The 72089-nt window shown below is 36.3% G+C and overlaps 1 protein-coding gene across 13 annotated transcripts; it reads right to left on the bottom strand.

Annotated features, from left to right (window-relative positions):
* Positions 1–31155: 31155 nt before the first annotated feature.
* Positions 31156–55962, bottom strand: LOC131051665 (uncharacterized). Of its 13 annotated transcripts, XR_009359066.1 has the most exons (9): positions 55773–55960; positions 55558–55656; positions 55256–55410; positions 54977–55104; positions 42706–42792; positions 42495–42545; positions 39810–39846; positions 39652–39697; positions 39385–39491 (listed from the first exon to the last, which is right to left on the bottom strand). XR_009359066.1 is itself a non-coding variant. In XM_059212130.1 (8 exons), the coding sequence occupies exons 3-8, from the start codon at positions 55266–55268 to the stop codon at positions 39365–39367; spliced, it is 384 nt and encodes a 127-aa protein (XP_059068113.1). In that variant the 5' UTR covers positions 55269–55410; positions 55558–55656; positions 55773–55961; the 3' UTR covers positions 38888–39364. The 13 variants fall into 13 exon arrangements, 5 of the variants coding, with proteins under 5 accessions (XP_059068113.1, XP_059068114.1, XP_057842225.1 ...); XR_009359063.1 differs by lacking the exons at positions 42706–42792; positions 54977–55104 and adding an exon at positions 31165–31263 and having other exon boundaries at positions 39194–39491; positions 39652–39733; positions 55773–55961; XM_059212130.1 differs by lacking the exon at positions 42706–42792 and having other exon boundaries at positions 38888–39491; positions 39652–39733; positions 55031–55104; positions 55773–55961.
* Positions 55963–72089: the final 16127 nt, after the last annotated feature.

The raw sequence follows: 72089 nt of genomic DNA, 5'->3' as shown, positions 1-72089 counted from the left end.
TAGTAATCTTAGGCACCGGGGTGTACCCCAAGCCTCTGTTGTACTTGTAGGAGATAGGATTTATGGGTTCTTTTCTTCCTTTCTCCTCTTGTCCCAAGCCGTGTCCTTTGTAACCATTTTTCTTGATTATAGCTGATGCCTTTGGGTACATATTTTTGGATATTTTTCCTAGATCTTCATCTTCTTCCCGGTACAACCATGAAGAGACATTTACATCGAGGCTCTCCTCATCAAGTGGCCCCCATTCCTAGAAGGTGGTATTTTGGCATTGCATGACAGGTTTCAGGTCTTTTTTGAGCTCTTTTGGTTTGCCAAATGACTTAGGAGATAGGGGAGGTTGCCTATTAATAAGACATCTTCCAATTTGTATTCTCCACAACCATTGTCCAAGATCTTGATTTGTGTGTCTGGTTGGAATGAGGTGGAGGCAACATTTGATGTGTCAGATGGAGGCGTTGGCGAGGGTCTATTTAGTGGGCAATGATATAGATGTTTCCCTTCTAAGAGTTTGCAATATTGGAAAGGTTGTGGATCACCTTTAATAGTGATGTCTCTTCCATTGAAGGGGAATTTGATGCATTGGTGATAAGTGGAGGGTACAGCCTGCAAGGAGTGAATCCATGGCCGACCGAGGAGAATGTTGTAGGGGAGATCAATATCTAGTACTTGGCAAGGGGTTTCAATTGTAGTAGGGCCCACTTGAAGAGGTAAGGTGATCATTCCCTTTGAAACTCTTTCCGCATCATCATATGCTTTTATGGTGATCCTTCCTGATGTGTCTACCAGGTCCTCAAAAAGTCCCAATTGTTTTATTAACTTGTATGTACACAGATTAAGTCCGGATCCACCGTCTATCAAAATACATTTGACCTTGTGCTTTTGGATAAGGGATTCAATGTGCAAAGGCTTGTTGTGGTCTCCATCTATAGGAGCATCTTTGGAGGTGAACACAAGGTGCTGTTGGGAAGCAAGGTTTCCAATGAGAGCTTGGAATTGGGTAGCATTGATGTTATCAGGAACACGAGACTCAAGGAGGGCTTGTTCCAAAATTTCCTTATGGACGAGGGAAGTCCTGAGAAGTTCTAGAATGGAGATTTGTGCGGGGGTCTTCCCAAGTTGGTCAAGGAGGTCATATCAGAGGGTGGAAGACAAGGGTGGGGGGTTTGGTGGGGGAGGAACTCCTTGGACGGTGACTTTACCTTGGCATGTGGTTACATTGCAGTCATTTTGGGAACGGGAAGTGGAAGGGATGGCGTCTTGAATGACTATCCTCGTAGGATTTGGTCTGCATTGGAAGAGGGAGGATTAACTCCTTGGATAGTTATGACATTAACATGGTTGTCTGCGAGCTCAATGCGACCTACTAAAGAGTCAAAGTCGGTTATGTGATTAGTGTAGTCGTAACTCGCTGCGTTAGATGATGAGCCTTTTCCTTTTTCATGCTTCGAGAAGGGTTCCTGGTACATTTTAAGTTTGTCATTTTTATTACGAGGTTTTGCATTTGCTACTTCAATATCACCCCTATCAATGAGACCTTGTATGTAGATTTTAAGCTTCATGCATTTTTTGTGTATCATGTCCCTTGATACGATGATACTCACAATATTCATTCTCATTATACCACCTAGGTTTGGGTTGATTGGGGTTAAATGGGCGAGTGATCGGAAAAACCACTGCACCTGCTTGGACAAGCTTTTGAAACACTATTTCAATAGGCTCAGCAGGAGGAGTGAAGTCTCTTGGAGTCTTGTTATTTGATCAAGGTGGTCATCCCTTGACTGAGACATTGTTGTGAGGCTTTTGGGATTATTTTGATTGTTTTAATTGTTGAATTGATGATTATTGGTGGTGGGTTTTGGGGGAGGAACCACGGTCTGAACCCGCTTTGCATCAGTTACACCGTCGTTGACTACGTTTTTTTATTTTTAGACTAGAAATTTGGTTTGTCATTATGATAAGAGGAAGAAATTTGATTCAATTTTTGGTAATGTTTCAAGGTTCCTTCCTCCAGCAAGACACGTTCGAGGGCGAGGCCCTTATCGGTCAACTTTTGGAAGGATTTGATACATTGAGATGTCAGAGGTCTTGAAAGTTTGAGCACCAAGTTCTTTTGAAATAATTCAATTTGATGTTGTTCTGGCATGTCCTACTGGAATTTCTTGATAAGATGTCACCATATTTGTAAGAAGTTGGTGAAAGTGTCTCCGGGCCTTTTCTTTGTGTTGCACAAGTCCATCATAGAAACGTCATTAGCCATATTGTAGGCATAGTGAGCTACGAATTTCTCTGCCAAGTCTAGAAAGGAGACAATGGAACCTCATCGTAGAGATGAGAACCATGCCAAGGCGTCTCTTGTGAGACTCTTGGGAAAGAGTCTAAGGATATATAGGTCACTATAGGAGACTTCTTGACATAAGATGTGAAATTCTCAGACATGGTTGTGGGGTCTGCTTTACCTTCATACTTGGTGAATTTAGGGATCTCAAATCCTGGGGGATAGGGTGCAACTGGTATAGACGGGTCATAAGGACAAGGACAAAATTCCTCAAATGAGTAAGGTTTCCTCTTATTAGTCCCTTTTTTCATGTCCTTGATGATATTCTTCATGTCTTGAATTTCCTTAATGAGGTCTTGTTGTGGATTTTGATAATGATGAATTGTATTTGCCCCAAGAATTGGATGAGTCAAGGAAGATGTACCACCACAAATGTATTTATATGATGAGGAGGCGGGAATGTGAGATGTGATGACCGATATCATAGGGATTTGAGTGATAGTTGGTTGCGGTCCAAAAACTGTTGTGATAGAATTGAGTGCGGCTCAGATAAAATTTGCGACATTGTTGATAGGAAGAAAAGTTTGTGGAATAGAAATGTGTGTTTGAATGGAAGAAGATGGTATAGAAGCGTGTTGGAGAATAGATGAGATCGGATTTGATAATGGTATAGATGGTAAGGAGGAAGGAGGTGGGATGGAGACTACGAGGGGAGGTGCCGCAAGTGGCATTGATTGCGTTTGGATGATTGGTGGGGTTGCAATTGATTGAGTTTGAATAACAGGTGCAACATTTTGTGTGGGAGCGGGGTCTCCTTGTGATTGTTGGTCGAGAGTGGATTTATCAAATTCAGGTGGAAGTTGAGCTCCATTTTCAAGGAGGGTCTTTAGAAGTGCAGTAGGATTGTGTTGGATAAATTTTCAATCATCTCTTGGTTATATGAATATGGTAGGAAAGTTTGCACTTCCGGAGAGAGTTCGTCTTGGCTAACCATATTAGGATTTTGGATTTGATCTTGATTGCTAGGTTGCCCACTTTGTGTAGGATCTTGTGTAGGATCTTCATATAGGACACTAATGTCTGGCATGCCATATTATTGTTCAACCATCTTTTTCTTTTGAGATTGAGTTGTGACCATACACAAATAACCTTAGAAAAATTTGGAGGAAGAAATTTTTGATGAGAGGACTTAGCAAGATTTGTGGGATCTTTGGATTTTGTCTTTGATGACAAGGGATTTTGCTGATTGGTGGGGTTCTTGGATTAGAACCCGATTTTGATTAGGATTTGACACCTTAGTCCTTGGATGAGGATTTTAGGTGCTAGATGAAACCACAAGCAATGTAATGACAAAGTTGGGTAGGATTTAGACCTTGGAATGATTAAAAATCATCTTTTCCACCAAGGGTTGACTAATGACCCTAAGCAAAGAAAAGGCACAAGTTAAGAGTCTTGATCGACTCTAAAGGATGAGGAAAAAGATACTTGGAGAGGATTTTTCTTCAAGCACAAAATCCAATTGATTAATGATGAGGTCTAAATGGAACTTCACAAGGCATGCAACCTTAATGTGAGGTTAAATCAGATTAAAGGATGATTGGATTTCAATTTTGAGAATTGATTTGATAATGGAGGGATATTGATTTGATGTGCTAAGTCCTTAGGAAATTGAGGATGATTGATTGAGGAAGTATGATAGTGATGCTTAGAAGAAACTTGTTGACTAGGTTATTATTGGCATGAACAATGATCAAATGAATTTTAACTCAAGTATGTATCAAGCAAAGCAAACACAATGATCAAATGAATTTTAACTCAAAGACACTCATGCTCATATACAACACTCTTAAGTCTGGCAAGGACAATAGTCATTGGATCCCAATTGGTTTCCTAGCTACGCTTACCCAGAGTGGACACTTAGATGCTTGACCCCATTGGCTCCCCTCCATTACACTCACATGTTTGGGGCATCCAAGCATCAATTCCCATGAAAAATCCTCATGACAAACTTTGTGTCTCTACTAAGGGCCGTAAAAATATGGGCGGCTTCGGAGGTCCGAACTCCTGCACCAATGACTAGAAGATTTTTGGCCACTATGCACAAGGTGTTTAGTATGGCTTCCCGTTAGGAGCTACCCTTCGCAGTTGCACAAGCACAATTGAAGCCTATAGCCCAATGAAGCACCAAGAACTTAGTACTCATGCAAGCGTGATTGAGATCTCTAGGATCCTACTAAGCACCCAATGTGAGAGTGAACTCTCATATAGCCCCAACCATTGACCCTTTCGTAGTCAATGGCCTATTTATTATTGACGAATAATGATGAACAGTAACTATCCAATAGGTACTGAGAGGGGGGGGTGAATTAGTACAGAAAAAAACTTTCTCCACAACTCAAACAGCAGAGACTGCACTAACCGGTAAACAACATTACCGATTTAAGTCAGGGCACTATCGGTAAAACATACTGAGACTGTGAAAAACACAAACCGGTAACACCTAGATCAATTCAAGACCTAATACCTTCTTACAACTTCACCCAAAAGCTTAAGCAAGTAATACATCATAAATACTTATGATCATTGAATCAACTTGCATTACCACTTAACATAAAACACTAAACCATCACATGAAAAGCATCACACATGACACACTGATTTTTCACGTGGAAACCCAACTGGGAAAAACCACGGTGGGGATGAATACCTACAAGTTGTTCTTTGAACTCTTCTAAAGTCTGCTCTGTTAGGAGCCTAGTATGGTTAAAGACTTTTACAATAGGTTCTGCTAGGAACCGATCCTGCTAGGGATCACCCGGTTAAGGAATGGCTAAATACCTGGCTAAAGGTTAGAACCCTGTTAAAGGTTACATCGCAAGAGGATTGGAAAAACTCATTGAATTGAGTCACCTTGTTAAAGAATTTACACAAAAGCCTATTAAAGCTACTTGGTTAAGGGATTTTCGAACTGCTGAAATGGTTAGAAGTCAACATGTAATACACTGATTTGATAACAACACACAATGCCAAGGAAGATCCTCTTTAGCTCCTTTGCTTCTACAATCACACTCTACAGGTATCAACACACTTCTCTGGTCTGGCAAGAATCAAGTATCTCTTTACTTGGATACACACATAACATTTGCCAACAACTTCACAATACGAATAATCATCAACCTTATAGGAAATAGATAGGTCGGTAGCATAAACCCTAAACCCTAAACATTTAGGTTATCAATATAGTCGGTCCAATCCTGACCGTTCAATCACATTGCATTGAATAAAATAGTCTTGAACAGATCTCAAGACGTTCTCCATCATTCATTCTTTTCCACTTCTGGAAGCTAATAACCCATCACGCGTTCTCCACCGTTTACTGAGACTTCACACATTCCCGAGGTAGATAGGGTCAATCATCTTCATGCAAGATCCTCAAGGAAATCCTTCACGCACACAAGGATGATGTGACAAAAGGATCTGATCTCCATTTCAATGCTAACCCATCACAGGATGTCGTCGGTCGAATCATATAGACTTGAAATGCATCAACCGGAAACTCTGAAGCTAAGACTACCAACTGGTAGTCATACCAAATGAAACCCCGATACCAAAATTCCCATATACTGGTTCTCATTCCAACATACCGCTTCACTTGAACCAACATACTGCTTCACTTTTTCACATATACCGGTTCACAACATCATACCGGTTCTCTTGTCAATTTTCTTACTTCAATATACCGGTTCATACTTCAACATATTGATGTCAATGACAACATACAATATCATCATGTGATCAAGCTCTACACACATGCCAACAATTATAGTGAGTTGGGAACCCCAGGTCCAGGTGTATTCACTTGAGTCGTTCCCCTCTTACCTTCTTAAAGAGCAGGTTGGGAGGGTAGGCCCGCTAAGGGTAAGCATGCAACAAAGGTGAAAAAATTGGAGGGTCTAGATTTTTGATCGTCTAGCTAGATGAGAGCATACTCTCCTACCTTTACGCTTTCACCAAACACATAAGACAATAATTCATTCACCCTTTAATTAAAATCTAGGTGCCTAGTTTAAAAAAGAAAGCACAATGTTTGGTTGGAATTTCTAGGCAACCTGCAAGAAATTTAGATTAGTAGTTTTTATGTTTTTCAAGGTCTTGGACGGTCGATTAAAACTGCAAAACTAAAAAAAGGAAAATTAGTACTCACTGCACTGCACATATAGCGCACGCGCTGACGTGCAATCAGTTGCGCTGAAGCATCTGCGTAGGCGCCAAAACGCCTACGTATGCGCTGCAGTAAATAAAAATAACAAAAAAAGAGATAAGTCAACACAAAGAAAACGAGAATTTTATACCTGTCCGTCGCACTAAAATGCCTGCGCCCATGCTGATGCGCTTGCACTCACGCTGAAACGCATCTGCTTGCGTTGATGCGCCTGTGCATGCGTTAAACAGACAAATGGAGAGTAAAATTTTTAAAATTTAAAATAGAGCGGGAAAAATTGTAAATGTCATATACCAGTCACGTTGATGTGTTTGTACTCGTGCTGATGCGCTTGCGTACCTGCCAAAATGGTTTTTCTCTCGCGCTTAACCCGAGTCGCTCACACTGATTTGTAGTCTCTCGCACTGTTCCGGAACCTACATCTCACAACTCACAAAAACTCAAGAAAATATTAGTTTTTAGGGACGTGTGCCAAAATGAAGATGGTGAAAAGGAGTGTGAGGTGGATTAGATTATAAACATGTAAATCAAACATGAAAACACATCAAACCAAAAGACATAATTCAAATCACATGAAAAATATGAATAAGATGCATATACCTCACAACCTTTTTACCTTCTCCTTCGAATGGAGCTTAGATGGAGTTGAAGTGCACCCATGTGCCTCCAACTTGATGTCGATTTGCTCCTAGATTGCTTGATGTGGATGGCTCTCCAATATTGTGCACAAATGGATAAAAATGGATTTTGAGGAATGATATGGATGATATGACTAAGTATGGATGAGGGATGATTTTGGCATGGTAAAGATGTAATGGTGATTTTCTAGGTTCAAACTAACAACATAAAATTACTAAACTCATAGATGATGAGTGAAGGGATGGAGTCCTCAATTTATAGGAAGAGGAGAGGAAAAATGGATGGCTAGGATGGACCCAAGATGGAGGGCCAGGATTTCTTGTGAGCTCACACAAGACTTAAGAGGAGGTGTGGAGACCAGGAGATATGCCTTAAAGGCATTTCTTGTCTCCACACCCCTCAAAGTACATTGGGAAGACTTCCCAATGTGCATTGAGAAGAGAAAGGGATGGGACATTCCTTGAGGAATAGGGAGGAAGAATTTAAAATTCTTCAAAAAGGGATGATCATGGGGATTGGAGGAAAAAGAAGGAATTAAAAATTCCCTGAGACATGAGATGCCTAGGTGAATGTGATATTTTGAGGTGGATTAGATTATAAACATGCAAATCAAACATGAAAACACATGAAACCAAAAGACATAATTCAAGTGACATGAAAAACATGAATAAGGTGCATATACCTCACAACCTTTTTACCTTCTCCTTCAGATGGAGCTTACATGGAGTTGAAGCGCACCCATGTGCCTCCAAATTGATGTCGATTTTCTCCTAGATTGCTTGATGTGAATGGCTCTCCAATATTGTGCATAAATGGATAAAAATGGATTTTGAGGAATGATATGGATGATATAACTAAGCATGGATGAGGGATGATTTTGACATGGTAAGGATGCAATGGTGATTTCTAGGCTCAAACTAACAGCATAAACTTATTAAACTTGGAGATGATGAGTGAAGGGATGGAGTCCTCAATTTATAAGAAGAGGAGAGGAAAAATGGATGGCTAGGATGGACCCAAGATGGAGGGCCAGGATTTCTTGTGATCTCACACAAGACCCAAGAGGAGGTGTGGAGACCAAGAGATATGCCTTAAAGGCATTTCTTTTCTCCACACCCCTCAAGGTACATTGGGAAGACTTCCCAATGTGCCTTGAGAAGAGCAAGGGATGAGACATTCCTTGAAGAATGGGGAGGAAGAATTTAAAATTCTTCAAAAAGGGATGATCATGGGGATTGGAGGAATAAGAAGGAATTAAAAATTCCCTGAGAGATGAGATGCCTAGGTGAATGTGAGATTTTGAGGTGGATTAAATTATAAACATGCAAATCAAACATGAAAACACATGAAACCAAAAGACATAATTCAAATCACATGAAAAACATGAATAAGATGCATATACCTCCCAACCTTTTTACCTTCTCCTTCAGATGGAGCTTAGATGGAGTTGAAGTACACCCATGTGCCTCCAACTTGATGTTGATTTACTCCTAGATTGCTTGATGTAGATGGCTCTCCAATATTGTGTAAAAATGGATAAAAATTGATTTTGAGGAATGATATGGATGATATGACTAAGTATGGATGAGGGATGATTTGGCATGGTAAGGATGCAATGGTGATTTTCTAGGCTCAAACTAATAGCATAAACTTACTAAACTTGGAGATGATGAGTGAAGGGATGGAGTCCTCAATTTATAGGAATAGGAGAGGAAAAATGGATGGCTAGGATGGACCCAAGATGGAGGGCCGAGATTTCTTGTGAGCTCACACAAGACCCAAGAGGAGGTGTGGATACCAAGAGATATGTCTTAAAGGCATTTATTGTCTCCACACACCTCAAGATACATTGGGAATACTTCCCAATGTGCCTTGAGAAGAGCAAAGGATGGGACATTCCTTGAGGAATGGGGAGAAATAATTTAAAATTATTCAAAAAGGGATGATCATGGGGATTGGAGGAATAAGAAGGAATTAAAAATTCCTTAAGAGATGAGATGCCTAGGTGAATGTGAGATTTTGAGGTGGATTAGATTATAAACATGCAAATCAAACATGAAAACACATGAAACCAAAAGACATAATTCAAATCACATAAAAAACATGAATACGATGCATATACCTCACAACCTTTTTACCTTCTCCTTCGGATGGAGCTTAGATGGAGTTGAAGTGCGCCCATGTGCCTCCAACTTGATGTCGATTTTCTCCTAGATTGCTTGATGTGGATGGCTCTCCAATATTGTGCACAAATGGATAAAAATGGATTTTGAGGAATGATATGGATGATATGACTAAGTATGGATGAGGGATGATTTTGGCATGGTAAGGATGCAATGGTGATTTTCTAGGCTCAAACTAACAACATAAACTTACAAAACTTGGAGATGATGAGTGAAGGGATGGAGTCCTTAATTTATATGAAGAGGGGAGGAAAAATGGATGGCTAGGATTGACCCAAGATGGAGGGCCAAGATTTCTTGTGAGCTCACACAATACCCAAGAGGAGGTGTGGAGACCAAGAGATATGCCTTAAAAGGCATTTCTTTTCTCCACACCCCTCAAGGTACATTGGGAAGACTTCCCAATGTGCCTTGAGAAGAGAAAGGGATGGGACATTCCTTGAGGAATGGGGAGAAAGAATTTAAAATTCTTCAAAAAGGGATGATCATGGGGATTGGAGGAATAAGAAGGAATTAAAAATTGCTTGAGAGATGAGATGCCTAGAGGAATGTGAGATTTTGAAAATCTCACATTCACCTAGGAAAAGAGCATTTAAGGATAGTGGTTGGATGGAAGGGACACAGATTTGACTTTGTGGCTTATCATGATTAGCCAATAGAAACTCATTAAGAGGGGGATTAGAGGAAATGTTAGGTGGGATAAGATTTGTAGGAGGATTTGACTAGGAGAGAGAATGAGTGGAGGGAATTAAAAATTAGAAGAATAAGGCTAAGTGAGTTTAGGGAGTTTCTAGAAGAATTTATTAGGTTGATGATTGATTAGGAAGATGATTTGTATGAATCATGTAGGTTAACCAATTAATTGAAATTAATTAGTTAAAAGGAGGATTTGAGAAGATTTATTTTAAGAAGAATAAAAAAAGGGGTTGATTTATTAAATAAATCAATCACAGACTATAGTAACAATATTAATTGTAATTAATTAATATTGAGGAGAATTTAGAATTTGAATAATTAATAAATTAATTATGTGAGGTATTAAAAATAATTAAAATAATTTTTTTAAGTGTCTACAGTGTCAATTGCGAAAACCTTTACCGGGGAATCAGTTTTACCTGCCGGTATGGACTCAGTTTCTTTTACCTTGTCCATCTCAACCTCTTTTGCACCAGTGGCTTCTCCACTTGGTGCAGTGTCGATTACTGCCAGTGGAGTATTATCCACAATATTTCCACTATCATATACATTGCCTTGCTAAAAAATGGTCTGTGCTGGTACAAACTATACACTCTCCTTAGCTATCGGTTGTGTTTGAGTATCTATAGTTACTGCCGGTTGTGTCAAAATTGGAGTTGAACTGCCCAAAATACCTTTCATTTTTTATTTGTTAGGAATGGTGGAAGATGTTTCCCTTGCAAATTCTTCTTGAGATGTGAGAAAGTTTGGGTTTTTCTGAAAGAATTTGATCCATCCCTTACTTGTCTCACTTACCACCTCATTTACTCTCCCCATCATAAGGCTTATCTGTCGGGATTTACTACTGAAAACTGTCCTATTTGCAGTGTCTATACATCTTTTCATTTCTTCATTATTTACAGCACCACACAATTTCAAAAGTGCAACTTCCTTAATCTCCCTATCCCTCTTAACAACATCAAGTCTTCTAGCCTCAAGTTTATTATACAAGGATAAAGGTATCTCCTTCAAAAAAAATTCAATTAAGGCTTTCTTATAAATGTCTATATACAACAAAATAGCCTCTCCTAATTCATTTTGCTCATTCTCTTCTAAATCTTCATAATATTTTGATATATTTTTTAATATTCCATCTTTTGTAATTTCATCAATAAGCTCAGTATAGGTCATTGTGGTCTTACCAGTTCTAGTATCATCACCCTTCTTCTTTTTGCTTGTGGATGTCAGTGTGACTGGTTTCCTCTTCTGCATACACTTCCTTACTGGTGGTGGAGGTGCAGTAGGCTTAGTTGCCTTTCTAACAAGTCTCCTCCTAGGCTATGCCTTCTTCTTCTCTACTGGTGGTTTTACCACATTCTTCCTTTGTACCCTTCTGAAAGCTAGAGGTTCATTATCCTTAGAATTAGAGTCAGAAGTGACAGGGGAAATGTGAACTTGTGGCTTCTTCACTTTTGCAGTACCAACGTCTATCAATTTAGCTACCTATTTGGATTTAGAGCCCAACTGAGTGTCTATCTTATAGATCACATCTTGTACATATGCAAACATCTTTTCTATTTTCTTCTCTCTTCTTTTCCCGTTAAAACTAGTTTTCACTTCAAGAGCCTTCTCTCCTGTTGTACCAAAATGCTCTGTCTTATCATCTAATGGGGCATCTAGTAACATATTTGCATAGAGTTCAAAAATGCTATCATTCACCTCATATCCAAGCCTAGTAATCTAAATTTGCGTAGGTTCAACTACTTCCATAAGAGTTTCATCATTTTTTACCATGAAACAAATATTAGTGGAATACTTCTCCACAATGTTCTTTGAAATTCTCTCCCTTTCCCTCATGTTTGCTTGAAATATCTTATAATCTCCAACATTTCTAATCTCTGCTGGTACCAAGACCGGTGATAGCTTCCTTGATCTGCATACCTACCGATATGTCATGAGCCCAATGCTTCTTCCCTAGACCAGGTAGCTCATTCAAGAAGCAAAGCATTAAACAAACAATCAAGTTTCCATATGTAAAAGTTCCTTTCTTGATTCCTTTGATCTTACCAATGGTTAACATCAACTCACTCCTCATCCACTCACATAAATCATACTTCACATTATTCCTCAACATCTGATATGCAACATGAATGCATGAACTAGCAATAGAATTCAATCAGTTGGATTGAGTTACCTTGTAACCTATGATTATGCTTGTAAACTTTATATCTATGTCGGTGATTGTGCTTATCCTCATCGATCTATTATCAGGTGTAGCACCAATGAGTTTCTCGACCTCTATGTTGGAAATTTTCTTGTTAGGTTCTTGTTTGACCCTGGCTAAGTTGGTGACAACTTGAATAGCCTCCTTCGTGATCATGTAAGGCCTATCCAGCCAAATAAATTCGTTGTGAACCCTACTCAGAACGCATCTCATAACTTCATCTTTGAATTCTGGTATGTACAGAATACCGGTTAACCCTAGATCCTCAATTTCTTTGTATTCCAGTTTGATGGTTCCAGAGTCTCCTAGTATCACAGATTGATACATGCTTTTGTTGTCCTTTGTAATCCTCAATGGTGCAGTGAATGTATTCCCTCACATCTTCAACATACATTACACCGTCAGGAACCCTAGAAAATGCTCCTGTAGAGTCTTCCTTTTTAGCAATTTCGGGAACCTCCTTAAATACTGGCCTTAACCTATCCTTGACTTCAACAATGGTGGGATTTGCAATAAAAGTAGGAGCTGAAGATCCAGATGCCATTTTGAAAAATACATAAAGGTGAATGCTGGTGGAAGATTGATAACTGCTCGAAATCTTTTCACAATGCTTCTGCTCACTCTTAACTCGCCTTTACTTTGCTTTGAATGCTTGAATGCTTGGTGAGTGAAAATGAGTTCACTTACCCTCTTTTATCAGTGAATAAAACCCTAATTTTATGTAATAAATGCTACACCAACAACCCTACAGATGCCAGTTTCACAGTTGTGTGTTGGGTGAACCTTCATCGATGATGAGCACAATTCTCTAGATCTCTTTCCAGATCTCCTTATATCTCTTCCGAGGTAATATGCAAAATTTAGCAATGACTTTTCCAACCCCTAAGGCTTATGCCTCAGTTACCGGTGGAATTTCCTACCGGTGGAGTTGCCGGTATAGATCCATCTCCACTTCGGTCTTTAGATTTTCTAACCCATCTCTTGGTGTGATCTTGTTGTATTTCATCTACCTTCTGATTTCCTTTCTCATTATCTTTATCATCATTAACCAGTTGAGTCTTGATTTTGCAATACTTAGCAATATGACCTATTTTGTTGCATGCATAACATGTAACATTGTTCTTTTGAATTTCTTTGACATATCCAATATTATTTCTTGACCTACAATGATTAGTAAAATATCCAAACTTTCCACATGCATGACATTTAACATTCATTCTGCAATCTTATGGTCTATGACCACATTTCTTGTAGTTTGTGCATTGACCGGGAACAGAATTGTAGTTTTGATTTGCCTTATTTCTACATTGTTTAGCCATATGCCCAAATTTATTGCAAACAAAACATTTACCATTGAATTTATAAGCATTAGATTGCCTTACCAGTTTCCTCTGTTATGATGAGTTCTGCATACCAGTTGTCTGGTCTTCATTTGCGGTACAAGAGTTTTCACATTGTAAAAATCCAAGTCCTCTAGAATCATCAATCTGCCTGTCTTTTCAATAATTCATCCAACTGTACAACACTGATCCTAAACTTTTCTTTATACTCACTTGCAGTAGTTAAATCATCTCTCAGAGTAGTTATTTGTCTTTCAAGTTCTTGTTCATTGTTCTGGGATGTACCAAATTAGTTCTCAACAGATTATTCTCATGAGTCAATCTGCAACATTCATCAAATTTATTCTTTAGAGATATAACAAGATTATCTTCCTTCTTTTTTCTATCTTCAATATCTTTTGATAACCTAATAGTCAGATCTTGCATTTCATTCTTCATGAGCATGTTTGCTTAACTTAGTTTTTGACATTGTTCTTTAAGAGCATTCTTCTCCTCATCATCCGGTTGTTGCAAAAGTTCTTTTCTCTTGGCTTGAGTAGATGACAACCTTTCTTGCAGGATACGAATGGATTCATTTGCAGAATTCAATTCTTCTTGCAATTTCAAGTTCTTCATTCTTTCAGCATCCTAATCCTCAAGAGCCATCTCAAGTTGCTTCTCCATAGCCATGTTCAAAGATTTCGGCTTTAGGATCTTCCTCAAATTGTTAAACTTCTTTCGAGGTACCAGGCTCTGATACCAATTTTTGGGATCCAAGAACACTGAAAGGGGGCGGTGAATCAGTGTTCTGCTATTATGAACAGTTTAATTTTCTAAACCATGCATATATAAACCGGTAAACAAATAATTCACATACAAAATGATCTCCATACATATATTTCACATCATACAGTTCTTCTATCTTCTCCTATATCCACACATATCATCTATCACATATATCTCATCAAAATAACCTAGTAGACTGACCTATATACCTATTACAAATAATATGTCTTATATCGGCTTACAATACATTTACAAAAGATATTCAATGTCAGCCTTGACAATATTTACAAAAAGATTTATTAAGTAAATCCTCCTAGATGTCGACTTCCAATGAAGTATTGATGTCGGTGTTGGTGTAGCTCTGAATGCTCCAAAGCTAGTATCTGTCGATATATGCTTCCTAGTGCCAGTTTATGACTTCCATCAGATCTTGTTGCCATCAATGACAACAAAATGAATCCAATGAGTGTCAATTGCCAACATGTTCTGTATTTTATTTTATGGATATGTGTTTTTCCTTCCTTGTGGTATTTTTGGTATTTTAAATGCTTTTTCATTGATGGGTTATACCTCATTGTGCTTTATTGCGTCTCCATATATTACTGTGTGAGTTTGGTGTATTTTTGTGCATGATTGTGTAAAGAAGGTGCATGGATTTGAAGTTAGATTTCATTTTTTATGATTGGGTGATTCCAATTTTATGTTTTCATAGCCTTGTTTTGTCATCCTGCACCTTCTGGGAGTGATATTGGTCCATTTTGCGAGCCTATGTGCGGAATCGAGGAGTTTGGTCACATGGTTTATCCGTTTTCTTGCATTTTAGCTTTCTACCTCCAATGTGCTAATCTGCAATGTAGATGCACTACAAAAACATGTGGATGCACTAATATGAACCTTATATGTGCTAATTTGTCTTATGGATGTGCCAGAATGGTCCTTGTATGCACTGAACTACCTAGGTTTGTTGGTTTTGCTAGTTTTGTCCAATTTGGTCACTTTTTCGGATATGGGGCTTGTGCCAGAGGCTTTTTATGATTGCGTTGATTTTTCTTAGAGATGTTTATGATATTATCTTTATCATTTCATTTTTTATTTGAGCTCCAATAATATGGTTTGTTCCTTACCATTGAGGGTTATGCATATGTGTTTGATTAGCTCTGTCAAGAGGGAGAATTCCTTGTCATTGAGGGATGATTTATGCTAGCTCTAGTGAGAGGAATATGCCTCACTAATGAGGATGCATTTGGTTATGTTTGATTAAGAAGAATGCATACCTTACTCTTGTTTATTGTTATTCTTTAATTGGTGAAGGCTCTTGCTTTATATGTTGGCCTTATTGTTCAAATTGTGTTTCGGTTGTGTCAAAGATGTTATGAGTATGGATTATTTTCATGTGGATCCTTCATGATTTTATTGTGATACCATTGTGTTTATGTTTCACCATTATTTATTGGTCCATGGTTAGGGGGAGTGGGATGTTGCATGTGTGGACTAGGGTCATGAGCAATAGACTACAAAGAGGTTCCTTGTAAGGATGCTTAGAGTTTAGACTAGCCTAGGGACCACATGAAGAGTTTTTATTTGTAATTGCAAGTGAGTGGGTTTGGGTAGTTATAAATTCACTTAATCAAGATAAGAAATTGGTTTTTTGGTGCCCCACCTCATATCCCTTTAGTGTTGACTTAGGATGAGTTTGGGAAGATCGTTGGAGCGGTAAACTGAATTCCCTTGATTGGCTCCAAGGTTGAGACTGTTCCAAATGTTTATCAAGGTGTGGCTTGGACCCTTCTATGTTGAGGATAGCATGGGATGAAACTTTCCCTACATGTGTCCATTTTCTTTTATGTCTTTATTGTTGATTATGCCTTTGGGAGTTTATCGCTTTCGAATTAGCCTCGTTATGTGGTTGAGTATTGATCTTGGATGTTATCATTGTGGATGCCATGTTGAGTCCCTTGGTTGTTAGGTGTCAACCTAGGTCTTGAGTGCGAGTTGGAATTTCTTAGGGTTTCAAGCAGATCCGAAGCAAATATGAACTAACAATTATATGTAGATTTAATTACAAAAGATAAAGAAATAAAATAGGACACAGATAAGGCAGAGATTTAATGTGGTTCACCCAGAATGGGTTACGTCAACCATACACAGCTGTCCAATCTTTTTTATTATCTAGCAAAAACAGTACATCAACCTTACAATGCCTTAAGCATCCCAACCACTTATAACATGTGTTTTTAGGGCAAAAACAAAGTCGACCTTTTTAGGGTTTTATTACAATGTCGGTTTTCATCAACAAAAAAAGTACCCAAAAAAAAAAATTTCTCGGGGGCTCTCGCCCCCGAACCCCCACTTTTCTCAGGCGCTGCCACCCCCCAAACCCCTGCTCAGGGCCCGGGGCCAGTCCTGGACCCCGGAAAGGATACATGCTGAGTGTATAGTACTTTGTTGATCAGTTGCCACATTTCAACAATCTCCCACTTGGAGACTGATACTAGACGACACCACTGTAAATGCAACATCCGCTAGATAAAACACTAGGACTCGACTGGTATAAATTTCACAATTATCAATCAAGAAGACCAACAGAAACTGATGAAGAAATCAGCTTCTCCTGTGGAACTGCCTTCGTGAACATATCGGCAGGATTCACACTTGTGTGAATCTTCTCAAACCGTAACAGATCCTCCTCCAAAATAGTCTAGATGAAGTGGTACCTGAGCTGAATGTGCTTTGTCCCTGAATGAAAAGCAAAGTTCTTTGCAAGATGAATGGCACTCTAGCTATCAGTATACAATGGGCGATCCTCCTGTGTCTGACCCAATTCCTCCAGAAAACATTGTAACCAAATCATCTCCTTGCTGGCTTCTATAGCAGCAACATACTCAACTTCAGTGGTTGAAAGTGCAACAACCTTTTGCAGCCTAGAAATCCAACTGACTGCAGTTCCCCCTATAGTAAAAACATACCTGTAGTACTCCTCCGTGAATCAATATCACCTGCCAGATCAGAGTCAACAAATCCACTCAGAGCAGCATTAGATCCTTTGAAACATAATGCCTTCGTAGTGGTTCCTTTCAAATACCAAAGGATCCATTTCACAGCATTCCAATGTTCCATACCTGGATTACTCATAAACTTGCTCACAACTCTCACTGCATTTGCAATATCTGGCCTTGTGCATACCATTGCATACATCAGACTGCCAACAGCTGATGAATATGGGATGTTAGACATTTTATTAACCTCTTCTTGTGCCTTTGGGCACATCTCCTTAGTCAATTTGAAATGACTAGCCAAAGATGTACTAACTGCTTTTGCATCCTGCATTTTAAATATTTTCAACACCTTCTTTATATACTCACTTTGAGACAAATTCAAGGTTCTATTTTTCCTGTCGCGTGTAATCCTCATACCGAGAATTTGCTTAGCTGCACCCAAATCCTTCATAGCAAATAACCTGGCTAATTTATGTTTAAGATCATTTATATGTTGCATGTTAGACCCAGCAACAAGCATGTCATCAACATAAAGCAACAGGATAATATAACTGCCATTATCCAATCTCTTAAAATATACACAACGATTAGAATGACATCTATGATAACCGTGTTCAGCCATGAAACTATCAAATTTTAAATACCATTATCGGGGTGCTTGCTTTAGGCCATACAAACTTTTCTTCAACCTGCACACCAAGTTCTCCTTACCTTTGACCTCATATCCCTGTGGTTGCAACATGTAAATTTCCTCCTCCAAATATCCATGGAGAAAAGTTGTTTTGACATCTAATTGTTCAAGATGTAAATCATCTGCAGCCACAAGACTAAGTACAGTTCTAATTGAAGTCATTTTTACCTTTTTCTGTGCAAAACCTTTTACCACAAGTCTGGTCTTATATCTTTTCTGACCTCCTTCCTCCTCCTTCAGCCTATAAACCCATTTGTTAGGCAAAGCTCTTTTTTCTACAGGTAAAGGGACTAAGTCCCAAGTCTTATTTTTCATCAAGGAGTCCATCTCCTCTTTCATGCCTAGCTCCCACTGTTGTTTGGCATCCACCTGCATTGCTTCTTCATATTCTTCGGGTTCACCAGAATCAGTTAATAAAATAGAATACAAAGAAGGAGAAAATCTTCTAGGGGGTCTACTTGACCTCGTAGAACGTCTAAAACTTGCAGGAGTTTGTGGGACAATCTGTTGTTGCTGAGCATTAGGTACCTGTGGCATTTCATTTTTAGGAATCTCATCCAACACCACATATTCTTGTTTGTCTTGTTCATACTTCTTTTCCTGCATCTGTTCTTTATACATAACCTTCTCATTGAATATAACATCTCTACTTCTAATTATTTTCTTATTTTCAAAATCCCATAACCGATAGCCATATTCATCTATCCCATATCCAATGAAGGTACATTTCTGAAATTTAGCATCAAGCTTGTTTCTGTTTTCTTTATCAATATGGACAAAAGCTTCACAACCAAAGGTTTTCAGAAAAGAATAATTGACCTTTTTACCAGTCCATGGCTACTCTGGAATACCACCATCCAAAGGGGTTGAAGGTCCTCTATTTATCAAATAGACAGCAGTATGTACAACATATGACCAAAAATGTAAGGGCAATCCAGCATGCAATCTCATGCTCCTTGTGCGTTCCATGATAGTCTTATTCATTCTCTCTGACACACCATTTTCCTGTGGAGTTCCTGGAACTGTCTTCTGCTTTCGAATCCCATTTAAGGAGCAATAATCTTCAAATTATTTGCTTCAATACTCACCTCCATTATCCAATCTGAGACACTTCAACTTTTTTCCTGTCTCATTCTCAACTAAAGCTTTCCATTTCTTAAAAGTTTCAAAAACATCTGATTTTTGTTTTAGGAAATATACCCATGCTTTTCTGGTTGAGTCATCAATAAAAATAACATAATAACAAGAGCCACCAAGAGATGATACCTGAGTCGGTCCCCATACATCTGAATGCATAAGCTCTAACTTCTCACTCTTCTTCTCTTTCCCAACCTTGAGAAATCTGACTCTTTTCTGTTTACCATAAACACAGTTTTCACAGAACTCTAAATCAATCTTCTTTAGTCATGGCGATAGATTTTTGGAGTGAAGGATTTTCATCCCTTTCTCACTCATTTTCCCAAGCCTATGGTGCCGCATTATCGAATCTGTTCTTGCAACATCTATTGTTGTTGTCCCTGTAGTAACTTTATCTGTAGCAGCTAGGGTAGAGTAAGCTTTACCAGTACATAGATATAATGTGCCTACCTTTGCACCTTTAGCTACTACTAATGATCCTTTAGTGACCTTCCACATACTGTCTGAGAAGGTAACTATGCAACCTTCACTACCTAGTTGCCTTGCAAAAATTAAATTTCTTCTTAAACATGTCTTAACTCCTGCAGAAATGAGTCATTTCCATTCTACAACTTGATCTTTATCTTTCCTTTTCCAACAATTTGACAGGGCTCATCATCACCCAAATATACCTGTCTAAACTCACCTTGAACATAATCTAGAAAATATTTTCTATGGGGTGTAGCATGAAATGAAGCCCCAAAATCTATTACCCAAGAATCATTAACATTATCCAAACATAAGATTAAAGCATCTTGTAAAGTATTACTTGCAATATTAGCTTCCTTACTGTCATTTTCATTTTTGTCTCCTTCTTTGTTTTTCCGAGATCAACAGTCTTTCTTTAGATGACCAGGCTTTCCGCAGTACCAGCAATCTTTCTTTCTTCTAGATTGAGAGCATCATTTATTTGACTTCCCTCGTGACTTCTCATTCCCAGGGCCTTTTCCTCTTTCCTTTGATCTTCCTCTATTCTCCACATTCAAAACACTACCCGATGATGTTGGAGTCTCACCTGTGCTTTTCCTTCACATTTCCTCGCTTAGGATAACACCAACAATATCATCAAATACCAAAGTATTTTTACCAGAGACAGAGTTACTTACAACCATAACCAAGCTATTCCAGCTTTCTGGCAAAGAACATAAAATCAAAAGAGCCCTTACCTCTTCTGCAAAGGTAATTTTTACCGAAGACAGTTGACTGGTAATTGTATTAAATTCATTTAAGTGCTCTGCTACAGATCCTCCCTCACTCATTTTCAAATTAAACAAACACTTCATAAGAAATACCTTATTCGGAGCCGAGGGTTTCTCATACAACTTTTCCAATGTCGCCATCAAATCTACAGTCGTTTTTGCTTCTGTTATATTGAATGCTACAAATGGTGCAAGACACAATCGAATGGATCCCAGTGTCTTTCTATCTAAAATGTCCCACTCTTCATCTGACATTGTGGTCGCTTTCTTTACCTTTCCTTCCAATGACCGCCACAAATATTTTTGATACAGGTAATCCTCCATTTGCATTTTCCATAATTGATAGTTCTGGCCGTTAAACTTTTCGACCTTGAATTTGGAATCCTCCATTGCTCCCACTCAAATATGAGAGTCCTGCCAATTTACAGAAAACCTCGCTCTGATACAAATTGTTAGGGTTTCAAGCAGATCCGAAGCAAATACGAACTAACAATTATATGCAGATTTAATTACAAAAGATAAAGAAATAAAACAGGACACAGATAACACAAAGATTTAACGTGGTTCACCCAGAATGAGTTACGTCCACCATACACAGCCGTCCAATCTTTCTTATTATCCAGCAAAAACAGTACATCAACCTTACAATGCCTGAAGCATCCCAACCGCTTATAACATGCATTTTTAGGGCAAAAACAAAGTCGTCCTTTTTAGGGTTTTATTACAATGTCGGTTTTCATCAACAAAAAAATACCCAAAAAAAAAAATTTCTTAAGCCCGGGGCCCAGGCTGGCCTTGGACCTCGGCAAGGATACATGCTAAGTGTACAGTACTTTGTTGATCAGTCGCCACATTTCAACAGGAATCCCATGTCATCTCCTAGCACGAGGGGTGGTTCCTTTTTGGTTCCACATGGTCGGGTGGTTTGATGCCTTCTTCCATTGAGATGTTCTTTATTGAAAGCTAGTATGCATGGATGTGGATTCTTATATTCTCTTCATGTGGATGGATTCTTGGAGCTTATTCTATGTAATTGAGATTGTGATTTTGTATATTTTATTATGAGGAAAGATTTAATTATAAAGAGACTATGCATCATGTTTATGTATCTTGTAATCATATGTGATAGGACGTGTACTAAGCCATGACCATGATGGAAAGTAGTAGGTTATGATTGTTGTAATTATTGTAACACTTATGTTGTAATTGAATATTCTTTATGTATGTAATTTGGGATTGGATGGAAACAATTGGATGGATTAGTAACGCTATTAGATCATCTTATGTGTATCTATGGATGTAAAGAGAATGTTAAATGAACATATTAGCATTGTGGTAGATGTTCTTAATGGAAATGATGTTAATCCCTGTTATTGGTTTCCTCTTGAGTATGAATATGTGTGAGTGGTTTGTAGGCACGTATGGTTAACTTAAAGGAAAATAATTAGGTTAAATTTATATGATGTTTGCTTGGACAAGGTGACATCATGTTAGATGGTTTTGAAAAGGAAAATAGGAACATTTTTTTTGGTGCTTTAAAATAAATTCAAGAGTTAATGGGAATATGTAGGATTTGCATTGATAGTTCATAGTACTCATGTTAGGAAGAAAGTAGTTGATTAGGAAATAAATGTAATGGATGATAATGGTATCATGATTATGGATGTGCTTATGTGTTATTGTTAGTTAAGTAATGACTTTGAGGTGCCCCAGGGGTGGATAGTTGTTGTATTGTTATTTCGGCTTGTGTATTATGTTGTTAAGAATGTGATTATGTTTAAGGTGTTTATGCATTCATGTAATGTTATGACTAATGCATATGAGTACTTTAAGTATTATGCATGACATTAATGAATGTTTTAAAAAAAAATCTCTCTTTCTGTTAGTTAGAGTAGTTATTTTCTCTAGGGTATTTTGGCAGACATTATATCTGGTATTAGAGCTCGTGTTGCAAACATTGGGATCTTTGGTTAAGGTTGTTTCTCTTACTTTTGTGTGGTGTTCTATGATGTTCTTTGTAACCTGAGTTGTTCTTTGATTTTGGTGTTTGAAAAGGACATTGAAATCTTGGAGATTATAGATGTTTATGCATTGTGTTCTCTCTCTAACCTTCTGTAGAAACCATAATTGTGCATATCCTCTTAACTAATGCTATGCTTATAGGAATAATTTGTTATGTTAGAAAAATACAACAATTTATTTATGAAAAGAAGCTAAAGTGTTTGTAATATGTGTAAATGAAGAACTTTTATAAGACACTATCTTTTCCTATTATATATCCTCTTTCATTAAGAATAATTACTTAGACTTTTATAAGAGATTGCATTGCATTAAAGATAATAAAGAAATATGGATATATAAACAAATATATGATCTTAAATATCTGATGTGCACTCTACACATCTAGGGCATTGTACCCTTGGAGGTTGTGTAGTGGTTATTCGCTTTGGTGCGACTGATAATGGTCACCTCGTGATGTGGATTTGGATGAGATGACTATATTGCCTTGATTTATTTGGTGATTCAATGAAGTATCATTGGAGTTAATTTGATTTTTGGATTTTTGTAATTATTCTTTCATTTATTTTTGGTCTATGTGGTGGCACTTGTCACGCTTTATTCCTTGTTGATTTCGTCGATAATTTTTTCATGATTTAATGTTGGATTTGAGAATCTTTTCTTTTTGGAGTTTCTCTTTTTTTGTTGTCCCTTGTGGTGATTCTAAATGATGAGTGTTGTGGGCCCTTGTTTTTTGTTAAGTGTAGTCTTTATTATGTTCACCTCGAACCTCTAATAGTGTGTGCAAGGGAGGACATCGCAGAGAAGTGCACTAGACCTAGAAAACAATTAGATAATGACAATATTAGTTGAGTTAATGAAATGTGATAATAGGATGAAATGCATTAGTAACTATCTAGATTTTATCAAATGCTAGATAGAAGTGCTTTTGGATTTGAGAAAATTATGATATATGAAATAGTTAAAAGAAAATGAACCGCTTATTCTCTGCCTTCAATGAGTGATTATGTAAATACCATGTGAAATTAATGGATCTTAGTTTAAGTTGGTGTTGTGCTTCATGTTAGGTACTTTGATGTGGAGATTGGTATGTTCGAAAGCTATAAATCTTGTTTTCCCCTAAGTTTGTAGGGTATAGATTTATGAAATCGTGGGTTGTTTTGATTTTATTTGGACTTGAAGGGAGCTCATTCAAGAATTTTTTCCTCATATAGGTGTATGATATGGCTTCTTTGATAAAATAAGGATGTACCTATGTGTAAATTATTGTGAAAAATGTATATCTATCTTCTTAATTGCGTGTAACTAGATGTTAAAGGAGTGTTTCTTGTTGCAAGGTGTGTGCCCTTGGTCTCTTTGTGTTGTGTAGTGCAACACTCGAGTTTGTGACATGGCTTAACCGGCTCCTGTGGATTCTATAAGTCTAGTGGTTGTATCGGGCATTAACAGGTCGATCTTTTGTTGCAACGACAACAACACTTGTAAAGAGTGGTATCAGAGTTTGGTCACAGGTTCAAACGCCTCGCTTGCACTGGGGGGGATTATTGCAAGGTGTGTGCCCTTGGTCTCCTTGTGTTGTGCAGTGCAACACTCAGGTTTGTGACATGGCTTAACTACCTCCTATGGATTCTATAAGTCTAGTGGTTGTATTGGGCATTAATAGGTCGATCTTAAGGTGCAACGACAACTACACTTGTAACATTGCCATGTTTGAATAATGTGAATTATTGTGATTTTTTCTTATAGATGCTAACTCGGAGATAGGAATTATTGTTTTAGTCTTGAAAAATGTGGTTAAATAAAGTTCTCTTGAAGATATCTTAAGGATTTAGCATGCTTATTATAACTAGTAAGAGTTTTGTGACTTGTTTTTATCTCTTGTGTAATGCATTCATCTTGAATAATTGAAGTATACAAAGGAAACTTTTGTTGTCATTATCTTACTTTGAGCTAGGAAATGTTTAAACTGAAATGTTTTAATGATTGATAAATCCTTTAGTGAGGAGATTATGTATATTGTTTGTAAATGTTCTATAGGAAAGATATAATGTGGTTGTGTTCAAAAGAAGTTTTAGATTAATGTGTGGGTACATCTTCACCTTAAGCTTGTGACTTCCAGGAGTAAGTCAAGTTTTAGGGGGGGGGATGTAGTGCCCCTCCCCGACTCATCCTTTTGAGAATGAGTGATAAACACTTTTAGGTTTGTGCGTGTTCTGATATCTCTGTCTCATTCTTATACTGATAGTCTCTTTGACATTAATGGATTCATTATGATTTATGTGGATGAAACCATGTCCTTGAATAATATGATGATTAGACTTATGTGTAGTGATCTAGATGCACTCATTATTCATGTATCGATTATATTACTTATAAGGATATGATGACATCTTATTATTGCTAACCCCACTTTATGATTGTAATGGACAAGATGATGCTTTTTTTATTGCAATTGTCTTACTACTGTATGCATGATAGAGATGATGTCATACCACTCATTATGAGCTCGATATGACGTCGTGTTCCTCTCTCACTTGCTTGATATATATATTATGGTATATGTCGCCTCATGGTTATTGGTGGTTATAGGATTTATAGGTACTAGACATCGACTGCACCTACCCTCACAGATCTGAGCGTGCCTTAATCCCAATGGCAAGTTGATTCAAGATGGCATGAGTTCCCTCTACACACTCTAGGCTAAAGTTGATACCCTTGTCAGTTAGTGTCTTAACTTGAGTCATTGGTCTACGTCATGTGATATGTTGTTCAATCCTATGTCGGGTTGCCTTATGAGTTTGTAATTATATATTAATTAATAATTAATATATAATTTATTTAGTATTAAATTAAATTAGTGGATGACATTAATATTTGATATTAATGTGTGAATTATTATTATTGGAGATTTATTATTTATTGATGTTTATTTCATGAATTTTTATTTAATTCATGATTTTATATTTTATTATTTTATGGTCTAATGTTTAATTGAATATTTAGTATTTGAGCTTTTGATTTATTGGATTATTATTTATTTATTTATCTTCTTTATTGTTTATTTATTTATTGTTCGGTTATTTATTGTTTTCATTATTTATTTATTTATTTGCCTTGTTTTATTCTATACCTAAGTACCCCTTGTTATGATTGGGCCTCTTGAGAGTTATGATTGTGAGGATATTATTATTTAATTATTTGTTTATTTATTCATATAAATTGTGGTTTTATATTTAATTGGAGCATTTATTTATATTGCCTTTGATTTCTTTTATTGGACTTTGATTTATTATTGGTTATTATATTATTGCATTATCTTGTTAGTAATTGAGTAATTAAATATTATGTTTATACCTACCTTATTATTTTATTGGTTGAGATTTGGTAATATTATTTTATATTATTAACTCAATTTTTGGGAGGGGTTGGTATGTAGTATAGTTTATAAGAATATTTTGATTGGCCAGAATTCTTCTATAGTCTTGATTTCAAATTTATTTATAGAGTTTTCTTAGAATGTTGTCGGGCTTACCTCCTGGGAGAATTTTTCTTGCATTTGGAGTTTTAAATTGGTTTGAAGCTTGGATTTTGGAATATTTCATGATTGGATTTGGAGTTTTATTGGTTGGATCTGTCAGTTTGGACTTGCTCTACTTCAAAATTCCTTGCCTTTACTTCAGTTTTTCTAGGTTGGAGCTTCAACTCTACTTCTACATTTTAATTTTAAAAGGTTGTCTTCATTGTGTTTGTTGAAAGATTGATTTTAAGGGAGATTTTAATGTTTGAATATTGAAATTCTAGTTTGGGAATTGATTTATGTATATATGTGTGTGATATTGGCAAATTGAGAATAGGGGTGTTGTCAAGAATGTATGTTTTGTATTTTCCTTTATGGATATGTGTTTTTCCTTCCTTGCACTCTTGTTGGGATTTTAAATTCCTTTACATTTATGGTTTATATATCATTGTTCCTTACTACATCTCAGTATGTTACTATGTGAGTTTGGTGTATTTCTGTGCATGATTATGTGAAGTAGGTGCATGTATTTGAAGTTGGATTTCATTTGTATGACTTGGTGATTCTAATTTTATGTTGTAATAGCCTTATTTTGTCCAATTGCACCTTCTGGGAGTGATATTGGTCCGTTTTATTAGCCTATGTGCGAAACTGGATAGTTTCGTCCCTTGCTTTGTCTGTTTTCTTGTGTTTTAGTTTTTTGCATCTAATGCGTTAATCTGCACTATAGATGCACTACAAAACATGTGGATACACCAATCTGAACCTCAAATGTGCTAATCTATCTTGTGGATGCACCAAAATGGTACTTGTATTTGCTGAACTGCCTGGGGTTGTTGGTTTTGCCAGTTGTCCAATTTGGTCACTTTTCTGAATATGGGGCTTGTACTAGATGCTTTTTATGATTTTTTTGAGTTTTCATAGATGATTTTTTTGAGTTTTCAAGGTGTCTCCTGATATTGACATGGAGATCATCCACACTTCCTCTGTGTTTGAAGCTCGTGGTCTGATCTGCAAGTTTCGGGGTTTTTGGCCAAGCCTTTCTCAGCTACACACTTGGATTTCCCAAAGCTGGGAACAAATCATAAAAGGTTCAGTTAACATTTTTCCCTCAGCCAAGGGTTTTTTAATCCTTTCAACTGGGAGGACAAATATGTTTTGATGGTTAAACCCCGGTTCTCAAGCTTTAATCCATCTACTAATTCATTTAATGAGATTCCTATTTGGGTTAGGCTCCCCAACCTTCCCCTTCATCTTTGGACGGATTCTCTGCTAGAGGAAGTGGGGGAGGCTTTAGGCGAATTCCTAATGATTGATAAGGAATCTTACCAAATTTATCATTCTACTTGTGCTCGTATTTTGGTTAACATTGATGTCTCTAAAGAGCTTCCAGCAGAGTTAGAGATTGAATCTTCCTTGGGATCTTGGGTCCAACCACTCGACTTTGAAGGTATCCCCTTTAGATGTTGAAACTGCTTCCAGACTGGACATGTTGCTGCAGGATGTGAAACAGATAAAAAGAAAAAAAGATCTACTTCTTGGTGGAAAGGTGCATCCTCTAAACACTATTCTGTTAAAAAGAAAAGCTTCTCCCAGGTGGTGGCACAGGTTCCTCAGACTGAGGGTACGCCTCTTGTTTCTGGTGTTGCCTTGCCTCAGGAATGTGTGGATGCCTGCGATGGCATCCCGAGTGATCGTTTGAAAAATGATGGATCTTCTTCTTCGATGGATGACCCTCTCGCATCTCAAATTGCTGTTGAATCTTTTGTTGTCTCTGCCTCTCTAGATGTTGGCTTTGTTCCTCCTGATGATGGGAGGTCCTCTATTCTGGACCCATCCTCTTGGCAAAAGGCTGCTGCTAGGGTTGAGGAGGGATGGATTACTATTAAAAGTAAAAAATCTAAATTGTCCTAGTCCTCTTTTGATATGACCCTTCGATCCCATAAGGGTAGGTCAAATTCTTGATCCTTTCTGGTTGGGGTAGGGCTGTTGGTTTTTTGCAGCATGTTGGTTTTTGGTGGGGGTTAATGTTGTTCCCCTTCTTTTGATTGGCTGGGCCAAATCTCTTTTGTTTTCTGTTTCTTTGAGTGGTCTTTCAAGTTTATATTTCGGTTCAGGTTGCAGGTCCTTCTAAAACCTGTCTTGTATAGAGTTTCTGGTCCCTTTAAAACTTGTTTTTACTTAATCAAAAACATCAAGACGTTAAGAGGCCTGGAGGTCCAATATGAGAAGATCTAGTTTATGACATCTGAATTTAAAAAGAAATCCAATCTCAAGAAGTTCATGGAGGAGGAATTCCAGTTCCAGAGAATGGCAATTGAAAGACATCAAGATTCAAACAAGTATAAATAAGAAGAATTTACAACTATCTTGAATTTCCTTTGGAAGTCAAAGATCCCAATCGGGAAAGAACGAGGAGGAAGAATTCCAATTCCAAACGTTCGAGGAAGGCATTCAACTTGAGATCTAGTTAAGTGTGAAAGACTTCAAGAATGATAGCATTGACAAGGAAAGATATTCCAAGAAGGTGAATTCCCAAGCAAGTACATGGAAGGAAGAAAATGATCAAGGAAAGATAATTTCAGAAAAGTTAATCAAAGTTAGAACCTTGATCACAAAATGATGCAAAATGGAATATTCCTCGTGATGAGTCACCAGGTCCACATGGCATCCAAAATACTAAGGTAGTGCCCCGTCATCTTCTTCGACCAATCGAGTGTTTCTAAACCATCATGACCAAATTCAATACATTTTTTGCCAAGGAGAGGGATAGTGGGTGTGCTATTTTGGGCGAGAATCTATTAAATGCTTGATGGAGTGGTAGTTCATTTAATGCATAGTGGTTGTCTTACTTGGAATCATGGGTCATTTAAGGCAAAGTGGGGATGATGCCTTATTTATTACTAGACCCACTACTTGGCGCGTTCATTTTTTGTCAAACCCTAATTAGAGTTTTGCATCTTGTAATCTCGACATTTGATTTCAAATCAATATTGGTCATTCATTTGTGGAGAGATCTCTATAAAAGGCCCTGCCTTCTCAATTGTAGTTCATTAGATAGATAGCTCATTAGTTCAAGTAGAGAGCTCTTGCTCCTTAGAATAGAAGTAGAGTAGGAGAAGGAGAATACATTGTTGTAAGACTTGGAGAAATAAAATTTGATTTCATTGAAGATATGGTGGATTCATGTTTATTTCAACTTGTTGCATGGTGTTCTTCCAATGTCTCAATTGTTAGATAAAGTGCTTTGATTTCAATGGAGAATGTAATGGTGTTTGATGAATTTCCATGGCTCATACTTTTTTGCATCTTATTGATTATAAGTTGCGATGTAAAGTAAGTTTGATCCTTTTATATGGATGCTTAACTTCAATCATTGAATGTACATTGTTCATTATGATGGTGTTCATTATGATATGAAAATTCTTTGCATAATCCTTGGAAGATTGCACCAGTTCTTGTGGAGTTTTAGTTGATCTTGGCAAAGCAAAACTTGGTTTATTTGGAATTTGTTCACTAGAGCACTATCCATTGATATCATTGTCCTTAGGAGTAGATTTAGATCCTTCTAACCCTTTCCCCTTTTAATTTTAGTTAATTCCAATTTAGTTCATTCAAAGCAGAAGCATCACATAATTGCTATATCTGATGATCAAGTTCCAACCATAGCATTGAGAAGTGAAAGAACAATCCAAACATAAGTTCCTTTGTGTTGTTAGTATATTGCATCAATCCAAATGAGCTCATATCCAAAATAAAGTCGCAAGTTCCCAGTAGGAACCTTGGAGTCGCCTCTATGATATTCGTGATCTTAGCATAGGAGGAGGTCTTTGCTCAAGAGAGGATAGAGTGGCCGTTGGAAACTTTATTTTGTGTTGGTGTGGTCATAAAACACCCATCAGTAGGTATCAAACAAGATGATTGAGAGTGGAATTATGCAAGCAGTTGGCTTTGCATTAGCCATCCAATGCAACAAGCTAATAGTTGAATGTGCCAAGCACTAAGTTCCCAACAAAAGACAAATAGTGGCACTTGATGGCAAAGTCCTAGCATTCCTATTAGAAGCTACCATCAACAAAGCATTCAACATACCTGATCACAAGGACATGATTTAAAATAATGAGGGAGCATAGGAAATCTTTTATGATGACCCTAACAAATGCTTGAGCATCATCAATAAATGATTGTATTTTTTTAGGTTTTTTCAATACAACTCTATGTTTAAATAAATATGGGCTACGGGATCTTGAGTTTGGTTGGGGCACAAGGTGCCTCAATTAGGTTTGTCCTAAGCTTGTCTATGTTCATGAACTAACTTAGGGTCGCGGCCCAATCTAGATATGAGACCCTGGATAGAAGTTGGATTGAAATATGAAGCTTTTAAATATCTTATAGATGAAAATCTTTTATTAAGGCACATATGTCAAGATATGTAAATAAATAAAAAAGAATTTCTCCAAGCTAAGGATGACTTTGAGATTAGAAGATTACTCATGCTCCAAATTAGCCCAGGATTTGACAGATACAATATAGCCTTTGTCCAAAACTCTATGGCCTTTTTAACTTATTTCTTATTGCCCTTTTTCTTACTGTTGCTCTTCTTTTTTCAACTTTCTAGTGCAGCAAATATGTTGTCAATTCAAAGTAAAAAAAAAAATGGACTAATTAATAATCTAAACAAGATATAGTATGTACTTGACATTTTCCAAGATTGGAAATGGCCCAATTTTTACAACAAAAGCTCAATTATATGCAAGAAATTACAAAAAAGTAAAGTGTCATCAGATCAGATTCAAAAAAATCTATGAAACTTGCATAATTAGAAATATTATGTCTATGAAACCTACATAATTAGAAAGATTGATGTCATGGACAAAAGAAAAAAGAATTATGATCATCACCATTCAAAAGTACATCTTCATTAGACAACAACAACAACAACAGTATTTGCTATTGAAAAACAACAAATAAAGACAATCATAATTATTTAAATTTTTGTTCCATTGTTAACTCTTTATTGTTGCATATATTTATAGGGTAAAAAGTACAATATGTGCTGAGTTAGACAAGCAAATTGCAGTCCTCCTGCTTCTTGCAACCTTCTTCGATCTTCCTAAAAGAAATTAAGCAAAGAGTATCAGTTGTATAATCTAATACTCCTTTGGTCAAATAAGGCTCACTAATGCACTGGTTGCTTTGATGAACGTGCATAACAACAAAAGGATAAAACCAAACCTCAGATATGCGAAGCAGATATCCACGCTACGAAACAACATCCATTTGTGTAAAACCCTCAAGCATCACTTGCTACTGATAATATTCAGCCTGTCCATCACCAACACCTGCCAAGGAACATGAAGAAACAACTAAAAAACTAGTATATATGTGCATCATATATACTAGAAAAAAGCTCATTTGGATAGAATGATCTTTTTGAGTTGAAGTGAGTCCAATGAGTAGCAGGTGAATTTGGATTTCTTTTTTGAAAGCCTCCGCTTGGTTAGGCCTGAGACTTGTTTCTAGGGTTGAGTCCTGATTGAGTTTGAGGAAGTCATCGTATCACAATAGGAGTCTAGCCTTGCCTTTTGAGACCTGTGTCATTGAGTCAAGTCAAGGATGTGAATGAAGGTGTGAGTCATTTGAATCAGTGTTGTCAGGACTTCCCTCTTGCCTTTCAATCAAGCTAAACTCCTGCTTCAAAACATCAACTAAGGAGAAATGAACTTAGATCTGCCCTTGGACATTAATTTGAGCAAATTTTGATCATGACATGAGGAATTTGGGTAAAATTGCCAAATTCGCTCCTAACCCTTCCAGGGGTACAGGAGCGAATTCTTCAAATGAGAGCTTCTTCCCTAAATTTGGATAGAATACTTCATTGCGAGGCCTTGTTTGATACAAAATTCACTCATTCCCACTATGGAGGAGCAAGACCATGAGAATTAGACTTGAAAACTTGAGGGACATTGGAGAATTTGAGCTAGAGCACCAAATTCACTCCTGACCCTTCCAAGGGTACAGGAGCGAATTCCTCCTAAACTCTCTTTGCCCTCCTAATTTGGATGAAATCTCACTCTAGAATGATTGATTGAGAGAGATTACCCTGAACTTGCCCGTGGAGATACCTTTGAACAAGCTTGGACTTAGAAAGTTGGAGGAAAAGGTAAGAATTTGAGCTCAAGAGCTAAATTCGCTCCTGACCCTTCCAAGGGTACGAGAACAATTTTCCCTAAAACCCTCTCTTGCTTCTAACATGGGTTAAAATCCTTGATTCAATGCCTTGAGTGAATGAAAAATGATCTATCCATGCCTTTGGAAGTGAGTTGAAATAAAGTTGAATGAAAAAATGTGAGGAATTTGAGCTCTAAAGCTAAATTCTCTCCTAACCCTTCCAAAGGTACAGGAGCGAATTCTCTTGAAGCCTCCTTTTTTCCTAATTTGCATCAAATCTAGGCTCCAAAGGCATTGATTAAGGTTGATTGAACTTAGAGACACCCTTAGACAAGCATTTGAATGAATTGTGGTAGCAACATGTTAGGAATTTGAGCAATAAAGCCAAATTCGCTCCTGAACCTTCCAAAGGTACATGAGCAAATTTACTGAGGGGCTCATGTACCTTCCAAGGGTACACAAGCGAACTTGACAATAGTTGCTCTTTAACCCTAGATTTTGAGCAAGGAAACCTTTAGGAGGCCTTCTAAACATGGTTCAAGGTGATAACAAGGAGAAAAGTGAGTGTTTTGATCAATGTCTAAGCTTCATACCTCAAGTTTGCTCCTGACCCTTCCAAAGGTACAGGAGCGAAATCCTTCAAAGGACCTAATTCCTCACCAAAGACATTTAATGGTTGTCATTTTGAGCAATAGAGAGAGCAAATTGACTTGAGCATGGCAAGAAAAGGATTCAAAGGTCAAGTCTAGGACAAAGTTAAGTGAAAAGAAGTATGAATTGGGCCTAAAGGAAGAAATTCCCTCCTAACCCTTCCAAAGGTACAGAAGCAAACTTCTTCAAGGAACCTTGTATCTTGCTTAAACCCTTGAACGAACCCACTCCTAAGCAATTTTGGAGGCAAATGACTTGTTTATGCTTTGAGGAAGAACAATTATGAAGTTTAAAGCCATGAAAAATGAATGATTATGAGAAATTGAGTGGAATTTGAGCAAAAATGCTAAATTTGCTCCTAACCCTTCCAAAGGTACAAGAGCGAAATTTCTTGAGGAGAGTGTCTTGCTAAAGGAGGAATGTTGAGAGTCTCTCTGAAGGTCATTTTAACGTTCAACGTATCCTAAGCCCCCATAGGATCCTGGGTTTTGAGTTAGATTTCATCAAAGGAGTGAAAAAACCAAAGACATCACCTAATTCGCCCCTGACCCTTCCAAAGGTACAGGAGCGGATTCTCCTTAAGGCCCCTATACCTTGCTATGAATTTAAGCGAAAACCTTTTAGAGGTCAATTTGGTTAGGAGAGGGGTTGAAAATCAAAGAGAAGCAATGAGGATCATGTTCAAGCATGAATTGAGTTGAGAAGGTCAATTCGCACATGTACCTTCCAAAGGTACCAAGACGAATTTCTTGGAGGACATGTACCCTACAAAGGTACCAAATCAAAATTGCCTCAAGAACCTTCCAAGTGAGGTAAAATGATGTGAACATCCAACGAATGAGTGAGTTGAGTAAGTTTTGTGCTAAAGCTAAGCCTATCTTCCAAATTTGCCCATGTACTTCACTAGAGGACCCAAGCGAATTTTAATAATGGTGTGTACTTTGCTACACCTCTGGAGAAAATTTCCTTAAAGTCTTGTCCCATGTTCTCACAAGGGGTTCTTTTATGTTAATTCAATTATCCAAAGATGCAAACTTTGTTTATACTTAATATTGTCTTTTGTTTGTTTTGCAGAAAGCAAGGACGATGGAGGATCGACCAAGGTCATCACAGAGCAAATACCAGACAAGGTGGCATCCCAATCACTATTCGTCCAATCAGAAGTCTCCACATCAAAATGTCCAGATTCAGTGAATCATGCTTATGCGTGGAGGCACAAAGTCTGATGTACCTACCCTTGTTTCCTACTAGTTCTCATGCATTGAATGTAATTTTCTCATTGGCTAAAGAGAGTTTGTTGTAACAAACCCTAATTAGGGTTTTGTTGTGATGTATTCACACATCGCCCCATTGCAAATGGGGACCCCTGCATTTTGTTTTCTTGGTCTTTTAGGTTCTTGTCTATTAGCCTTTGCATTTGGAGAGTTGTCAATGGGATCATTTAGATAACATGCTCTACTTGAGTTTAGGTGGGGCATTGGGTGGTCCAGGTCAAGGTCCCTTTGAAAGCCTCCCCTAGGTCAAGGTCCCTTTGAAAGCCTCCCCTAGGTCAAGTTTTGCTCTTGTTGCTAGGTGGGGTCTTGTTTGAGTTTGAGGAAGACAATGAAGCTTTGTGAGTGAATATCATCTTTGAGGGTTTGAGATTGGTCCAGTTGTTGAGTGATGAAGTTCTAGGCATCAATTGATATCCTTTGGAAACGCCTTGGACAAATCTAGACTTGGAAATTTGATGAAAAGGTCAAGATTTGAGCCTAATTCAGCAATTTCGCTCCTGACCCTTCCAAAGGGTCCAAAGCGAAATCCTTGGAAAAGACTTAATTTGTCATCAAAAGCATGGAATTGATATCACCTTGAAGGTGGACCTGATTAAGATAAAGGAACAATCTAACGACCAAGTCAAAGGGCAAAGTTGAGGGGAAAATGAGAAAATTTAGCCCAATTCACCAATTTCGCTCTTGACCCTTCCAAAGGGTCCAGAGCAAAATTCTAGGGTAGAACCTGTCCATCCAAGGGTAATTGGGCGAAGTGGTTAAAATATCCTTGTAATCCAATTTTTTGAGCCAGGAACTCCTCAAGGTAGAAGCTTGGATGTTTCAGTGGTTGTCTAAGGCAAATTCACAAATTTCACTCCTGACCCTTCCAAAGCGTCCAGAGCAAAATTTCCCAAAGGACCTAAGATTTCACCTAAGTCATTGGATGGTTGGGTAAATTTGCATGACTATGGAAGGAAATGCGTCAAGGGTTGAGTCTAAGGCGAAGCCAAGTGGAAAAGAAGGTGAATTGAGCCCAGAAGAGAAATTTAACTCCTGACCCTTCCAAAGGGTCCAAAGCGAATTTCTCCACAAGGCATTCTACCTTGCCCAAAACTATGAACCAATCCTTGTCCCAGGCATTATTGAAGGCAAAGCACTTGTTTGGATAAGGAAATGTTGGAGATGAAGTCAAGATTTGAGCGTAAGCTTGAATTTTGCTCCTGACCCTTCCAAAGGGTCTAGAGCGAAATTCTTGGGAGACCTTATTTCCTCACTAAAACCTTGAAGTAAGCACCTCTTTGAGAGCAAGTTGACTTGATAATGATAGAAGAAGGTTTGAGAAGTTAGATCCAAGGCAAAGAAGTAAGCACCCCTATTTGCTCCTTGTTATGACCAAGACCTTGACTTCTAAGGCATGGTTGGGAAGGCTTTGATGCGTACTTGCCTTTGAAAGGTAGTTTAAGGCAATGAAGTGGTGAAAATCAACCTAAAGGAAGAATTTCGCTCCTGACCCTTCTAGAGGGTCCAGAGCGAAATTTCCCATAAACACCATTTTCTTCCTTGATTACACCAAAATATTTGTTCCTTGAGCATAGTTGGGAGTGGAGCAATATGTTCTTGAACTAAGAAGTGATTAAAAGAGAAGAAAATGAACGATTTTGTCCAAAAATGTGAATTTGCTCCTAACCCTTCCAAAGGGTCTAGAGTGAAATTCTCAAAACCTCCTTTTTCTCCCATTTTTGTGTCAAGCCTAACATTGATCAGGGTTGATTGAGCTTAAAGGTACCCCTAGGCATCCATTTGACAAAGTTGTGATCTCAAAATGTGAAGAGCTTGTCCAAAAATGTGAATTTCGCTCCTGACCCTTCCAAAGGGTCCAGAGCGAAATTCTTTATAGGTCCTGTCCTTGGCCAAGATCTTGAGCGAAATCCTCCTTTTAGGCCTTCTTGAGGGTCAAATAAGTGTTGTCTTCATGAGAAGGAGATCCAAAGGTGAGAATCAAGGTAAAACGAAGTAAGAAGAAGGAGGAATTCAACCTAAAAGAAGAAAATCGCTCCTGACCCTTCCAAAGGGTCCAGAGCGAATTTCTTCATGAGGCACTATACCTTGTTCCAACCTACAAGCTAGCTCATTCACAAGCAATTTTGTTTTTAATGATTAAAGGAGGAAGAATGGAACTTAGTGAGAGAAAGAAAAGCAAAGCATGAAAATCGCTCCTGACCCTTCCAAAGGGTCCAAAGCGAAATTCTTTAAAACATCTAATTTGCTCATATTTGAGATCTAGATTTGGTTTCCTAAGGCATTGGTGGAGAGAAGATTAGTATATACTTGCCTTGAGAAACAATTTGGAGCAAGGGATGAAATTGAGTCTTAATCATGAATTTTGCTCCTGACCCTTCCAAAGGGTCTAGAGCAAAATCCTTTGAAATCCTTATTTTCACCTTGTTTGAGTTGGGCAAAAGGCTAGTTGTGAGATTATGATGGCAATAGGATTGAAATGTTAAGTTCAAGATGATGAAAATGTTGGGTAAATTGAGCAAAATGACAAAAATCGCTCCTGAACCTTCTAAAGGGTTCAGAGCGAAATTCCTATAGGACCTGTCCCTAGAGAGGATCCTAAGCAAATTTCATTTTAATGCCTTCTTGTTGATGATTTAAGGTCGAGAATATCATGTTAGGATAAATATATCATGTATACTTAATCATCTTTTGGTTTGTTTTGCAAATGGAGGACTTCAAGTGTTCGAGAAAAGCATTGGGAGATTTCAAGTGTTCAAAGAGTTGCATGTAATAGACCAAGCTATCCTCAAGGACTTCATTCTACCATATGGAGAAACCACAAGATATCAAAAGAAAGATCTTATAAAACTTCAAAGCGATATGAGCTACCAAATGAGGAGTGACTTGACTAGGAAGGAGGCTTCATCAAACACATGGGAGTCACGGAGATATATCATTCATCACATCAAGGACAGAAGAAGATCAACCAAGCATAAACGCAAGCAAGGTGGCATCCCAATCATTGTTCCTCCAATCAGATAGCTCCACCTCAACATGTCCAAATTCAATGTACCTGACTCGTTAGTGATGGCACAGACTTCGATGTACCTACCCCTACTTCCTATTGGTCCACACATTGAATGTAATTTTCTCATTGGCTAAAGGAGTTTGTTGTAACAAACCCTAATTAGGGTTTCCATCTTGTAATCCTAATCATTGATTGTAAATTAATCAGAGCCATCAAATTGTAAAGAACTCCCTATATAAAGTTTTGGCTCTTCATTGTGTAAAAGTTAATAGTTAGAGAATAGTCAATAGTGAATAGTCAGCAGATAGAATAGCAAATAGCATAGCAATTAGAGTAGATTAGGAAGAGAAGGCAAGAAATTGTTGCCTTAATTGTAAATAAACTCCATTTTCATTGAAGTTATATAGTGAAATGTGTCGTTTCTTTGCAATATGCATGGTCTCTTGTTGAATCTTCATTTTAGATGATGGATAATTAGATTGAATGAAGGAAGTTAATGAATGCACTCACGTGGAATCCGCCTAGTCCAAACCACTAGCCTCTTGTTGATTGTAAGTGCGCCCTGTGTGGTCAACTGACATAGAATGAGCTTAATCTCGAGTCATTGAGCTGGTGTCGAATTGTTCAGCTTGATGGTAAGACCCAACCCAGTAGGACTCCACCTAGTCGTTCATTCATCTTCTTGCATTCTAGGTCTTAGATTAGACTCTCTAAACCCTACACTTTTTGGTATTTTTTCATTCTCATGATGGGTAGATAAGACTTGAGTTCCAGCAAATCAGATGCTCGGGCAATCGAATGTAAATCCCCTTGTGATTCCAACAAAATCACATCATACCACAAAGGCTTAGCCACACGTAGAGAACCTGCATATTAGAACCTTGAAGTTGCTCTGATTGATCTTTAGGCGAAATCTTTAGCATTCGAGGAAACTTTGTTCAAGAGAGGATAAGATACTTCGGTATTTTATTCTATGTTCCCATGTGCATGAAAAACACATCAACAAGTTTCCATCTTGTAATCCTAGCCATTGATTGTAAATCAATCTGAACCATTGAAATGTAAATAGCTCTTTATATAAAGTTTTAGCTCTTCATTTGTAAAGGTTAATAGTTAGTTAATAGTCGATAGGAGAATAATCAGTTGATAGGAATAGAATATTGAATAAGTAGATAATAACTAGAGTAAAGTAGGAGGAGAAGGCAAGAGATTGTTGCCCAAATTGTAAATAAACTTCATTTTCATTGAAGTTATGGTGAAATGTGTTGTTCCTTGCAATATGCATGGTTTCTTGTTGGATCTTCAAGTTACATGGTAGATGATTATATTGAATGGAAGAAATTGTGGAATGCACTCGTGTGGAATCCGTCTAGTCCATACCACTAGCCTCTTACTGATTGTAAGTGCGCCCTATTTGGTCAACTAGCATTGAATGAGCTTAATTTCAAATTGTTATACATCCACTGTTCATGCATTAACTTGGATGGTGATCAGTATTTGATGGAAATGATTTGAACATATTTAAAAACATCCCTTAGAAGATTGCACTGAGTTGGTGTCGAATTGTTTAGTCTGATGATGAGATCTGGCCAAGTAGGACTCCACCTAGTCATTCATCTATATATTCTTACATTCTACATCTTAGAATAGATTCTCTAAACCTTATGCTTTTGATATTTCTTTATCCCCCATTGAGTAGTTAGAACTCAAGTTCCAGCTAATCAAGCATTCAGACAATTGAATGTAAGTTCCCCTTGTGAATCCAACAAAATCACATCACACCAACAGAGATTATCCACACATAGAGACCCTACATACCGGAACCTTGGAGTTATTTCAATTGATACTTAGGTAAATCTTCAGCATTCGAATAACTTTGTTCAAGAGAGGATAAGATACCTTGATATTTTATTCTATGTTCGCATGTGCATAAAAAACACATCAACACTATCTAACTCAATATAGTTAATCAAAGACAACAAAAAAGAAGTATTCTTGAGCATAGAGTTTGAATCTTGATAGATCACTAAGAAGAATTATATACTATTGCTTCATATATACAAAGTCAAAATGCCACTGGAACCTGTAATATAATAAGTTTAGTCTCCTAAAATTCTCTAACACAAATTTAATGAGAGATAAGCTGTTTAGTTCTTGACAAACACTAACCTGCAAAACACTTAATCCCCACAACTCCAAGCCACAAACAGCAGTATTGTTATGCAACAAGAATAGGAATAATTAAATTAAAATATGGATGAATGAATCATGAATTCAGAATAATTACAGTTTATGGGTGTGCTCCAATGGATGGCATTTTGCACATTTTGAAAAATCAGTCTAGCTTGTAACGCTAAACAAAATTAAAAAGTTTTCCAACCTTGATAATTTGTAGAGCAGTAAATAAAATCCATACAAGCATAAGCATTGAATATCCAGCCTATCTAATGTTGAAACGGATTGTTGCCTGGATACAGTCAGTAGTTGATCATCTATTAGTATTTCTTGCTTGTACAAGTTCAGGTTGTATATCAGGAAAACTTATATCTAAATGAACTACTAACAGCCATAAGATGTCACCAATATCTCAGGAATTGAAAAGAAAATTCGCACTTTATGGAACTTACAAGTGTGTCACACTTTGTTCTTGGCCAGATACATGACTTTCATCACCTGCACTTAAAGGAACTGAGATAAAAGACAGTTTTCCTGTAATCATCTAATATCATTAAAAATTGAGCTAAACATATAAAAATTCAAATGTTTATAGTATTGTATGTATCACCAGCTGCTTCTGCAGTCAACATGGATGAATCCTCCTCCTGCGCGTAAAAACATGAGACAGAATTAACAAAAGGTTGTGGCAGTGGGCAAACAATGATGATATGGTAATCATAAGAACCAATCAAAGGGTATGTAATGTCCCCACTCTGGAATAGAATTAAAAATTAAAATTAAATTAAAATTAAAATATATAAGAATATAACTAAATATAATTAAAATTTAATTAAGTTAATGAAAGGTCAAACGACATGGAAGGAAAAGTTGTGACTCCCTCAAACATGAGATATAAAAGGGAGAAGAGAACCTCATTTGAGGGGTGATAATTTGGAAATCATAAGTGCAGATCTGATTTAAATAGGAGGGGCAGACCCAATTGTGAAAGGTTGTGTTCCTTTCAAAGGGCAGGAATAATGAAGGACTGCACTCTTTTAAAGGGTGCGTCTCTTGCTAAAGGGCATACATGATGAAGAAATGTGACCCCTCTCTCACATTGAGAGATATAAAGGAAAGGCATGAATACGATTCCTATCCCTTAGCAGATCAAACAGCAGCAAAACTTCTCATATTCACAGCAGTTAGTGATTACCATAAGCAGATTGCAAGATCTCAAAAAGGAGAAATATCTGAGAAGAAGATCAGACGGAATAAAGAAAGAAAAAAGGAAAGACTTCAGGCAGTAAACTGGTCACACAAACTCAGTACGAATTTCCTATGCTGCAATCATTTCTATAATAAGCTTATGCACATTGGCAAATGCAATATATCACAGCTTTTATAAGTATTTCTGTGCATGATGAATATTAGCAAATTCTGAAGAATCCTTGTTGATAATATATTGAATTCATATATTTGTTATAGTATTGTGAATATGTTCTAAAAAGTTTCTGAGTATGATCAAAGGATAGAAGATAGAACAATCTTGGAAGGAGAGAACAAAATAAAGAGATCAAATCTGCAGCTACTGTTAAGTTAGGACGATATTCTGGTATGAGTTCCTGTGCACATACGTTTAGACTCTACAACAATGTTATAACTATTTTTTCATATCCATTATACCTCTGTTCTGCATATCTATACTGTATAAGTTGTTGAGATTCTGAGATCCATGATATATTTCTGAGGGTTTATTCTAAGTATTACTGAACATGATAAAAGGAGAGAAGTTACAGTTAGGAAACGGTGTTGGGGTTATCTTGTAGGCACGCCACCTCATGGTTTAAGACCGGGGAGTCCCATGAGGCCAAGGGGGTACAAAGATGCTGCCCTTGGGCCTATGAAGAATAGACTTCCTCGGCACCTTACTGTAACAGCCCTCATACCTTCTATCATGCTGAATGAATATGTAAACCATGGGTTATAGGACAGGTATGACAAGTGGAGGACAATGGTGATAGGATGCCTCACTAGGTAGGCCACCTCATTGATGGCATGAGCCACATGAGGTCAAGGGGTTAAGCCACCCTTGAGCCTAGGATAGAGGGTTTCTTGGGCACCACACTTGGTGATCCTATCCTATTCCTATTCTATGACTAAGTTCTTTTAAAATGAATTCATGCTTTACTCAAATAAGTTCTTAAGATCTGTTATAATCATGCATTTTATAATTTTATATTTTCTAATTTGCCTACAGGGCTTCATTCAGAATACCAAGTTGTTGGCAGTGGGTCAACGTCCCTCGTGGAGATTCGCAACATGGTTTAACAGCCTCCTGTGGATTCTATAAGTCTAGTGGTTGTATCCGGCATTGACAGATTGATCTTTTGCTGCAACAGCACCCATAACATGTAACAAGTGGTATCAGAGCTTGGTCACAAGTTTGAATCACACAAGCCACGACGAGTGATGCCGGGAGGGGGATTGTTGGCAATGGACCAGCATCCCTCGCGGGGATTTACAACATGGTTTAACAGCCTCCTGTGGATTCTATAAGTCTAGTGGTTGTATTGAGCATTGACAAGGTGATCTTTTGGTGCAACGGCAACCCTAGCATGTAACATAGGTGTCCTTAATCTCATTCTACTCTATCTAGGGCATTATATTGTTATATAGAATCAAGGAAATTGGGATTTAATATTAATATTTATGAGTTCAATGATTATTAATATTATTAGGACCTAAACCAGGATTGCTGTGAAACATGTATTATATTTGATAATTTAAGTTAAAAATAAATTACCCCCTTAAGAATTAAGCTGAAATTGTTATCCTAGGGCTTGAATAAGGGAGATTCCAAAAGGGGACATTACAGGGTATGATGAAACAGCTAAGAACTGGTACGTATGTATGTACATCTTAACCATAAAACTCAATAATTTTTCTCTATATCAGTCTAAAAAAATGTAAAATTGCTATCTATCTCAATATAGTTAGCCAAAGATAACGAAAAAGAATGAAGTCATATAAGATGACAAGAATCATAAACTCTTGGATGGCTACATAAGTCCATTCGCATCTTCTATTGCAAGTCAAAATGTGAGCTTCGCAGCTTCGCTATTTGCAGCCAGAATTAATCTTGAGCATTGGGTTTGAATCTTGATAGATCATTAAACAGAATAACATACCATTGCTTCATTAATACAAAGTCCAAATACCACTAGAACCTGTAATATAATTAGTTTAGTCTCCTAAAATTCTCTACCAGAAATTTAATAAAAAATAAGTTGTTTAGTTCTTGACAAATACTAACCTGCAAAACACTTAATATCCAGTACTCCAAACCACAAACAACAGTATTGTTCTGCAACGAGAATAGGAGTAATTAGAATAAAATATAAATGAATGAATCATTGAATTCAGAATAATTACAGTGTATGGGTTTGCTCCAATGGATGGCATTTTGCACATTTTGAAAATCGGTCTACTTTGTAAAGCTAAACAAAATTAAAAAGATTTCCAACCTTGATAATTTGTAGAGCTGTAAATAAAATCTATATAAGCATAAGCATTGAAAATCCAGTCCACCTAATGTTGAAACAGATTATTGCCTGGATACAGTAAGTAGTTGATCACGGATTGGTATTTCTTGCTTGTGCATCTTTAGGCTGTATATCAGGAAAACTTATATCTAAATGAACTACTAACAGCTATAATATGTCAGCTATATCTCAGGCATTGAAAAAAAAATTGGAATTTTGTGGAACTGAGATAATAAACAGTTTCAGTATGTAATCATCTAATATCATTGAAAACTGGGCTTAACATATAAAAACTCAAATTTTTATAGCATTGCAGCATTAATTTTTTGGGGAATTCATCAGCAAAACAAAAGTATAAGATTTTTTGAAAAAATCAAATTTACAAAAAAACGTAAAAAATTGCAGAAAAACAATAAAAAACTACTTTTAGTTTAATATTTAAGGGCATTTCCATAGCATAGAGATATTGTAAGCAAATAAAATAAACTCCAATGCCGGAATTATAAAAAATAGATTTTCATTGTTCATATTCATATATCGATGAGTACATTGCACAAAATATACCACAACATAAATAATAAATAGATAATGATAGTTGTCAGAATGTTGATAACAATACAGTTTGTGACTTTGTACAAACTCAACCTATAAACTAAGTACAAAGTTCCAAAAAATCAAATGTAGCTAATAACATGCTAGAGATCCATGTCTTAATTTGTTCAACTCATTCAAGATCCATGTTGGCTTGCCCCATGATCTCAAAATCATCAGGCTCAAGCAAACTAACATCATCAGTAGCAGCAATGCACTCAGACTCTAGATCTATCTCGTCGAGGTCAATTGGCTCATCTTCTTCAATAGTTCTTGTCTTTGCCCATGTAGAAACTAGTCTTTACCTTACAATTGAAAAACACAATGAATACAATTTCAACTAATTGCGAGTATATTTTAATATTCTTACCTTGAGCTTTCTTTAGCTTCAAGTGGAGGTTGTGGTGAACAAACACCAAGTCATTCATTCATCGTTGTGTCAAGCAGTTGCGTTTCTTGGAATTTATGTGTTCAAAAACACTCCAATTACACTCACAAGCAGATAAGCTGCATGGTTGGGTCAAAATGCGCACCACCATTCACCTAAGATTTTTGCATTCGTCACCAAAACAAGCCCACCTTTGTGCTGAAAAACACATTATATAGAGATGATATTGCAAAAATTTCTTAAAATTTTAAAAAATTTAATGACCATGTTGACAAAATTAAGAGATTGTCAAAAGTTTATAGAGTCTACCTGGTTGGAAGGTCTTTTTGCTTTCCATGGCAGCCCTAGAAAAAAGAAATCCCCTAGTCTACTTGTACATTTCCAATTCTCACATAGCTGCATTAAATTTATCCTAATTTGGAAACATTTTGTCCATGCACTTGAAGAAGCCTTGTTTAATCACAGCATCAATATCCATGAATGGAGTCTTGTAGAATAACGATGGATTGAGAAAGTATCCTATGGCATAGAGAGGAGAGTGCATCTTTCCATCTCATCTCCTATAAATTATGTCCCACAACGGCATATACATCTCCTTGTTATTTGCCAACCTACTCCTCATCACCTCCTTCGCCCTATCCATGGCCTCATACAAATATCCCATGGGAGATTTTTCCCCATCAACTAGTCTCAATACTTTTACTAGAGGCTCTAAAAATTCTACAATTTGTTCAATCAATTCCCAAAAACTAGTAGAATACATGTAGTTTGCCACTACTATGCCATTTGAATGATTTGTGAAGCCAAACTTCATCCATTTAGCTGAAACAAACATTCGCGTCAAATTATTTTTTTGTTCACATTGAAATTGTAATACAAGAAAGTGTGTTGCAAATCTTATCACCCCTGGTCGAACTAGCTCTTTGCCTCCTATGAAAGAGTGCATTATAGACAAAATCCTCGTATGATTATAAATAAATTTGTTAACCTTGTGAGCCTTTTGCAATGCCTCATTAATCCATTCAATTTTTCCAATGTCCTCTAGGGTTAGATCAAGGCAATGCGCTGCACATGGTGTAAAAAACATAGAGAGGTATTTATTTGTCATAAGTCTCCCAACAGCAACACAAGCAGCATCATGTTTGTGATAAAGTGAACCACATTTTGTGGCCTTACATCCATAACTACCATGTCATACATCTTGAACAATGCAAATACAGATTTGATTATATCAGATGCATCCATAGATTTCAAAAAAATAGTGTCAATCTCACAAGAGACAAGTTAATGAGGATTTGGTTCCTTCTATCTATCCATTCATCTGTCATAATGTTGCAACCACTAATAGCCCACTATAACCGATGCTCTTTAACAACATCTTCAACATCCCGTACTAAATCTTTGAATGTACTGTTGATGTGTCTTTTGTACACGACCAAACACAGAATAAAATACCTAAAGGTACCTTATCCTCTCTTGAACAAAGTTTCCCGACTGCTAAAGATCTCGCCGAAGGATCAGTCGGAGTAACTCCAAGGTTCTAAGATGTAGGTTCTCTACGTGTGGATAAGCTCTTTGCGGTACGATGTGATTTTGCTGGAATCACAAGGGGACTTACATTCGATGACCTGAACATTTTTGCTGGAATCACAGGTCCTACTTACTAACTGGAAGATAAAGAAATGGCAAAAGATACAAGGTTCAGGAAGTCTACTCTAAGAGCTAGAATGCGAGAAGATGGATGAATGACTGGGTGGAGTCCTACTGGGCTGGGTCTCACCATCAGGTTGAACAATTCAACACCAACTTAGTGCGATCTTCTAAGGGATGTTTCAAATATGTCCAAATCGTACACCATCAGATACTAATCACCATTCAAGATAATGCATGAACAACGGAGGTGTTATGACTCGGGATTAAGCTCGTTCTATGCCAGTTGACCACGCAAGGCGCACTTATAGTCAACAAAAAGCTAGTGGTTTGAACTAGGTGGATTCCACGCAAGTGCATTCAATAACTTCTTTCATTCAGTTTAATTATCTATCATCTAAAATGAAGATTCAACAAGAGACCATGCATATTGCAAAGAAACAACACACTACACCATAACTTCAATGAAAATAGAGTTTATTTACAATCAATGGCAACAATTTCTTGCCTTGTCCTCCTAATCTACTCTAATTGCTACTCTATCAACTGACTATTCACTATTTCTAACTATTGACCGACTATTCACTATTAACTAACTATTAACTATTAACCTTTACAAATGAGGAGTCGGGGCTTTATATTGAGAACCCTTTACAAACAGACGGCTTTGATTGACTTAGAACCAATGGCTAGGATTGCAAGATAGAAACCCTAATCAGGGTTTGTTACAACAAACTTCCTTAGCCAATTAAAAAATTACATTTTAAGGGTGAGGACCAATAAGAAACAAGGTAGGTACATCGAAGTTTGTGCCGCCTCCAGTAAATTAGGTACACTGAATCTCGTCATGCTGAGGTGGTCCAATCCGACTGGAGGAATGATGACTAGGATGCCACCTTGCCTAATGCTTGTGACTTGGTTGATCCTCCTCTGTCTTTAATGTGCTTGATGAACGGTGTGCCTTTCTTTGACTCCCATGTGTCTGATGAGGTTTCCTAACTGTCAAGTCGTCCTTCTCCGAAAGTACACCTTGCCTTGAAGTGCTGGCAAAGCCTTTCTTTGTTATCTTGTGGTAGAATGAGGTCTTGAGGATAGCTTAGAACTCATTGAACACTTGAAATCTCCCAATGCTTTTCTCGAACACTTGAAGTCTTCCTCCATGCATTTGGAGGGTCCTTGATGATGATGGACTAGAATAGGTCGTCCTTGTCCTGGCCTGGTCTTCTTTCATCTGCAAAACAAACCAAAAGATGATTAAGGACACATAAAAAATTCATTCTAACATAGCATTTTTTACCTTAAATCATCAACAAGAAGACATCAAAATGAAGTCTGCTCAAGATTCTCCCCAAGGACAAGCCCTATAAGAATTTCGCTCTGGACCCTTTGGAAGGGTCAGGAGTGAAATTTGCATTCCTAGCCAGTTTAGACCTTATTTCATCATAATCTCACAACTAGCCCTTTGCCTAGCTCAAACAAGGTGAAAAATTAGGGGTTTCAAAGGATTTCGCCTTGGACCCTCTAGAAGGGTCAGGAGCGAAATTCTCCTAATTAGGTCTCAATTGCCTCACTCTTTCACTCTGAATTTCTCTTAAAGGTGAGCATGTGGTAGTTTTAGTTCAACAAAGCCTAGGGATTTCATGTTTTTAGCTTCCACTATGGGTGAATTAGGTGATCATGAGAATTTTGCTCTGGACCCTTTGGAAGGGTCAGGAGCAAAATTCACCTTTTAGGTCAAAATTCACCCTTCTTTCTTTCACAGTCTCTTCTAAGGCAATCTCTAAGGTCCATTCACCTTGATTACTGACTTGGCTCAACACAATCTTGAAGGAAACATGACATTTTATGAATTTCTCTTTGGACCCTTTGGAAGGGTCAAGAGCGAAATTCAAGTCTTAGGCTTGATTCTTCATCTCCTTCACTTCAACTCATCTTGCAAGGCTAAATAACCTCATTCCAATCTCAACCACACCCTAGGAATCAAAATCCTGACTTGACACAAGGAGGAAATAGTGGATTTGAAGAATTTCACTCTAGACCCTTTGGAAAAGTCAGGAGCGAAATTCACCTTTTGCTTGTTTATCCTGACTCAACTCCATTCCTTTCACCTTGTTTCCTCTAGACTCCCTCTTTTGAATCCATTTCTCAACTTGGCAACATTTCCTTGATCCTCAAAAGCCTTGAAAAGGAAAATTCGCTCAAAAACCTAGCCAAGGATAGGACCTATCTAGAATTTCGCTCTGGACCCTTTGGAAGGGTCAGGAGCGAAATTCTTGTTTTAGCTCAAAATTTGCATTTTTGATGGTCAAAAATCTCTCCAAGGCAATTCAAAGAGCTTTTCTCACCTTGGTCTAGGCCAGTCTTCACACAAACTTTGGAGAAAAAAATGGTTTTAGGGTTTTTCGCTTTGGACCCTTTGGAAGGGTCAGGGGCGAAAATCTTGTTTTGAGCTTATTCCTCCATCCTTTCAACTTCAAAAGGCAAGAACACCTCTCCTCACACTCATTTAAGCCATAAAAACCAAAAGTTTGTCCTGACCTGCAAGGAAAAATATGTGATTTTAGAAATTTAGCTCCGGACCCTTTGGAAGGGTCAGGAGCGAAAATCTTGGTTTTGCACAATTCCTTCAAATTCAATGATTTCTTAGTAACTTAAAGTCATTCCTAGGGACCTCTCCCATCTCAATTCATCTTGATCCATACTTGCCTTGGCATCAAATTGGGAAAAAAGGTGGTTTTAGTGAAATTTCGCCCTAGACCCTTTGGAAGGGTCAGGAGCGAATTTTCATTTCTAGGACAAAATCTCCACCTTTCATTAGTTTCAAACATTCCCTAAGGCAAGAACATGTCTATCTTCCTTCTAACATGCTTTGGATACTAAAAATTTGATCAAACAAGGAAGGAAATGAGGTCCATGAAGATTTTCGCTCTGGACCCTTTGGAAGGGTCAGGAGCGAAAATCATGTTCTAGACTTGATTGTTCATTTTTCCAACTTCAATCTTCTTTGGGGGCAAAACATAGACCACTCTCCTTGCATCTCCACCAAGGTCCTGACCTTATCTAATGGGAAAATGAGTGTTTTCAAGAATTTCGCTCTGGACCCTTTGGAAGGGTTGGGAGCGAAATTCCTATTCTTGGCTAGCTTCTCGCCTTATTTCCTCTCCTTCTCCTTCAAACTCGATCAATTCAACTTTCTTTCATCCCAATCAAGTCAATCCACCATCCAACTAGCTCCAAGCAAGGTTAAACTAGGTCCTAAGGCCAAAACAAGGCTAAATGGAAGATTTCGCTCTGGACCCTTTGGAAGGGTCAGGAGCGAAATTCTTCTCCCATGTTGATTTTCATCATCTCAAGGTCTTAAACCTCCTCTCCAAGGCAAACATGCATCAAAACCTTCTCAACTATGCCTCAAAAGTCAACAATCTTGGTTAGATCAAAGAGCAAAGTGGAGGAAAAGTAGATTTCGCTCTGGACCCTTTGGAAGGGTCAGGAGCGAAATCCATGCCTTAGGTCAAAAACCATACTTTCAAACCTCTTCAATCACTTCCTAGGGCTAGAATATGTCAATTTGCCCTAACCATGCCCAAGGAATCAAGGTTTCCAGTGCAAACAAGGAGGAAAAGGTGACTTCAAAGAATTTCGCTCTGGACCCTTTGGAAGGGTCAGGAGCGAAATTCCTCCTCGAGCTCAAGTCTTGGCTTCATTTCTACATTTCTTCATTCACACAAGTGTTTGTACCCTCATTCAAGCCTAGGAAAGGGTTAGCTCAGAGCCTGGGTCAAGGTGGAGTGTCTTGTGGAGAAATTTGCTCTGGACCCTTTGGAAGGGTCAGGAGCGAAATTCCTCTTCTAGGCTTAATTCACCTCCTTTTCCACTTGACTTTGCCTTAGACTTGATCTTTGATTCATTTCCTTCCACGTCCTAGCCAAATTTTCCCAACTTAGACCTTCAAAGGTGATATTTCCTCACCAAGATTCAATGACCTCTTGACACAATAAGCAACAAGAGCAAAAACTGGGCCTAAGGGAGATTTTCAAAGAAACCCTAATTCTGGAGCATCGTGGACTCACCCTGGTTCAAGCAGAGCCTACCATCCTAGTGATCCCTCTGGCAACACTCATCATGCAAAGGCTAATAGACAAAACTCTTAAAACCTAGAAAGCAAAACCGCACAAAGCGAAAAAAAGTAGGGGTCCCCATTTGCAATGGGGCAATGTGTGAATACGTCACACCACGTACCAACCCTCAATGACTCATAAGATGAGGCTTGAAACCCAAAACCTGCAATTGCAATAGCATCTACCATAGCTTGCCAATATGGAGATCTGGAAGCATGGAATGACAAGCTAAAGGAGTACCAGAAATTAGCAATTGCCTTTTTTGCTTGTTCATGGACGACGATTTTCCTCCTTCCCGTACTCTCCAAAGTGGTTTGTGATCCTAGTGCAATATGAGGGTGGAAGAAATCATTAATGTTTCCTCCACTTGTGTTTGGTCCACATGTTGTAGAAGAAGGTGTTGACCCAAATTCCCCGAAACCCCCATCTTCATCATTCTCCACCCAAACGATTCCTCCTAGCATCTACAAAACTAGAACCTAGTTCAACCTCAATTCTTGCATTTTTGGCCTTACTCTCAACAATCCCATTAAGAGCTTGTTTTGCTTGATACATGACATTTGTAGGGCATTTTGTACAAGTCAGTGTTATTTCCTTGTTCTTTTGCCAAATGCCATTTGAAACGATAATTGTCACCACTAATGTCACTCAGACACCAATTGCATTTAACCTGTGAGCTACTATAATTTAATGATGTCTTTCCCTGCACTTCTAATCATTTTCTACTCACTACTCCATTGATAAACAAATAGGTTCCTTGGTTTTTTGAAAGGAATCAAACTTTCATCCTAGAAAACATCAAAGATGGAAATCTTTGGTTGAGTTGCTTCTAAATCTTCTTGTCCTAATAAGTTTTCACGATATGGCAGGCTTACACCATTATTGCTTAAGAGCTGACTGAGTAATGTATGAATTTGTTCTTTTTTTCCTTTTTTTGGCAGGACTGCAGTGCTGTGGGAAGAGTTGCAAGCTTCGATGAATAAATTATCTTCACCCTGATCTTAAACAGGGCAATTTTACCCCAGAAGAAGATGAGCTTATAATAAAGCTCCGTTCTATTTTGAATAACAAGTGAGTAATCTGTCATTGTCTTTCTTCGCCACAATTTTTTTCTTTTTGGCACTAAAGTACCCATGATCCAAGTTTGTTTCAGAGTTACAGTTAGGCCATCCAGTTCGGTTGAAATACAAAGTTGTCAAAAGTGGGTTCATTCTGCAAAAGCTACATGAGATTTAGTCCATCAAATTTAGATAAACTTTTGTACATGGTGACCTATCATCTTAGGCTTAAGAAAAGTCTTATTTGATGTCAATGGCATGATGTTTTACCCCGAACCATTCTCTTGTGCTGATAAGAACACCATATTCAATACAACCTAACATTGTCCTGTTGCTTATTGGGTATAGTTTGTTTGATACTTTTAACTTGTCCTCGTGCAAAGACTGGTTGGTTCTCCTGGCTGGTCCAATTTAGTTGGGTAAAATAATTTTGTTGTACAAGGTTTATGAATTACCTAGAATTTTTTGATGCAACTTTATGTGTCACTTGTCTACGTTCTTATGGATTAAGCTTGAACAAGCATTAATGGGGTTATCTCTTCCAATCTAATCTGTACATAACAGATGTAAAAATATTGAATGGAACTTGAACCCAAGCCACCATTGTGACAATATTTTGCTCTTTTATGGTACAGATGGTCCTTAATTGCAGGGAAACTGCCAGGAAGAACTGAGAATGAGATAAAGAACTACTCGAACACACATATTAAAGAAGCTGTTAGAGAAGGGAACGGATCATTATACACATTGCCCCATTGTCACATCTGCATCAAACTCCTCTTCCTCCAATGATAAAACTGCATGTCATTTAAACAAGCCTGGCAGGCATGCAGCAGCAGACATTCATTGATTTTTTCCAGCAGCTGGCTAAATGGCATATTCATTTTTAAAATAAAAGTACATAATCTCATTGCATGCATGATGACCACAACATATATATTTTATAATTCTAAATATATCTTGTATGAAAAATAACTTTACCATTAAACAAAATTATAACACATCAATGAGATAATTTCTTTATAATTTCTACTTTCTATTTAATAATCATTTTTTATTTAGACTTTAATAATTACTGATATTATATTTAGCTAATCTTTAAAGTTTATATTATAAATAAAGTTATATAATTTATTGATGATATTGAATAAATTTAATGTTTATGTATTTTTAATGGAGAATTTTATGTCATATAAAGTTAATTTTGCTATCTGATATTGGAGCATGGGTCTATGTTGATGCCTCTTTATCTGACAGAAAAAGGCTAAGAAGTATCCATTTTGGGCTGGGCATGATTCGAGCCTCATTCCTTATGTCATAGCTTCAAGGATTTGATACTCACTAATTATATTCAACCAACTAAATTGCAACCCTTTAATTATATATAATTTATATTTAATTTCTTTTGTAAAAATATATTTAACCTAAAAAGCAGTTTTTAGATACATTCCCAAAGGGATTTGTCATTACAATTTCAAGCAATTACATCTACGCTTTTAGCTTATCATGTAGGTGGAATACTCCTATGATATAAGTCATGACAACATTCACACTTAAATCTGTAACCTTAGAATTTAAGCAACAGTTGGTATATGCTGGATAAGAATCCATTTTTTGTTTTCCTACCAATGAGAGCTAAGGTCTGAAGCAAGATGAATCTTTATTGCAACAAATTCTCTCAGGGCTCACAGCCAACTGAAATATTAACTATTAACTACTCTGATCTGGACATAACTACTTATAGCCTAAATGAAATATTAAGCTGCAGCAGTAATTACAGAGCCCAAGTTGGCTGGACCCATTGCATTTTATTCTATTGTAAGGTCATTCTCCTCTTCATCCTCTTCGCGGGTCCAGAGGAAATGAACATAAGATGCAATAACATAGCTGCAACACCGAGCCCAGCCATATGGTGGGTTATTATTAGATAGATTTTCAGGTTCTTTTGTTATAAAATTAATAAGACACTGGGTCTGAAAAGAGAGCACAGTGTCAACTAGCCATAGGACTAGAGAGTGATAAGGATACGGTAGGAGCTGCTTACCAGTCTTCAGGGACAACTTCCACTGCTCTTTCAAGGTAAGTTTCTACCTTTATTGGGAGATTCTATGGCTTTCAAACAAACATTAACCTTATTCACTATGGGGCTTCCAAAAGCTGGAATGTTTCAGGTCAACTTCAGGTTGGTGTCTTGTTATATAGTCTTCTCTTATTCTCCTTTCCTTCCTTGGACTTGGAAGACTGCTCAAGCGAGCTTCAGGGAGGTCCTTGATTTTTTGGTGGGGCTTTTCTTCACTTAAAGCTTTGATTTCACCAAGGTTAATATGGTTCTTCCTTGGGTTAGGCTCCCCGAGCTTTCGTTGGGAAGCCTAGGATGGTAGCATCATTCAAGGTAATGCCAATGCCACTGGTCAGTATGTTGCCATTGAGATTGCTACAAAAAAAAATTCAAAATTGATAAGGTTTTGCCAATAAATATTAATTGGTGCTTCAAGCTTATCACCGATCAAAAAAAAATATGCTTCAAGCTAGGTGTTTGGGTTAAGAAAATTCATAGTGAATCTTCTTCATTAATCATTGAGAGCCCCAAGATGAGGCAAGAAAGGTTTTGGATACCACTGGGCTATCTTTTAAGGACAAGGCAAATCTTGGTTGTGCCCTCCCTCTACTTGCACTGTGAGATGGTGTTGGATTCTTCTATGAGAACCCACTCCAGCATGGTTTGTGGCTCCCCTTGCAAGGAGAAATGAAAACCTAAAGCTATGTTTGCAAGTCCTTCACTTGTGACTGGTAATCCTTGAAATAAGGAAGAACTATTCATTTTGGATCTTGCTCTTCTCTAGAGTCCTTTAGTTACTTTTGGTTGAAATCAAATTGCCTTGATTTTAGTCTGTCATTTTTTATTGGTCCTTGCTGAATTTGCTTTTCTTTTGATTTTGTTTTGCAAGTTTCAATCTCAATTCTTGTGAAACACATTTTACTTGCCTTTATGAGTGCCATGTAATGAGTCTAGGCCCTTCATGTGTTTTTACCTTCATCAAAACATTCTCAAATTATTAATTGTCTTATTATGACATTTCAAGTACAACATTTTATATTCTTGCATCAAAGATATTGTTATCTTAATGCTTTTAGGAGACCACAAACATAGAATACTTTGAACCATGAGAATGTGCAAAGACATGTAAATGATCAAATACTTTGATCTTAATAACTTGATTAAAAGACTAAAAACACTCTCGATAATGATAGGAAGATCATGCAATGAGTTACATTATACTCCCTTCTGTATCACAAGAAGGAATCCACCACTAAATTGATCAGCTCGTTAACAAACTATTCAATTATTTCTCCCCTGATAATACATTGTCAAGGATTACTTTCAATTAATGTAAATTGCACTGGATCTTGATCAATAACACATCATATAAAACTCATCATCAAACTACACATAATTCAAAGCCACATTAAGATTTATTGTATGCTGGTTTAGCTTATTAAAAATTGTGTTTGTTCAATCTAATGAAACAGTCTGATGAGAAGGCTGGAAGGAAAAGCCTCGTATGTAACAAATGAATCAGCAATGATCAAATTCTCCCTAATCTTCCTACTTCAACTATTTGATACAATCATCAAATTTCCAAAGATTACTTTTCAATGGGCAATTTCATCAAACATTTTACTTGTATAGTCTATGCTTTCATATTTTGCATATATATCTCTCTTGAAAGCTCTCACTGTAGCACAAGCTAGGAGAAACGTTGATAAAGATTGCCCAGCCACCAATTGCATTTGCTTAAAACCTTTTAATCTGTTATAAAAATCTGCTATGTTTGTCTTAAACTCTAATTTTCCATTGTCACCAGACCCAAGTCAATTTCTCTAATTTCCCATCTCTGCTCTGCAGATCTATAAATCAAAACAATAAATTTGTCTTTCAAAAAAATAAGGATTTGCAACTATAACAGTTACTTGATATGTCTTTCCATCTGGATCAAACTTGAGGTGCACATCCACATCATCATGACATCTTTTCATGTAAAACAAAATCTTTGCATCTTAAGTCAATGGGACTGCATAGTCAGTGGATCGATCACTCGAAGGGTTCAGAACCCCATCTCCAGCTCTGAGAAACTATTGTGAGTTACTGCATATCCACTCATCATTAAACATCTTCTTGTACACATCAAAGAGACCAAATCCATTAAGAGACTCACTTGTTTCATCATAAAGATCCATCACCGGCCATATTTCCATATTGCTTTGCTCCCCATTAGAAGAGTCACTTGTTTCATCATAAAGATCCATCACCAGTCATATTTGCATATTGCTTTGCTCCCACAGATTGTGAAAAAGGACAGAGATAGAAATAATAGATTTCAATTAAGTACAAACGATTTGAACTTTGAACTTGGAACACAGTATGAAAAAGAAGTTCGCAAAATTACTATGTTCAAAAAGTCCTCTGCAATATGACCTACAAAAATTGATTCTTCTCTCACTTTTACTTCTTTGTTGGAGCCATCCTCTCTACATGAGCCGATTCTAAGTGTGGACCGATTTGAAGAACTCTGACCTTTTTCCATGGAAAATAAATTTTAAATTAACGATGAGAGTAAAAGCAAATTTTAAAATAATAAGACATAACACCATAAACAATGGAAAAAAAAACACAATAAATCATATGAAAAAAAAAAATACAAAAGAAAACGGAATAAACATATCACCTGCTTGCTGCATTTTGGGACATTTTCCTCTTCAAATGTTAATAGAAGATGGTACTTCCTCAGTAGTAGGATTATGGTTACTATATCCATAGGCCGCATCAAATGCCTCCAAAAACAGCAAAACCACCTTCCAGTATAGCAGAGCATTTGTCAACCTGTGGATTGTATCAAAAGAGAACAAAAGCTCTCCTTAAATAAGATAAGGCTTTTTTCAAAAAAATACATCAAAAAAAAACTATCTAATCCAAGATAATAACTAATCCACCTTTGGGAAAAAATTCATATAACAAAAATGTGCCTACCAGTATGTTCTCTTTCCAATTCCGACCATTCTAAGAAACAATGGCTTCCAAATAAATTCATCACTCATACTGTAAAAATAATTCACCAAATGCATGTTTCTGTGATAACATGGCAGGGATAAAATGAATTTTAAATTAACAAAACAATAAAAATAAATTTCAGAATAGCAGGACATAACACCAAAAACAATACAAAAGAAAACAGAGCTTCGAACCTTTTTCTGCATTTGGGGACATTTACATAATGAGCGTACGCTGCACAAAGCAAACGGCATGGGGATTACAGGGCTTTATTAAAAATTATTAGGGTTAGGGCTTGGATTCCTCCCTCCATTTTTCTTTACTGCCATCCACCGTTTTTGGCGTCATAGAAAATAAAATAAAGCGTTGGATTGATTTCTCACGTAAAAATGTATATTGATATGTTTTTTATTAGTTCTGTTTACATTCAATTTTTCTTTCTATTGAATTATAAAATTGTTAAACAAATTTTTTATAATTTTTATTTAAAATAATTGTAAAAAAATATTTTTAATAATTTTATTGGTTCATACAGTTGTAAATTCAATTGTTTTAAAAGGAAATGCAAAGCTTATTTTTCTCCTAAACTTACACTAAAGATTTGATATTTTACTTGAATATCAAATTTCATAAAGATTTGATATTCATGTACAATTACCATTTAATTTTGAATTATATTTAATATAATATATTTGATTTATGTTAAATTTTGTGTTTATGTAATTTTTTTTCATTGAGTTTTATTATTATAAGAATTTATACTTCATATTTAAGTAACTTCTATCAATGCATTTTCATGACATATTTATTTGTTTATCAATCAAATTTTCTTATATAATTACATCAAAGAGGTCTCCTATTTGAAATGGGTTGATATTATATTTGAATTGTACACACTGCAACACATCGTCATTAAACGGTAATAAATTTATCGGCCTTGTGAAAGTAAACACACTGCAACACATCATCATTAAACGGTAATAACTTTCTCCACCTTGTGAAAGTAAACACACTGCAACACATCATCATTAACCGGTAATAAATTTATCAGCCTTGTGAAAGTAAACACACTGCAACACATCATCATTAAACGGTAATAAATTTCTCGGCCTTGTGAAAGTAAACACACTGCAACACATCATCATTAAACGGTAATAAATTTCTCGGCCTTGTGAAAGTAAACACACTGCAACACATCATCATTAAACGGTAATAAATTTCTAGGCCTTGTGAAAGTAAACACACTGCAACACATCATCATTAAACCATAATAAATTTCTCGGCCTTGTGAAAGTAAACACCCTGCAACACATCATCATCATATTTGAATTTGAATTGTATGCACACTGCAACACATCATCATTAAACGGCAGTAAATTTTCCCGCCTTGTGAAAGTAATTGAGATTACAACAAAGTAAAAAGTTTCACATATTTTCAAATATTCCCCGCTATATGAGTCAAAGAATAGACAGTGGATGTTAAGTTTAATAAGTATAGCTATATTTTAAAAATATATGTAAAATATGCCTAGATATCTTATAATAGAAAAGAATAATCTCTAAAATACTAAACACCAAGAATACAAATCTAACGGATTCTAACCTAGAGGAATGTTACTTTAGTGGCATTAATATTATTATAGATGAAGAAATTTTAGATTAATTTATATATAATATTATTATTAAATTTTAAAAATTATTTAATTCTTTATTTATTCATTTATTAATTTTATTATTTATTATTTTTAATTTTTATAAATAATTAAATTATGATATAAATTTATTTCATATTTGTTAGTATTATCATTTTTTATATATTTTTTTTTAATATTAAAAAGTGTCTTATATTTTAAAATTAGTATTTCTTTGACAATAAATCATTAGAAATAATATTTAATCATTAAAAATTTACAATTACATATTTATTATGTATATTTATACTCTCTTTTTTTTAAGAGCCAAATAATAATATTTAGTCATTATAAATTTAGACTGTTTTATATTTAATTTTGTATACTTATATTTAATTATTTATTTTTTATTTATTTTTACTTTTATGATTAGTTTTTAATAAGATATTCTCTCTTCAAGTAGAAATTTTTTTAAATTATTTTATAAAATATTTTAACTTTTTAATAGATATTTTGTTGCCAACTATTTTTTATCATTTTAATTATTACTCTTTAGACCTTTGAGATGAGCTCCTCTCTTTTTCTCCCTCACTATATCTCTCTTTATCTCTCCTTCTTTGTATCCCTATCTATTCATCTATCCTTGTTGCCCTCTCTTTTTAATCTATGTATTTCGCTTTCTCCCTTTCTCTCTCATTCTATCTATTTATATATGATTTAATTTATAATATATAATATTATACTATTATAAATATATTCACCATCTATATATTATAAAATTATATAACATAATCAATAGTATACACAAATTAAAAATATATATTATTAATGATATAATATAAGAGGTGTGATTTTTTTCGTCGCAATGCTACCACAACACTCTCTTCTGTTTGCTAGGGTTTTGGCCAGTGCCTCTGCTTCGGCTTTAACTAGTGCCTCCTCTAGGTTATTGGCTCACAGTTCAATTGACGTGGACTTGGCTAGGCATGGTGTCAATGGATTTGTACGTGTTGTTTTCGTCCATGGTGGCAAGAGCAATATTCACAGAGGGGATACAAATTTTGCATCTCTTTTTAAGGAGAAATCTCAGTGTGGGATGCATACCTCTTTGAAGGGTTCTCATTCTAAACAAGCTTTTTGAGGGAATGGGAGGTTTGACTCTATAGGGAGCTTCGACAGTAGAGTATCCAATGGATCAATGTTTTCCTTCTCTCGGGAAGATTCAGCTCCTGTTAGGCCTATGGTGAACTTTGATGCAGAGATATCCGAAGAGGTGAAGGAGAATGAACTGTATTTTGCAAAGATGGGGTTGATTGGGTGGTTTCAAGGGTTTTGGCCAAGCTTGGTTGATTTAAACAAATGGATTATTAAATGTTGGAAACCCATTTTGATAGGTGATGTCCAAATTTACTGTCACAAACCCTATTTTTCCATAATTATTTAATTAGGAAAATAATATTTATTTTTCACAAATGAAATTGAAATGAAATAAGATAGGAGATTGAATGCACTGGAATGATTTATATACAATTGAATGATCAGTAATAATTTTTATTGTAAAATTGGGATTGTCATTGCTAATGAGCAATTGAGTGCAAGTAAATCCAGGAACAGGTGAACGAAGATGAAGGCGAGAACAGGGTTCAGATAGAGTTGTCTTAGCTCCTAGATTTCCTTAGAATAGATGGAATCTCTCACACACCACATTAAGATTTATAATTTGCATCTTGTAATGATGGATGATTTAAATGACCTTATTTGAGTGTTTGTTTAAATTGGAATGATGAATCTGGAATGAGTAGAAGATTGATTTAAATATTTATACATGAGAATTTGTTGCATGATTTGAGTGGTGATTGAATTAAATCCAAGTTGCATGAGTGAATGTAAAATATTATGTCTTATTATACATATATATGAGTTCGAATAATGATTCGAACATATACATGTAAATATGTATGTAACTATGAGTTCTAAATTCGATCATGGACTTATAAATATGTATGTAATTATCAAATATGTAAATAGATTTGTGGAATTAAATTATTTTATGAAAATCCATATTATATATATATATATATATATATATATATATATATATATATATATATATATATATATCGACCACTCCCCATATTTAAAGGGAGGGGTCGATATTAACACCGACCACTCCTGTTTATACGAACACCAACCACGTTGCAACTTAGGAATCATGGAACTATTGCAGGTGGCATCGATATGGAAGTTGGTAGGTTTAATGTATAGTTGCATAATGTAAGGCAAGTGTAGTATAGAGGGAGTCGGCACACCACCAACTACCACTCCTCCTCTCCTTCATTACCTTCCATGACAAGTCATGTTGCAGCCACATAGACCCAGCCTGCAATAATATCTAGTACCTGTTGTTAAAACAAAACATTAGCTAATTCAGAGAAGATAGGTAGACGTGGAAAGAGGTGAGCAATTCTGTCAGATGTTTAAAACAATAGATGGAAGCCTAGTCGACATGTATGCAATTCATTAGAGTTATAAATCATTTAGAACTAAAAGAGCTTTAAGATTAACAATGTTGTTGAAGAGATGGCTAATTAAAAGCCAAGAGAATAGCAACCAACGTAGGATAAGAATATTATAAATAGCTGTGAAGGCTCAATAGAAAAGAGAACTAGAATGATAAAAGATGAAATAATAGAGAGGAAAGAGTAGAGAAGGAAGGGGACATAGATGCAACAAAGGATTAGAGAATGGAATGTAGAAGAGAAAAGTAGTGGAGATTTAGATGTGTTTACGACCAAGTCGTAAAAGATCAGTAATGATCATCTCAGATTTAGTGTCATATTTCAGAGGAAAGAGTCAAATACTGGAACAAGGAAGAGTGGCAGACACACTAGAGGAACAACGACCTTCTTGAGAACTTGGTGAAATAGAAAGAAAATAATAATACACCGATGAGAGATCATAAACAATGACAATATCAGTCAGAGGTAGGCTCTGCTCTAACAAAGTTTGTGGTAAAGATCTAAAGAGAAAATGTTCTATTTTGATTAGACTTAGACGATAATCAAATGAAAGAATTAGAGTCATAGTTTTTAGATTTCTGATTATGAGAATTATGTCAAATGACATCAAAATATATTCTTTAGAAAATTATATTCTATACATAAATGTATTAAGGAAATATATTCGTAAAGATTGTTGATAAACATGTGTAATTCATAGAAATTAACCACCAAACCCTCTAGAAACAGAGTAAGAGGATAGAGTAATTGTGCATATAAAACTTGAAATTTGAATCACAAAGAAGATGAAATGCTAGGATAACGAATTATTAAATATTGAAGCTTATTTTGAATTCATGAAGAAAAGAATTACACTTTCGAATTTGATCCTTGCATGAAAAGTAAAGATGATTATTAGGTGTCTCCTTTGAAAAGCCATATAGATAGGTGCTTTATGAATTTTCATCATGTTAGATAGTTGTTATTGAAAATTAGTAAAATCAGTTAGTTGAGTTCTTAAATCATGAAAAGTTACATATTAGTGTTAAACTAAATACGTTATTTGAGAAAAGAGGTAGACGAACCAAAACACCTAGAAAGCTAGAGAACTTAGACGATATAAACATGGAAAATTCTAACCCATAAGAAATGGAATGCAAGTTAATGATTAAGCTATTTAAATGTTTTAATAACTGAATAAAAGAATGTGTACTCATTTTTATTCAATGTTTATGTAAAGATACATACATGTGTTACACCTTCTTAATATTTAATTCTTGTTTTTAAATTGCTTGAAAGATATAAGCGAAAGATTGTTTTCTTTTCAGATATATATTTGTTTATCCATGAAAGATTGCTTCCTATCAGATAGGATTGGTTGTAACAAAAGATTGATTCTTTCTATTTATATTCAACGAAAGATTGTCTTCTTTATCATTGTATTTTATCTTGCAAGAAATAGGAAGCTAGAATTGAAAGGCAAAAGATTGTCTTCTGTATATATTTATTCTAGATTCGTATGAACAAAGCTTGATAGGCTTGTGTTTGTGGAAAGTTACCTTCCAGGATGAGTGTCGAATGTGGATTATAGAGAGAGAGTTTGCTTTTTCCAAACTATATTATTTTCTATGCATGGTGTGAGATTTTGCCAAGATCAAGAGCACAATGAAAAACATAAAGAGAGACAATAGAATTACAAGAACAAACTGTATTCTCATCAATATACAAATGATCAACTGGATTAACCAATACAATGAATATGAGTCTACTTATATAGGCAAGGCCATATGTATATACGAGCACACAATCATGACATGTGGCTCAATGATAAACAAGGGTAGATAAGAAATACTAGGGGTAGGTAGGAGAAATAATATAATATTCCACAAGAGGTGGATGACCCACCGAATGTGGAGTGTAATAGCAAAATAAGACCACAAAAGGTGGAATTTCTCCTACAAGCTATATCCCTATGTGCACACTTCTCTAAGTGTCTCATATCCAAACTACAAAGAGATGAATTATCCTAAGTTAACTTAAGTAAAGCATAATAACATCTATGATGAATATTTATTTACACCAACACCCCCCCTTAAATGCAACTTAGGGGAATGAAGACTCAAGTCAACAATGCAAGATAGGTCTCGGCTACTAGGCCATGATAGGTACCCATGTACAATATGCAAATGCAAGCAAAATTATGCAATGCAATCTCTCACAGATGGAAAAAGGGAGAAAACCCAGTGGGAAAAAACTCCCCCCCCCCAAAAAAAGAGAGATGAATGTACAAAAGACTCTCAAAGAAGAAGGACAAAACCTCAAAGAGGAAAAAGTCCCCCCCATAAGAGAGGAAGGGGAAGTCAGCTGACCCCCACTAATGAGACATCCTACACCCCCAAGAGAGCTCACAATTGTTGGAACTTACTCTCGGTGAAAGGTTTGGTAAAGATGTCAGCAACTTGCTCCGTTGTAGGACAATACTGCAAATCTATGACCTTCTCCTAAATTAGCTCTCAGATGTAGTGCATATGGATCTCGATGTGTTTGGTCCACAAGTGTTGGACTAGGTTCTTCGATATTGTAATAGCACTCTGATTGTCGCAATGTAGAACTATCAGTCGTGGAGTGGTGAACCCAAACTCTGTGAGAATCTGTTGAAGCCAAATGGTCTCAGTTGTTGTGTTAACAACTCCTCGATACTCAACCTCAGTTGAAGAGAGAGCAATAACATGTTGCTTCTTGCGCTACCAACAAATGGGGCCCGAACCAAGGTGAAAATTGTAACCTGAAGTAGACTTGCGATCATCAAGATTGCCAGCCCAATCGGAGTCTGTGTAACCAACCAAGCAAAGACTTGTGCCTACTGCATAGTGAATCTCATAGTGATGTGTACCCTGGATGTAATGAAGGATGCATTTGGCAGCTTTCCAATGAAGCTCATGTGGATCCCGCATGAAGCGAGAAACCATGCCAACCGCAAATGAAATATCAGGGCATGTGTGAGTCAAGTAAATGAGACTACCCACAAGCTGATGATACAATGTGGCATCAATTGGTGGAGAAGAACATCTAGCCTCAAGCTTGACTCTTGAAAGAAAGGGAGTTGGGGCAGGCTTACAATCAGCCATATGAAAGCGTGCAAGAAGATCAAGATCATACTTGGGTTGCGAAAGAGTGATCCCGGAAGAGGACTTTGAAATCTCTATCCTGAGAAAATAGTGCAAAAGACCCAAGTCAGTCATAGAAAATATGTCATGCAAAGCAGATTTGACACTGCTAATGATGGATGTGGTGCTCCCTGTAATGATCAAATCATCAACATAGAGCACAAGGATCAAGTGTGAGTCATCTTGGTGCAAAATGTAGACATTCAGATCAGAATGACACCTGGTGAACCCTGCTGAGAGAAGAAAGGAATCCATCTTGGTGTACCAAGCCCTGGGGGGTTGCTTAATGCCATAGACAGATTTCCTTAGTCTTCAAACCAAGGAAGAATCATGGATGAAACCCTGTGGCTGCTCCATATAAATCTCCTCATCAAGATCCCCATGAAGAAAAGCACTCTTCACATCCATCTGATGTACAACCAGACCATGAGCTGCGGCAATAGCAAGTGTCAAGTGAATGGAGTTCATCTTGGCTATGGGTGCAAAGGTCTCAGTATAGTCAACACCTAGAACCTAAGAGAAACCTTTCACAACAAGCCGAGCCTTATACTTATCCACACTACCATCTGCTACAAATTTGGTTCGATGGATCCACTAACATCGAACCATCTTTCTCCCCTTAGGGAGAGGGACTAATTCCCATGTGTTGTTCCTCATCAAGGAACTATACTTTTCCTCCATAGCTTGGTCCCACTCAGGAACCCCTGATGCTTCCCAAAATGTCTTTGGATCGGAAGCGGTAGCAATGAATGCATTTGGAAGATCCTGATGTTGTGATCGAGTCCTCTATGTATCTGAAGGATCCCCAACAAGAGAAACCATTGACTCAAGTGTCTGTCGAGCCCAACGAGGTCTAGGTGGAGGTGGAGAACGAGGCTCCTCAACTGCAAGTGGACCTGATAGAGGTGTAATCCTACGAGTCAAATTTGAAGGAGTCTCATCATCTGAATCACTTGCATCACTATCCACAATGGAGGAAGGTGGAGGAGGTAGAGAAGCTAAGCTAGGGGAGATTTCCTCAAAGTGAACACTCCTCTCAATAAACACCTCATGTGTCTCAGGATCCATCAATCGATATGCCTTAACACTCTCAGGATATCCAACAAAAATACAAGGCCTACTTTAAGGTTCCAATGCCTTGCATTTCTGCGGAGGTATGCGAGCCCATCTTGGACACCCAAAGACTCTAAAATGTCTCACAATTGGTTTCCTACCAGCCCAAGCCTCAAAGGGAGTAATACCTTGCAAATATTTGTGAGGAACTCGATTCTGGATGTGTGTGGCACAACTGATAGCCTCTGCCCAAAAGGCGGGATCAAGAGAACGTGCATATATCATACATCTAGTCATTTCTTTGACAGTTCTATTCTTGTGCTTTGCAAGTCTGTTCTGTTGTGGAGTGTATGCAATAGAATGCTGAAGATCAATCCCCTCAAATGTACAAAAATCCTCAAGTCTTTTGTTCACATATTCCCTTCCATTATCTGTACGAAGAATCTTGACCACTTTCTCGAATTGCTTCTCCAAACGAGTCTTGAAGTCCTGAAATCTATCAAATACTTCACTCTTATGAATAAGAAAGTAGACCCAAGTGAAGCAGAAGTAGTCATCAATGAAGGTGAGGGCATAGAGGGCCTTGCTAAATGAAGGTGTTGGAAATGGACCTGCTACATCATTGTGAACAAATTGAAGAACTTCCAAAGCTCTCCAAGTTTTCCCCTTATCAAACTTCTCCTCGGGATGCTTTCCCATGGAACAACTTGAACATACACCCTCTGAAAAACAAATTTGAGGTAGACCTATGACCATGTCTTTAGTGCTAAGTTGTTGAAGCTAGTGGTAGTTGAGGTGACCAAACCACTCATGCCATAGCTTACTTTCTGAATTTTAATGAGTAAGCAAGGCCCTAGAAGGAGAACTTGGCACAAAGTGGGAGAATGAATAAAGCCTTGAGTTGTCATTGACTTGTCCCACTGCTACCAAAGCATCATTATCAAGTTCCTTTACCACAACTGAATCAGGTGTAAACTCAACCTTTTTCCCATTCCTATAGTGAGTGATTTGGTAGATAGAGAGAAGGTTGGTAGACAAGTTAGGAACACAGAGAACATTCTCAAATGTTCCATCATCCATGTCAACTGAACCTTTCCCTTCAACCTCAACTTGTGTATCATCACATGTAAATGTGAGGTACCTTGGATGGCTCCAATGAATAAAACTGCTCCTTTGTAGAACCCATGTGATAAGAGGCACTCGAGTCAAGTATCCACTACTGTGAAGAACCTGTTGTAGCCACAAATGCTTTCCCTTTTCCCTTAGACTATGAGGAAGAGGAAGGAGATGAATCCTTCTTTGTGTAGGCGGATGGCAAGTTGATATTTTTTTTCTTAAGAAGATTTGTCAACTCATCAACTTGCTTGGTGTGGCATTGATGCTCATCATGACCATACTTCTTGCAATATGCACAAGTTGGTTTATCCTTCTTAGGTGGAGTCCCCTTCTTGGAAGAGGATGAAAAATCATCTTGTGATGGAGAGGATAATTGGCCCTTTTTCCTATTGTGGCTTCGACTTAGATTGCTTTTTCTTCTTGTTGGAATCTTTGCCTTGACTTCCTTGATTCCCTTGATTAGCCACCAAAGCCTTGGACTTTGAAGACTTGAGAAGCCCCATGTTCAACAACTTATATTGTTCCAACATCAACATTTATGTGAAAGCATCAAATGAAGGCATAGTGTAGGAACTCCCCACTGTCAAATGATGAGTTTGGAAGCTAGAAACAAATGTTGCATATTCTGGTACAAGCTTGTCCAAAAATTTGAATATCAACTGAGCATCCTTTTTATCAATTCCACAATCCTTAAGCTTTGCCCTTAGCTCATTTGCTTTGGTGACATAATCTTGGATTGTATCAAAATTCTTGCGATCCAAGTTCGTGAACTCATTGTCAATCTTGTAACCGCTGATTTCATCAACTTGACCATACAATTTTTGAAATATATCCCAAGCCTCTTTAATTGTAGAACACTTCTCAATATGAAAGATGAGGTCATCTGATATATACTTGCGCAAAGTTCCAAGAGCCATGCAATTTTTAGTGAGCCATTCTAACTGAACATTAGGATCAGTCTTAGGATTAGGTGGTGATGCTATTCTTCCATCTATGTAATGCATGAGACCTTTTTCCATTAATTTGCTCCACGCTTTAATTTTCCAAGATGCATAATTATGTGGAGTTAAAGGTGGAAATTTATGAGGACTCATTGCAAAAAAAATGAAAGAGCACAAGGAAAGAGAGGCACAATCACACAAGACACCCCCCCAAATTCACTCAATCAAAGAACCCCCCCAAAATGATGATTTGGTACTTTATACTTAGTGCATGTACAATGGGCCACTTGCAAAAAATGGCAAAGTGGAATTTTGATTTCAACTTTACAACTATTTCAATGAGGCCAAAGGAGACTCAAACTAATAATTCAAGAGATCTAAACTAAGATCCAAGCAAATTACAAGTACCAAAGAGGCCAAAAAAGACCAATATCTGAAAGTACAATATCCACTCAAAATCTTTGAAAAATGATCATATATTATGAAAGTAGAAAAAAAATTATGAACATTAAAAAAAATAACACCTGAAAAGGAGGTCGTATGAGCCCAAACGAAGCCTTTGAAGTTGCAAAATTGTGGATTGGACAGGTGCAACTGAGAGAATCCAAAAATTCTGAAAAAACCTATTCACCAAAATCAGAAAATAACCACACCACTACAAATAGCACGAAAAATTAGCCCAAATCAAAAAAAATTGCACCCAGAAAGGAGCAAAATTGAGCAAGTTATGAGCCTCCAAAGTTGACCCAAAAATCCAAACTGCACAATGGAGAGGGGTCTAAAATTTTCAAAAAATGTTGACGTCAACAAAATACTGTGCTAAATTTGACAGTCGTCTGATTGTCAAAATGGCCATCGCACCCCTGGACTAGGTTGACATTGCGTTGCTGACTGGGCAGAAGGTATGAACAACCCAAAAAAAGTAATTAATAATTTTTTTTTTTGAAAAAATCCAAATTTTTTTTACCGTACTGTTTGAATTGGGCAAAAAATTTCTCCACACCCAAAATTTGACTTTCGCCAAAATAGGTCGAGTTGTATACTCAATTTTTATGGAAACGACCTCCCAAATGCAATGGTGAGGTAAAAAACGCCCTAGGATGCCTCCAAAACGTGTAGTCCCTCAAATATGAAAATAGAAGCCTTCCAAGATGTCTCCCAAAACCAATCAATGAAACCCCAATAGCTCTGATACCATGTTGAGACATGGACTAGCTAGGACTCGAACCTAAGACCTTCCATACATTGTTGGAGTGCTCTACTACTGAGCTACTAGCCCCTCTTGGACTAGTCCATCGTCAGTTCGAGTGTGGCTTATTTCCAACACCAACACCTCCCCTTAATATCAATTGAATAACCATTGAAATAGATGGAATTATTTTATTTATCCACTCTACCACATCCTTGATTGATCTTGCTTGTTTCTTAATGGAATTAGAAAAATGAAAACGCATGTATCATCTAGGCACGCACCAGATTCCATCTTGTCTTTCGAATTCTTTTTTCTAAGAAATTCATGCAGGGTTGAGTATTCTTGATTGACTAAGAATTCTGGGGAAGCGCAAGGTTCAAGGTTGGGCGGAAAAAGTGCCTGAATCTTCTTCTTGTCTTCATGCTAAAGATTGAATTGAAGATAGCTCGGGTTGCAGATCAAATGACACATCTCACCCTTTACTTTGTATTATTTTGTTATTGAACTTATGGCAACTTGAAATGCCTAAGTATTGTATGATTGAGATACTACTTATATCGATTTATTGAATAAAAAATCTTTGTCTTTTATAGAAATTTTGTGTTTATTACGATATAAATGGAATGATCAAATGAAGCTATGGAAGGAAAAGTGTAATGAAATAGACTTATTAAAGGAGTTATGAGTTTATTTAAGAATAAAGAGTATTTCGGCTATTATTGAAGTTAGCATGTTTTACGTCTTTACATTTACCCTGGTGCTCAGGATTTTTGTGTGGTGGTCTTTGACAATGTGCAGGACAAGAAGAGAGTCCTCTGTGAGCAACTCTGGAGATGGAAAGAAAAGGATATTTTGCTACTAAAACCCTAGTATCCTACTTTTAACCCTACTACTGAGTCTTTTGATAAAATCGTAGTATGGGTAAGGCTTCCTAATTTTCCTTTACAACTCTAGTTTGAAGTTTGTTTTAAAACCATAGAATGCTATAGGGATTTTTTTGAGAGTGGATCAAGGTTCTATAGATTATTTCCATACTACTTATGCACACATTCTAGTTGAGATGGATTTTTCCAAAGCACCTCCTATTGATCTATCTTTGAAGCTTGCAAAGGGGACGTGGGTGCAAATAGTAGATTTTGAAAACATTCCTTTTAGATGCAGAAGGTGTTTCCAAACTGGCCATTTGCCAGTTAATTGTGTCAAGAAAAAATCAAAGGATGTGGCCACTTGGTGGAAGGCGGTCCCCCCCACCATTATGTAGTGGAAAATAAAAATGTTAGAATTCAATTGGGGAAGACCACGAAGGATTCTAGAAAAAACTATTAAGGATAAGGATTCTAGAAAATATTTTAAGGATAAGCTGAGCCAAATTGCAACAAAGTCAGTTGCTATTAAACCTGGGGGGGGAATTTGAACAAAGTGTTTAAGGTTTTAGGGGAATCAAAGCCTATAATAAAAAATAATGAATTTAAGGGTTGTGGTCCTACTGAGGGTAGTTGTATTGATGATACACCTCATGAGAGGAAAGGAAATGTGGCTTCCTCTTGCAAATTTGTCAGGGCATCTCAAGATGTTATTGAGAATGAGGATGGGTGGATAGAGGTGCTTGGGAAGAAGAACAAGTGAACAATGAAGGGGGATTTACTCATTCAATCAATTCATCCCCTCATCTCATGTGGAGTAAGTGGATGACCTGGTTCTAACCTATGAATGTGTCTCTAACTTTTGGAAATTTGTAATTTGGGGAGTGACTCCTTGGTTGTAGCCCCACCTGGTTCGAGCCAGGATTAAATCCCAAATATTTTTAAATAAAATACAAATCTCGACTACGACCTTTTATCGAGCAAAAATAAATAAATATAATATAAGAGGTGTGTATACTATAACCACATTTGTATATAGCATAATATATCTATGGTTAAGAAAAAATACATCAATGTTAGTATTCTTATATCTATATAGTAATAATAATATACTACAATTACATTAATAATAACCTGGTAATAATATATAATAATTAATTCACTATATCTCTTCCTCACTATATTAAATTTAGTAATAATAATTATAGTATACCTATGTATATATATTACATTATATTAAAATTTCACTATAATATACGTAATAATAAATATATATGAATTGCCTCTCTCTATATCACTTCCCATGTCTTTATCCTTTTATCTTTCCATCTCTCCTTAATTTGTAACATACATTAATAAATTATTATTATTATTATTATATGAAACAACTATTTTTGTCATTTTTAAAAATCACACATGGAAAAGCGCTCATAGAAATCATATTGAACAACTCCTCACCCAAAATCGCATTAATTTGTAACATACATTAATAATTCTTCCTTGCTCTTGTGTGTTTTGCCTTCCTTGCTTGTGTTATTTTCCTCTCATTGAATGCATGAAGCAAAGACCAATTGTAAATATGATATTTTACTTCACTATTTTTCAAGTACATATTTATTTAAAGTATAATGCACTTCCCTTGTATGTTTGAATTTGTTAGAATTTTTTTTCCTTTATAGATATTTTAGCAATTTTTTTCTTTGTTTTCTTGTGATGGAATTAAGTTAAAAATGTGATGTCATGCCTTCTAAAAAAAATGTTTGTCATTTTCAACTATTTTTTTGCTTTTCTTTAAATTCTTTTTTGACAAGTGGATGTTTTAATGTCCAAAACTAGCAAAAAGTAATGTTAACTTGAATCTATTGTTTCTTTAGAGAGACATTGAACTTATATTTATTATTGTAATAAAAGAATTTTTTTATTGAATTAATTTGTTTAAAGGTTAATACATAAATTGAGGATATATATATATATATATATATATATATATATATATATATATATATATATATATATATATATAATTTTATTAATAAATTTATAGTTGTTTTTTAGAATTTTTAAATTAATAATAATATAGATCATGTTTTATGATTTGTCATTTAATGAGCTTATACATGTTGATTAGAAATAGTTTATTATTCTATTAAAAAAATATTACCATTGATCCAAAGATTTATCAAAGGTATACCCACCATACTAGGTGTCAACCTATGTCAACATCTTTATTGATGTGTTGGTTATAAATTGGTCCATGCATCTTGACATTATGTTCTCATATACTTGCAAGATTTGAATGTCATATCTCTATATCCCTATCTCTCTCCTAATATCTCCCTATCTCTTGCCATCTCCCTCGTTATCTCATATCTACCTCTCTATCTCTAACTCTTTATCACTTTACATCACAATCTCTCTCTTTCTATGATCTCTCCTCCTATCCCAATATATCTATTTGTCACTCTAGCTCTATCTCTTCATTTATTTCTTCCATCTCCTTCTATTTCTATCTCAATATCTCTCCATCTCTCTCTCTGCCCCTATATCTCTCCCTTTCTCTATATATATATATCACTTCCTATATCTATCTTTATCTTTCTATCTCTTCCATCTACATATATCCCTCTCCTCTCTCTCTTTCTCTCTCCATTTTCTCTCCATATCCCTCTCCTCCATCTCAATCTCAATCTCCATCTCTATGTTCCTCTCTATCTATATCTTGTTACCCCTCTTTCCTTATTGTAAACATAACATGAGCCTATTGGTGATGGAGTTTGATTATGTTCTCGATTCAGATGTTTTGTTTCAATCATGTTTGGATCCATTTAAGTGGATGTATAATTGATTTGAAGCTATCACTTCTCTATTAAGATTTTTGTTAGATGGCCTGCCAATTTTTCTCATGCATTACACAAATGTATTCAAAAAATAGATCAATTTATTTTTAAATTGTCCTTTCACACCTATTTGGTGTACCCATTGCACATCAAGGTCCAATTAGTAGTTTATTAAATTTGAAGAAGACTATATTAGCATAAATATTTTAAATACATTTATCTAAAAAATACCAACATTATAAGTTTGTAGCTATTTTATTTTACTTACAACTACTTTTTTTTAGACATGGACACACACATTTTTTTTTTAATTTATTTATTTAAGAGAATTTGTTTTATCTTAATATACTATTTTTTTAAAGAGTTATGAATTTTATATGTAACTTTTTTACTTTTGGAAAGCTAACATTTTGATTGATTTGCATTATATTTTACTTAAGAGTTATTATAGTATTAAATGACATATTAATATTATGTATTATTACATATTAATATTGTATGGTGTAAATGGCAATAAATTATTATTACAGGCTATACACTAAAAGTGTAATATTTGTTTTTTACTAAATTTATTAATGTTTGTTAGGTAAGTAGTAATAATATTATAATGTAATAGATTTGTATGTAATTCTACACAACAAAACAAAGATTCCACATGATATTTGGGGCTTACACACAAGTGACTCTTGCTTGTTTTTTTTAATTTTAATAAAATATAAGTTTAAAGGTGAATTTAGAACTTATTTTCGTTAATTTTTATCTAATTTTGCGTATATTCCTTTGTAGATTTCTTGGATGTCTTAATGTGATAATATATTAATAAATGATATATTTTTCTATTAAATTTAATTCACATTTTGATTTAGATTTATATTTATATTTTTTATTTCAAATCTAAATCTTAAAACTCCAAATTCGTATTCAAATTTAAATTTCTTCAATCTTTTATATTAATCATTATGAAGTAGTTTAATACATTTTTCATACACCATGTTGTGATGTCATGATATATAATAAAATTCAACATGTAATGACCAATAATAATTGTTGTCACAAAAGTTTGCACCCTTGATGACCCAAGAAACCTTGATCATCAACCTTGTGAAATTTTGAATCAACCTTTCAAGTGTGGGACCTTGCTAAATGTGAGGTTGAATCTTTGAAGAAGGTCGGCTTCCTCTTCAATCTAAGATGTAGGGTGTTGGACCAACCC

The sequence above is a fragment of the Cryptomeria japonica genome, chromosome 10 (genome assembly GCF_030272615.1).
Source record: "Cryptomeria japonica chromosome 10, Sugi_1.0, whole genome shotgun sequence".
Taxonomy (NCBI): domain Eukaryota; kingdom Viridiplantae; phylum Streptophyta; class Pinopsida; order Cupressales; family Cupressaceae; genus Cryptomeria; species Cryptomeria japonica.
The sequence above is the reverse complement of the archived record's forward strand: the minus strand, read 5'-3'. Positions and strand labels throughout refer to the sequence as shown.

What these genes read in the sequence shown, in the direction of transcription:
- LOC131051665 (XM_057986242.2), bottom strand. Translation starts at nt 55,402, where the DNA reads ATGCTCTGCTATACTGGAAGGTGGTTTTGCTGTTTTTGGAGGCATTTG. An exon ending in TCCCAAAATGCAGCAAGCAG is followed by an intron (nt 42,546 to 55,255) that starts GTGATATGTTTA and finishes TTCTCGTTGCAG; the next exon opens with AACAATACTGTTGTTTGTGG. An exon ending in GAACAAAGTGTGACACACTT is followed by an intron (nt 39,492 to 39,651) that starts GTAAGTTCCATA and finishes GACTGTATCCAG; the next exon opens with GCAACAATCCGTTTCAACAT.